Source organism: Geotrypetes seraphini, chromosome 10 (genome assembly GCF_902459505.1).
Source record: "Geotrypetes seraphini chromosome 10, aGeoSer1.1, whole genome shotgun sequence".
NCBI lineage: Eukaryota > Metazoa > Chordata > Amphibia > Gymnophiona > Dermophiidae > Geotrypetes > Geotrypetes seraphini.
This window is the reverse complement of record NC_047093.1, coordinates 137,735,607-137,807,506: the sequence shown is the minus strand read 5'-3', so window position 1 is coordinate 137,807,506 and position 71,900 is coordinate 137,735,607. Positions and strand designations below refer to the sequence as shown.

The 71,900-nt window shown below is 42.1% G+C and overlaps 3 protein-coding genes across 3 annotated transcripts in view; all 3 read right to left on the bottom strand.

Moving 5' to 3' along the window:
- LOC117368659 (extracellular calcium-sensing receptor-like) overlaps positions 1-4,781 on the bottom strand; it is a 13,481-nt gene extending 8,700 nt beyond the window's left edge. The window contains 2 exon segments of the mRNA XM_033962384.1: positions 1-292; positions 4,746-4,781. The exon segment at positions 1-292 is cut by the window's left edge and continues 548 nt beyond it. Coding sequence (XP_033818275.1) covers positions 1-292; positions 4,746-4,781 — 328 coding nt within the window.
- An 11,766-nt stretch (positions 4,782-16,547) lies between these two features.
- Positions 16,548-30,022, bottom strand: LOC117368656 (extracellular calcium-sensing receptor-like). The gene is made up of 5 exons (XM_033962383.1): positions 29,987-30,022; positions 24,694-25,533; positions 24,004-24,231; positions 22,147-22,270; positions 16,548-17,467 (listed from the first exon to the last, which is right to left on the bottom strand). Exons 1-5 carry the CDS (start codon positions 30,020-30,022, stop codon positions 16,548-16,550), a joined length of 2,148 nt encoding a protein of 715 aa, XP_033818274.1.
- Positions 30,023-38,893: 8,871 nt separating this feature from the next.
- LOC117368655 (extracellular calcium-sensing receptor-like) lies at positions 38,894-56,529 on the bottom strand. The gene is made up of 5 exons (XM_033962382.1): positions 56,353-56,529; positions 52,226-53,065; positions 51,560-51,787; positions 50,541-50,664; positions 38,894-39,813 (listed from the first exon to the last, which is right to left on the bottom strand). Exons 1-5 carry the CDS (start codon positions 56,512-56,514, stop codon positions 38,894-38,896), a joined length of 2,274 nt encoding a protein of 757 aa, XP_033818273.1. The 5' UTR covers positions 56,515-56,529.
- Between the last annotated feature and the right edge of the window lie 15,371 nt (positions 56,530-71,900).

Below are 71,900 nucleotides of genomic sequence, written 5' to 3'. Positions count from 1 at the left end.
AGTTCTCAATCTTCTTCACTATTTGGTCAGTCTTCTGCTTGGAAAGGAAAGTGGGCAGGGCTGTGAGGAACTCGATGCAGACTCCAGCCTCTTCTAGTCCCTTTATCAAAATCTGAGTGCCGTGCCACCCATACTCACTGTCTTCGGTCACAATCCCAACCCAGGTCCACCCAAATCGGATCACCAGCCTGGTAAGACCAAAAGCCTGGTAGTCATCGCTGGGCATGGTCCTCAAGAAGGAAGGGAAGCGAGTCTTATCACTCAGAGTGGCTACAGATGAGGCATAACTGATCTGGAAATACAGAGACTTTTTTTAAATGTAAGAACATAATCTCGTTATATGACGCCAATCTAGTGCAAGCAGTAAAGTTGGTTTCTCTCTAAGAAGAGCCATGGATGTTACTCCATTTATTTTGTAATCCCAAGATCACATGTTATCATAGAGCAGAGAGGAGGTTTAGTGCTCTGTTTCTAGTCAGACCTATGGACAATTTCATGGAGGAAAAGTCCCTAGTCTGTTATTGAGAGACATGGGGGAAGCCACTGCTTGCCTTGGACCGGTAGCATGGAATGTTGCTATTCTTTGGGATTCTAGAATCTTGTTACTCTCTGGGATTCTGGAATCTTGCTATTCTTTGAGATTCTGTATGGAATTTTGCTACTGCTTGGGTTTTGGCCAGGTATTAGGGACCTGGATTGACCACTGTAAGAATGGGCTACTGGGCTTGATGGACCATTGGTCTGACCCAGTAAGGCTATTTTTATATTCTTATATACTAACCGGATTAACTTGATGCTCCAAGATCAATAAATTATCTGACTGCTTTATACTATTATAGGGCTTCTCATCTCCGTTCTCAGAAAACAACAAGTGAATCTGCTTTTCAAGATATCCACGATGAATACGTTTGAGACAAAAGTATGGGCTCCTTTTACAAAGGTGCGGTAGCGCCAGTTTTAGCGCTGCGCTAGACGCCAACACCACCATAGTGCTGGCGTTAGTTTTTCATTTAGCGCAGGGGGCTGCGTGCGCTAATCTTTGCAAGCTAAAAAACGCTAGCGCACCTTCGTAAAAGGAGCCCTATATCTGTCGTAGGAGCCATCTCTGTGGGTGCCGTGGGTGCTTGAACAGAGTCTTTGACAGTGTTCATGAAGAGGCAATTTCCATTGTGTTTAGCACCCCCAATAATTTTGAAAAGTTGACTCCTATGATATCTTTCTCATGCATAATCATTCTGGATATCCAGAAACCTAACTGGTTGGGTGTGACCCTGAGGGTTGGGTTGAGAACTCCTTATTCTTTGATAAAGAGCAATACAGGATTATGGTTCAATCTCTTGTACTAGGACTAGTAGACTATTGTAACATTCTCTAAATATCTTGCCCCAATTATATGATCAAACGACTCCAGACTGTTCAGAATACTGCTCTTCGATTGATTTATTCTCTTGGAAGATTTGACCATATAACTAACGCTTATCTAGATCAACTGCTTTTACACCTAAGCAGCACCAAGACCAGCCGCCACTATCGAGAGCCTTTGTCCCAATCCTGCCAGGCGTGTGTGCTCTTCACCATACAATTCGTTGGCGAGATCAATCTGCCTGCTTTTAAATATCAGCAGCATTGGGAGATCAACTGCTTTTACACCTAAACAGCACCAAGACCAGCCGCCACTATCGAGAGCTCCTCCCCTTATATCCCGTTTAAGAGATCAATCTACCTGCTTTAAATATCAGCAGCAGTAGAAAAACAACTGCTTTTACATACAAGCAGCAGCGAGACCTACCGCAACCACCAAGAGCCCACAGACCCGATCCTGCCAGGATTGTGAACTCCTCCCCCTGCAGTCCATTGGAGAGATCAATCTGCCTGCTTTTAAATATCAGCAGCAGTGGAGATCAACTGCTTTTACACCTAAGCAGCAACGAGACCAGCCACAACCACCGAGAGAACACAGACCCGATCCTACCAAGAGTGTGAACTCTTCCCCCCCTGCAATCCGCTATGAAGATCGACTGTCGGCTCCGGGCGGCTTTCCCGCAGAGGAGAGAATCCTGCATTCGCCTCCTTGGAGCGGCTGGGGCACGGGCAGTGTGTCTGGGAGGGAATGCATGGATGGGAGAACATCGCAGGGGAGGAGACATAGACATCCTGGGACTGTCGGCCAAGTCTCTTCCCTGAAGAAGCCCTTTTTCTGGAAACTAAAATCTTGTTAAAATGTTTATTTTATTTTTATTTTTCCTCTAACTCTACTTTTCACTTCTCTATTACCCTCCAGGTACTTTAGTTAGATTGTGAGCCTTCGGGACAGTAAGGGAATTTTTCAAGTACCTTTCCTATTTCTAATCTTAATGTATATTTTCTGTAAACCGCTTAGAACCTAACGGATGTAGCGGTATATAAGAAATAAATTACATTACATTACATTACACTGGCTACCAATCCGAGCCAGAATTCATTTCAAGTTATACTGTATACTCTTCAAAGTAATTTACGGTACGGCCCCTTCCTATCTTTACAATTGCCTAAATCGTCTACTTCCAACCAGAACAAGGAGGTCACAGACCCTATTCTCCTACCCATCATTCAAAGGCACCCTGTGAAAGAAATTTTATGATGGCCTTCTAGCGACACATGCAGCAAAAATTGATCCTCCAATCTCTAAATTGCTGATCACAACATCTAATATCAAAGCCTTCCGAAAATAAATCAAAACCCATTTATTCACTAAGCATATTCAATCTACCTGAACTCTTCTCCTTCTATCTCCTCTTTATATTCCCAAGTTTAGTCTATTACCTGGTTCAATTTTCTTAATCAATGTAACCAATTTCAATTTCTAAATTCTTTTACTAATCCATTTACTCAATCAATGTAAGGAATTCAGTTTAGAATCTTTGTAATGTTATTAGATTTAATTTTTTAATGATACATAATTTATTATGTTTATTATGTTAAATCCTTCCCATATATCGTATCCGGAAAAAAAACCCTCCTATATAATGTATTCTAAATTAATTTTCCTAGTGAGCCTTTGGGACAGTCAGGGAACTCTAAGTACTTTTTCTTCATTTTAATTATCTTACTTAATTGCATCTCTTCTGTATCTACTGTAAACCGCTTTGAACCTCACGGTATAGCGGTATACAAGAAATAAAATTATTATTATTATTTGTTGGGTCAATTTTCAAGTAGCAAACAGAGTTATGAATTATCCAACTACTACCAAGTTTAATAAAATTTGATATACTGCTTATAATAGCTGTCTAAGCAGTATACAAGGTTACAACATAAAAAAGTTTAAAAAAACAATTGGGGGGAATAAAACAAAGACAAAAGACATAGCATGACGTACAGGAAAAAATGGAAGGGAGGGCTGAACTACAATTGAGAATAGGACAGAAGAACAGCAATGCATGGAACATTAGGGAGGGATAGCTATGCTCTTCCTTTGATGGAATCGGTAGAAATAGGGAAGTCAGAGGTAGTAAGCATCCATAAATAGGAAGGTTTTAAGTTTCCCTTAAATTTTTCAAGATTTGTCTCTTCCTGTAGGTATAGTGGAAGTGTGTTTCAAAGCGTAGGGGCGGTAACTGAAAATATTCACTTCCGTGTGGTATCGTAGAAAATATGTCTTAATGAGGGACCGTGTAGGAGAATTTGATTGCTAGAGTGAAGTGTTTTTGAAGATCAATAGGAGATACTTGATGAAGTTACAGGGAAATACTTTTAAAACCAATAGAAGGAAATATTTTTTCACTCAGAGAATAGTTAAGCTCTGAAATGCGTTGCCAGAGGTTGTGGTAAGTGCGGATAGCGTAGCTGGTTTTAAGAAAGGTTTGGACAATTTCCTGGAGGAAAAGTCCATAATCTGTTATTGAGAGAGACATGGGGGAAGCCACTGTTTCCCCTGGATCGGTAACATAGAATGTCGCTACCCTTTGAGTTTTGGCCAGATACTAGTGACCTGGATTGGCCACCATGAGAACAGACTACTGGGTTTGATGGACCATTGGTCTGACCCAGGAGGCTATTCTTATGTTCCTTAACTGCTCCACTCATCATTTTTCTTATTTTGACAGGGTTTTTCACTAGGCGAGTGTTCAGTTGAAATCTGTGTAGTTATGTCTAGCTGAATATACCTGCGGTGGAGGTGGTAGAGATGAAAACTATATCTGAATTCAAAAAAACTTTGGGCAAGTACATAGGATCTCTAAGGGATAAGAAGGGAAAGTAGATGGATTTGAAGACTGAATAGATGGGAGGGAAATATGGAGGGAAAATTCCTCCTAGCAGCCTCGGGTGGTAGTTTTTGGCAATATTAATACAGTTGGAAGGGGTCCTGACCTGCAATTGGTTTATTTCCAGGTCTGTGGCTGGACAAGAAGGAAGGTGAAGGGCTTGTTGGATTCCCTAGGGAAGCATTTTTCAACTAGAATGGAGACCTGACTTGAAGGAGGGAAGAAAGAGGAATTGCTTGCAGGATCTGCCTGCTTTTTCCTGACCAGCATTAACAGAATAACCCTGGCTGGCTAACATTGAATGTCAGTGCTGGAAGTTCCCAGGGCTCTCTTTTTGTCTGGATACATTTTGTGGGGGCTGTGGTTTTCCTAGATGAATTTATGTGGTCAGCAAGGGGGAGAGGTGGGGGAGGGGAAGAGAAACTGAAACAACACATTTGATCTGACTCCTGAAATTAGCCTTGTGAACCTTTTGAATATCAACGTGTAAGGGTTTCTCACCTGGGGGAACTTATAAACCCCTAGAAGTGTAGCCATAGGGATTGAGAGTAGGGATTTTTCTTCTCCTACTACAGCAGCCAGTGGAGGACGTGTTCTGCAACGATAGTTGGCAATTGATTGCTTATTTTGGGTTAGGAGGTGAATGGTGTCCTCAACAGCCATTAATGTAGAACTGCATGAATCTCGAATGGAGAACCCTAGTGTAAGGTTTGGAAGAAGGTTTCCATCTGCGTTGATCTCCTCAATGGCGTAGATGAAGCTCTGTACAAGCTGATAGTAGTCATCTTCAAATCTAGAGAGAAAGAGACCCAAGAGCATTTATCAGCCAGGTTCAGATTTTAGAAACGTTCCTTTAATTAACCATAACTAAAATGAAAGGAACTGGGAAAGGCAGAATGAGATGGCAGAAGATCCCTACACAGAAGCTGTATGCAAGAAGAATCCCTTATCTCGATTATGCATGTAAGACTGATGCTCATGTTGAGGATAACTCTATAGAGATTGTGTAGCTCGGAAAATGGACAAGGAACACTTATTTACAAGACGCTCACTGAAAATAAATGATGTCTTATTGACTTTTGGACCCACCAGTTCAATAATTCTAGACATTTTTGGGCGGATTCAGAAAATAGCGCTGTAAGTTAGGCAGCGATAGGCACCCTACCACCACATAATTGTTTTAATTGGTGCACTAATTGACTGCACTAATTGAAAACAATTAAAATGTTGTTTAAAAAAATGTAGGCGCCCATAGGCCCCAACAAAAAAGGGCACTGGAATCAAGACTTCAGAGGTGCCTAGTGGTGCTTAAGGACAAAGTAGGCATGGTTTGGACCAGAAATGACCTTAGGTGCCATTAGGCGTAATTCTCTGTCAATGGTAGGCGCCGGTAATATAGGCCTTTAAAACCTTGGCCTACATTACCATACCTACTTTTAATGGGAGCCGTGATCCTGAAAATGGCACCCGTAGTGTGACTTATATGTGATCGGTATCATTTTTGCAGACAGTCACCGATGACGGCACATTGTAAGACTTTCATCTTCCTGTTGGAGACACACATCTAAGCAAGGACAAAACCTCTGTTCCTAATGCCATACCCCATGTATGAGTGATACTTACTGGTCACAGCCCAGTGCGCTCGGTGGTGCCTGAAAAGTGATGGTTGGATCAACACTGCTATAATGGATTGGAAAAACGCCACCAATAAGAACATCCCCAGCTTTCTCAAATCCTTTGGTGGGCAGGGCAGGGGGTTTCTTGCAGCCTGTGTTAGTGGCGTTGGAAACCGGAATTGTAACCAGGAAAAACCATGCAGTGAACAGAAGCATCTTAGAACCAGAAATGGCTTCTCTTCCGTTGCTTTGACATGTTCATCCGCACGCAGCCTACAAGGACAGAACAAAGCTTCCAGAGGTCATGATTCTCAAATATAACATCATTTACTTCTCTGTTCATTTGCGATCCCAGTGAATATTTTCATTACCTATATGAAAACGTTTGTGAAAGAATAACTGAGGAAAATTAGACACAGAGCAGTTTCACATGGTAACAAAATACTAGTTGAAGACTTGAAGCGGTCCAGAGGAAAATGGTAGGGGGTCTGAGTCACAAGAAGTACGAGAAGAGACTAGAGGATCTCAACATTTCTACTCTGGAGAAGAGGAGGGATAGGAGTGATATGATACAGACATTTAAATATTTGAAAAATATTAATATAGGATCAAATCTTTTCTAGAGAAGGGAACTTGGTAAAACTAGAGGGCATAAATTGAGGTTGAGGTGTGGTAGACTTAAGAATAATGTTAGGAAATTCTTTTTCACGGAGAGGGTGGTGGATGCCCTGAAATGCCCTTCTGAGGGAGGTGGTGGAAAGGAAAATAGTGACAGAATTCAAGAAGCATGGGATGAACACAGAGGATCTCTAATTAGAATATGAATGGGCAGACTTTCACGATCTGAATCCCGCAAAGGAGATGGTTTGGTTAGGTTAGAGTGAGCTTTAATGGCAAATCCAGTAGTTTGAACCTAAGGACAGTACCAGGTGGACTTCTAAGGTCTGTGGCCCAGAAGAAACAAAGAAAAAAGACAATTTAATCATGAAATTGTAATGCTTGTAGTTATACGGCTGACTTGGATGAATCTTTCTGGTCTTTAATCTGCTGTCATTTACTATGTTACTATGTAAATAATTGTATTATAGAAACATAGAAATAGACGGCAGATAAGGGCCAAGGCCCATCCAGTCTGCCCACCCTAATGTCCCGTTCATATATGGAGGAAAGAGTTGCCCAAAGATTAGAGCATTGTGACCCTGCTACCTTTTCGGATTCTGTCAGGTACTTGTGACTTGGCCACTGTTAGATACAATATATCAGGGCTTGATGGACTGAGTATGACAGTTCTGGAGGTTTTTTATGCTTATGTCTTTGGACAAGACACAACTCAAGGTGCCTTCAATGAGACCCCCGACATTTGATTTAATGATAGTTCATCTAATGACAATTGGTTGACAACACGTTATTAAGTGGCTGAAATTGAAATTGGAAATTCAATGCCAGCCCCATATCCGTCAAGAAGCATTGAATTTCAGGGTGTTTTGGGGGGCTGGACAAGACATAACTGCCTAAGCCAATATTCATCAGCTGGCTGGTCAATGGCCAATCCGCTGAATGGGAGATTCAGCGGGAAATAGTTGAATATCGGTGGATAGTTGGCTATGTGCTGTTTGGCCAATGAAGAGCTATTTTTGACCTGCCAAATTTACTCTCCCCCCTCCCCCCTGCTTTTATTAAGCCGTGGTAGAGGTTTCTACTGTGATTAATGTTGCCCCGATGCTCATACAATTTGTATGATCATCGGAGCATTTAGTACCCTAGGCCGCGGTAGTAAAAGAGAGCCTTATTTATTTTTAAAATTTATATACCGTATAGCACTAGACAATTTATATCTATATTTCTATATCTATATAGCTACATTAATAATATTCAAATAGGAACAGTGACATCATAACATTTTCTCTTAAAAGTAAACCTAGTACCTTACTAATATACCAATTACTTCACAGATATGCTGAAACAATTACATTTTAAATATTTTTTAAAATAGCATTCAATATTGCGCGGAAAATATCTAATGGCTCATTGGTCTAAACAAAAAATAAAAGGGGACAGGATTCTGAAGCAAAAGTCAGTGTAGTTTTGTTACAAAAAAACTATAGCAAGCTACAGAAAGTAAAGATTAGTACACAAACATTTTTAAAAGAAGTTACTTCTAGATGAGCAAGGAAAGATTTTTTTTAAGTATGGGGGTTTGTTGGATTCTTATTGTCAGATTGATGTATAAATGTATAAAACTTGACACTTGGTGGATGTGGGGATGTTCTGTTATTTGTGATTTTAAAAAGTTAATAAATATTATTGAACTTAAAAGATTAATACACAAACATTTTTAAAAGAAGTTACTTTTAAAAAACTTCTTTATGAGCGAGGAAAGTTAACAGGATAAAACCAAAAAGCATGAAAGCTTGTCAATGTTGTTCCAAAAGTGCAGGTGTGGGCAACGTCATGTAGAAAATTCTACATATTGTAGGAGGCTCGCTATACAGAAACGGACAAATGTGACCTTCGTGGCTTCTTTCATCATTTTCTGTTGGCTTCCAGGGTTAATACTTTGAATCAATTAAAGTGTGTGGTAGAGTTCTTTAATAGCAAAAATTGACGGTTCCAGTCCTTTATGATGACATACCATTTTATGTGGCAAGATTATAAAAAATTAAAGTAAAAAAAAAAAAAAATTAGCAACATTAATTTTAAAGCTTTTCCATGAGGGATTAGAAATCTCTTCCTCTGTCTTTGCCCTATCTCTTACTCTTAAAGATTTCCAAACGATAGAAGGGTATTAGATCTTACCTACGGTAGCTCTGAGACATGAAGAACCAAAAATGTACTCTCAAGAAGATAGGAAGAAGAGGGTGGAAGAGATGATAACAAACATTGAAATCTCTGGTATCTATATACAAAAGAAGAACATTTTTCACAGAAGCAGGACCTCAATATGAAGGAAGCCAAAAGGGTTGGTGGAATCCTGCAACTGCCTCCCAACAAATGGTAGCAACACAACAGTGTCGGATTTCAAGATTCCTTGAGACATAGACAAAGGGGTGTGAGATAGAAAAGGAAGGTCAAGTAGGAGATAAAGACAAGAGCAGAGGTGGTTGGTCAAGTGGTCTTTCATTGTCAACAATCTGTACATTACTCTATATTTTTTATTTTACTTCCATGTTTAGCATCAATTTATGCTTGAGAAAAGTGTAATCTATATTCTGCATCAAAGGACGGGGAGAGAGGTGTTAAGAAGAGGTCAAGGATTCAGATGTAAGCTGCTAACAAATGCCTCAAGAGCTGGTGTCCTTTATCTGATTGATGAACTGGTAGAGTGTCATGGATATACAAGCCACATTTATAACAGAATCTGTTGAGTGACGATGATGATATGTCTATATAAGGTTTTCAGTTCGTATGAAATATTTGTAGTTCTTCAACGTCAATTCTTTATCAAGTCTACTATGACATGTTGTCCTGTCTATGAGGAGTGACCAGTGTTCCCCACCTTGTTGCTAAGTATAACATATTCAGTCTACGGTATTTATCCCTTTTCACTAGACACTCCTCTGTTTTGCAATGTCAGAGGCAAAATATCTAGGGATTGAGGAAGGAACAAAAAAGAAAAAAGAATACTCTTGGACAGTTAACTCAATTACAGATCAAATCTCTGGAGTTACTGTATATAATCCACAGGAAGATAGAATGAGAGGAGGGGGGGGGGTGACAGGTCCAAAACAGAAAGAGTCAATAAATCAGGAAACTAACATCACAGTTAGAAATATAGACATGGTAGATTGAGGGAGAAATGTCTCATCTAGTCTGCCTACTAAGATGGGTAGGGTTGTAACAGTCGTATCATGCAGTTTTCTGCTTGTTTCCTTCTAATGCACTCTATGTTGCTCATTTTGCGTGTAACCTTAGTTTATAATTTTTTTTTCTATGCATAAAGCCTGTGTTACAGGTAGAAAAGAGCTTTTAAAAAAATTATGCAATTGCATTAGAACGTGAAAAAGTAGGTGCATGGAAAGAGTGTACCCACTTAAGAACTTGAGAAAAAGTGATAGGAGTTGGCAGGGTAACGATTATTACTCCGTGTGAAGAGGATGCGGGACAAGGAGTGTTAATTTGGGAAAGATTGATTGTTATTATTGTGGGCAGAATGGACATTGGGGGAGGAGTGATAGGAGGGGCAGGTGATGGTACTTTTTTTTTTACACATCTTAGATCAGGGTGTCAAAGTCCCTCCTCAAGGGCTGCAATCCAGTCAGGTTTTCAGGATTTCCCCAATGAATATGCATGAGATCTATTTGCATGCACTGCTTTCATTGTATGCTAATAGATCTCATGCATATTCATTGGGGAAATCCTGAAAACCCAACTGGATTGCGGCGCTCAAGGAAGGACTTTGATACCCCTGTCTTAGATGCTTTGTAGAATCTACAATTTACAAGGGAGTGCTGAAAAGTTCTCAGCTCAACCAGGAAGAAAATGATGTGGATATGGCTCAATCAAGATCATTCTGAAACAATGTCAAAACATAGAATTTCATTTCTGTAAATTGGCACTTAACGAAATCAGATGACGCTCAGAATTTAGGAAGTTGGTTGGTTGGGCTGAGAACTTTTCAGCTTCTCCCTTCGTATCTTGAAACCTCTCTGTCTTCACCAAATTTCATTTTTAGATTTTTTATTAATTTTTATTGCAGAATACAGTTTGAAAATGCCCCAGGCACCTCAGAGTTCATCTCGCCACCCTACAGGAAAGTTTGCTGTGTCACAGATGCAAAGAACAGGGAGGCTGATGAAATCATCTTTTCATAATTGTATAATTGTGTCTAATAAAGTTTCCATTTTTAACTGAAACTGATTAGGCTCTGGAGAATGATGCACTGTATCTGCAGAAGTGTCCAAACATCTCTGGAAATTCTTTGCTGATTTTGTCTCTCAGTAATTTTTGCTGTACTGTTGCTTCTTCCTCTACACACCCTTCTGCCATAGTCTAAGGCAGGGATGCCCACACTTTTTGGGCTTGCGAGCTACTTTTAAAATGACCAAGTCAACATGATCCACCAACAATAAAATTTTAAAAACACAAAGCACACTGTACGCAGAGAAAATGTTAATTATCATTTATGTTCTGCGGGTTTTCAAAGAGGTCAAGGCAGATGACTTTATGCAATGTCACCTGAGGAACAACTATACAAAAATAGACAAATATACCCCTTCCCTTTTTACTAAAACGTGATAGCGGTTTTTAGCGCAGAGAGCTGCGCTGAATGCCCTGTGCTGCTATCGATTCTCATAGGTTTCTTGAGCTAAAAACCGCTATTGCGATTTAGTAAAAGGGGGCCATAGTGCAAAATATAGACAGCAGATATAAATCAAAATGGACACATTTTGATCACTAAATTGAAAATAGAATCATTTTTCCTACCTTTATTGTCTGGTGATTTCATGAGTCTCTGGTTGCACTTTATTCTTCTGACTGTGCATCCGATATTTCTTCCCTTCTTTCAGCCTGCTGTATGCTTCCAGACATCATTCCTTCCGCCAACTTTTTCTTCCTCCCCTTTTTTTTCTTTTTCCCTTCTTTCTGTCTGTCTCCCTGCCTGCTCCCAAACCACCGCTGCCATCGGGGAACAGGTTTCCAAACCAGCGCCGCCTCACGTTCTCCCTGCTTCCCCACACAGAAGCGTCAGGCTGACCATATTTTCTCTTCCCGACGTGATTTTTGAAGTCGGAGAGGAAGTTCTGGGTCAGCCAGGCAGCAATTGGCTGGCCCGGAACTTCCTCTCCGAAGTCGGAATTGACATTGGGTGAGGAAAGTTTTGGTCGGCTCGGCGCTTCTGAGTCGGGAAGCAAGTAGAACGCGAAGGCATCACGATCGACTCGCGTTGCCTTTGCGATCTACCGGTGGATCGCGATCGACCTTTTGGGCCCCCTGGTCTAAGGACTGTCAGATGTTTTTACTTTCACTTAGCACTTCCTCGAGGAAGATTGCCTTAGCAAAGTGGCTCCCGGACCTATCCTGGAGGCTCCCCAACTTGTCAGGTGTGGAGGATATCCACAATGAATTTTCATGAGAGAGTTGCAAGCAGTGTAGATAGCATATGCAATTCTTTCTCATGAATATTCATTGTGGATATTCTGAAAATTTGACTAGCTAGGGAGATCCCAAGGACAGGTTTGGAAACCACTGCTTTAGAACATTTGTCGAGGATAAACGTAAACCTGTTATCTGAGAAACTTTCTATCATTCAATTTTGTTCTGTTAAGTGATGATCATTGGAGCTGGTTTTAAGAAAGGTTTGGACAATTTCCTGAAGGAACAGTCCATAATGGTCTGTTATTGAGAAAGACATGGGGGAAGCCACTGTTTTCCCTGGATGGGTAGCATGGAATGTTGCTACTCCTTAGTTTTTGGCCAGATACTAGGGACCTGGATTGGCCACCGTGAGAATGGGCTACTGGGGTTGATGGACCATTGGTCTGACCCAGTAAGGCTATTCTTATGTTTAAATCATCTACAAATAACAAGCACTGTGTTGCTTGAGGGTTGTCTTAGTGTCTTTTAGGGTTAAGCCTAAACTTGATAGCCCATAAATTCATGAATACTTATTAAATTTATTACCAGACGAAATAAGAGTGGTGTCAGGGAATCTCCATGGAATACAGTATTCCTTACTAGACCTTGATGTTATGAATAAGAAATTCATAATTCAGATGCAAATTAGTCTTTCCTTATTTTCACACAAAATCTCATAATCAATCCAGTCTTATTCAGCATTGTCTGATTCCATATGCATGCTTCTTATTGTCATTCTGCTCTGTCAACATGTTTTTAGAATCAATATGTTTGAATATTCTATCAGTATCTTTTGCAGCAACAAATTTATGGATTATGGGTAGGGAAGTGATTGGGCAATCATTTTTTTGAAACATCCCTTGTGACAGGGAATCCCTTGATCCACCTTATGTGATGCACCCTTGTAGACATCCCTAGGTTCAGTGCCAATATGACTAGAGTCTCCTTCCTTTGGGCAAGCTCCATCAGGCCCTGTAATAGCCGGCGCCTCCATAGGAAAGAAATATGTTAAGGGTTGGAATTTCCTTCCTTTCCTCCCAAGAAATTAAAAAAAGACCACAGTGAGTAATACTGTCTGCAGCGTAAAACTGTTTATTAAACTATTTTCAATTTATACTATATGAAAGCATTCAGACATTTGCTCATGAGAAGTATTCATAATAATCAAGTTAAGTCTTCTGAGTGAATAGTGTTCTTCAACCCAGTTAATCTCCTTGCTAATGTGGCAGCTATAAATAGATCTTTATAGTCCTTTATTAAATATTTATTATTTACTAGTCTTTAAGCCCGTTACATTAACGGGTGCTAGAACATATGTGTGTGTGTCTGTCTTTATTTCTTTCTCTCTCTCTCCTTAGCCGCTTTTTTTCTTTCTGCCTTTCTTTTTCCTTGGCTGTCCATCACCACCCCTTGCCTGCTCCCCCTGTCCATTTTCCCTTCCTTTTACCTCCCCTGTGTCCACCACCACCCCTTCACTGCTCTCCTTATGCAACACAAAAGTAGAACCCTAAATCGAGGAGGTACAAAAACAAGGTAAAGATTGAAGAACCTCCCTCACCCCAAGGAGTCTGCAAAGTTTAGGGGAAAGAGATGAGGTCCAACTCCAAACTTGAGAAAATTCAAAAAGAAAATCTATGACTTAAGATTTTAAAGTGTTAAACGGACAAGCCCTCAGTCACACAGCAACCTCTGGAATCTCCAGGGAAAAGCTGTCGCGGGTTTACACCCAGAAAGGTGTTAACTGCGAAACATCCCCGGGCTTGCTCCGAATAATATTTCAAGTGCCTATAAAGTGCAATGTGTGAAAAACTCAAATGGAAAAAACACACACTATCAAAGTAAAGATAGAATTCATCTCTTTCCCCTAAGCTGGGGGCCAAGCAGGAAAGTAAGTGTCCAAATCTAGTCAAGCTCAAAACAACACAATCTGAAAGAACTTAGCTTCTCCGTGTGTGGTAGAGGTGCTAATCAACAAGCAGCAAACAAAGTCTTCGTCCAACGGACTCCGTTTCGGGGATGAACACCCCCTTCTTCAGGAACCGCACTGCTCAATGACCCTCAGATTCATAGGTGAAGCAGGGAAGAAATGGCCATTTCTGAATCTGAGGGTCATTGAGCAGTACGGTTCCTGAAGAAGGGGGTGTTCACCCCCGAAACGGAGTCCGTTGGACGAAGACTTTGTTTGCTGCTTGTTGATTAGCACCTCTACCACACACGGAGAAGCTAAGTTCTTTCAGACTGTGTTGTTTTGAGCTTGGCTAGATTTGGACACTTACTTTCCTGCTTGGCCCCCAGCTTAGGGGAAAGAGATGAATTCTATCTTTACTTTGATAGTGTGTGTTTTTTCCATTTGAGTTTTTCACACATTGCACTTTATAGGCACTTGAAATATTATTCGGAGCAAGCCCGGGGATGTTTCGCAGTTAACACCTTTCTGGGTGTAAACCCGCGACAGCTTTTCCCTGGAGATTCCAGAGGTTGCTGTGTGACTGAGGGCTTGTCCGTTTAACACTTTAAAATCTTAAGTCATAGATTTTCTTTTTGAATTTTCTCAAGTTTGGAGTTGGACCTCATCTCTTTCCCCTAAACTTTGCAGACTCCTTGGGGTGAGGGAGGTTCTTCAATCTTCTCCTTATGCAGCAGCAGCCCTTCTCCCTTTGTTTTACCTCCCCCCTGTCCAGCAGCACCTCTTTCCTTCTCCCCCCTGTCCAACATTAGTCCTCCGTTCCTTTTCTTCAACCCCCTGTCCATCAGCATCTCTTTCGTTCTCCCCCTGTGCAACAGGTGCTAGAGTAGACGACTGTTTTTTTTTTCCTTTCTCTCTCTGTGCTTGGATGCTGTCTGTCTGTCTGTCATTCTTTCTGTCTGTGTCTCTGTCTTGCGCCATGCCTGCCTATCTCTCTGTGGCCCCCTTCTCTTCCCCGGCATGATTGGTGTGTGCCCCCAGAACACCCTTCCCCCCAAAGCAGCCCCGTTTCCCAATGCCCCTGCCCCCTTTTGTGCCATGCCTGCCTGCTCCGTGGCCCCTTTCTGTTTCCCCCCTATGATTGCTGTCTGGCCCAGGAAACCCCTCACCCCAAAGTAGCCCCCTTTCCCTCTCCCCTTGTTGAGCCATGCCTGCCTGTTCTGTGATCCCCTGCCCATGACTGCTATGTGCCCCAAGCACACCCCTACCCCCAAAGCAGCCCCTTTCCCTCTTCCCCTGCTTGCCTACCATGCCTGCCTGCTCCCTGTGCATCAGCATCAGCATTTCCTTCGTAGCAGCATGGAGATAAAACGGCTCCCTTAGTTCTTTGCTGGATTTTTTTTTAAGTTTAAAGATGCCTACGCGGCTCCTCTCACGATCCGGCCTGCGTCAGAAGCCTTCTCTGACACAGGCCGGGATCGTGAGAGGTGCCACGGCGGCAGTTTTAAACTTTAAAAAAAAATGCAGCGAACTAAGGGAGCCATTTTCAAAGCCGCCGCCGCGGCTCCTCTCATGAGCTGCACTTATATTATGTCGGAAGATGAGAGAGGAGCCGCGGCGACGGCGGCAGATTTCAAATTAAAATAATTTATGCGGCCAGCCGGCTCCCTCGAAACCCTCCCCCCCTTTCCCTTCCCGCGGTCCGTCTGGCTGCGTTGTTCTCTCCCTCATTCTCAAACCGTCCGTGCCAGCTGAAGTGGGAGTGGGGGGGACTCAGCACCGGCTGGGCGACTCGAGCCGCCGGCCCCCAGGAGCTCGAGGCCGACGGCGGACATGGCTTGCGTTGTCGAGTTTGGTGACGTACAACCCGCGCATGCGCACTAAAAAAAACCCGACAGATCAGGGAACACGTTTTTTTTAGTGCGCATGCGCGGCCTAGCATTTTATTATATTAGATATTGGAATTGAAGTGTTACCTATGTCCCCCTTACTCCTTCCCTGAATCTTTCCCCTTGTCCGTCCCCATCAAGTCCTCCAAATCTCACCTTCCTGCTGGAGGGTGCTTTAGCACTAGGTGCCATAGGCCATGATTTTGCAAGGCTATGGTTACCAGACATCAGGGAAAACCCAGAAATGTCCTCTTTTTAGAGGACTGTCCAGGAGCCTAGATGGATTTTCCAAAACCCAGCAGTTTATCCAGGTTTTGGAAAGCCCTGATGAGCTCCAGCCGCATCTGGAGGGTCTCTGAGCATGCTCGGATGATATCACACATATCCGCACATGCTCCAGGGCCTCCAGACATGGTCAGAGTTCATCGGGGAAGAAGAGAGGAGGCTTTGAGGGGTTAGAGCAGGGGGCGAAATTGGGTGGGGCTGAAGGCGGTGCTAGATGGGGCTGGAGGTAGAATGGGTGGGGCCTTAGTCAGAATAGGGTGGGGCCTACCTTTGCCATTGTGTGATTGACATACGATCGGTGGCCACTTTTAAAGCGGCTGTTGACAACGTCGACGGTTACAGAATCCGGGCCTTAGAGTGTTTGCATTATTAACCCCAACTTTATTTATCAATTTTAATAGTTATCATCACCAAAGTGTGTAAATGTTGAGAATTCGTCTGCCTTTTCTTACAGTGAGACAATCTGCATATCCACTCTCTGTGCAGCTCCCCCCTTAGCTCAGCAATGTCACAATTTTCAAATGGATAAATTTCACTTCACTTTCTTGCTGCCGACTGTTCTTCTCAAGAGGTATTCCTTCGTGTTCATATCTGGTCTGAATAAGATTATATGGCACTTAGGCAGGAATATGCAGGTCATTAATCCAGTGCTGGAAGACAGGATAGCAAAGACCTCAACAGCCACCATTTGTTTTCCGCGGGTGCTCAGGTAGGCTGGAATGAAGGACAACCAAACGCTAACAAAGACAAGCATGCTGAAAGTGATGAACTTGGCCTCGTTAAAGCTGTCAGGCAGTTTCCTGGTCAGGAAAGCCACAACTAAACTCAAACTGGCCAGGAACCCTATATATCCCAGCATGCACCAAAAGGCTGTGGCTGAGCCTTCATTGCATTCGAGAATTATTGAACCGATCTGGAAGTTTTTGTTCTTATGTAAGAAAGGAGGTGATATGGATAGCCAAAGAATACAGATGATGACCTGAATGGATGTGGAAGTGATGACAATGGCATTGCTTAGCTGTGGTCTTACCCAGTACTTTAGACTACTGTCAGGCTTGGTGGCTTTGAAGGCGATGACCACCATGATGGTTTTAGCCAAGACGCAAGAGATACAGAGAGCAAATATGATGCCAAATGCCACTTGCCTGACTAAGCAGGTCACATCCCTGGGATGGCCAATGAAGATGAGTGAGCAGAGGCAACAGAAAACTAAGGAGACCAGTAGGAGAAAGCTGAGCTGCCAGTTGTTGGCTTTGACGATGTGAGTATGCCGATACTTGATGAAGATCACCAGGATGACTGCTGGGATCACAGCTGTGACTACAGATGTTACTGCTAGTATGATTCCCAATGGTTCTGTATAGGATAGGAACTCAACTGATTTCTCAATGCATTTCTGCTTTCTCTCATCGGGCCAGTAGTTCTCAGGGCATTTCCAGCACTCAGTGGAGTCTGTGGATAGATAATTAGAAAGACGTTAGCTAATTATAAATAAATGATAACCCCAGTGAGTAATGAAGAGTAAATTAAATACATACTAGACTCAAAGATTCATGAATTTTGTCTCCAAGAATAGCCAATTCGGGTCATATAAAAGTACCAGCTTGAAAGTCTGCACATTCCCAGAAGTAAGTGACGGAGACTAGCAAGTTTGCCTCAGTAATAGTTATTTAGAGACTTGGTCTTCAGAAACCTTTCCTAGCCTTTTTAAAATTCAGATGTACTTTGGTTGACCATACAGGTTTGGAGGCTAGATGTGCTCAACTGGGACTAGTGAGAACAGTGTCGGAGTGGATTAACCCCTTTTCTTCAGGAAGTTGTCTTAGAGGTCAGTCAGGTGTTTCTATTTACTCCCCATGCATGTTTCTTTCAGGGGTGCCATAGGGATTGCCACTTTCTTCTTTTAATTTTAATTTATTTTCAAAACCTATAGGAAATTGAACTCATTCTGATGGCTGCCTTAGACATTAATGTAGTCGTTAGTAGACCTTGTGCCCATACCCTACTAGGGGGGGCCACTGAAAGGTTTGATCCCAACCAACAAAGTTGGGGGAAGTCTCCATCCAGGGCTTTACACTTAGTCTAGCGATTTTCCACTCTTTTGGTTTCTTATTTTTCCGACAGAACGAAAAAGTGGAAAATCACTGGACTAAGTGTATAGCTAAGAATTTTTCAGGGGCCCCTCATACTTTCTTTATGAAAAGTTGTGCAGAAGTCACACGTTGAACATTTCGTGCAGAATATATATGGATGATCTTAAAGCATTATTATGCAATTAATTAATATGGGTTTATGACGCCTCACTTTTTGCTCTCTCAAATCACAGAAAGTGGAAGACAGGCAAAAATATCTGGAAAAGTTAAGAGAGGCTGGTCATGTATTCAGGATAGCAAAGATGCAAATGGAAGAAAAAATAGCTGACATGGTAAAATAGTAACATAGTAGATGACGTCAGATAAAGATCTGAATGGCCTATCCAGTCTGCCCAACCTGATTCAATTTAATTTTTTTTTTCTTCTTCTTAGCCAAAGCTTTGCCCGGTACTGTGCTTAGGTTCCAACTACTGAAGTCTCTGTCAAAACTCACTCCAGCCCATTTACACCATTCCAGCCAGTGAAGCCCTTCCCGGCCCATCCTCAACTAAGCGGCCATATACAGACACTATTATTTTCTGATTCTAGATTCACTGTGTTCATCGATTTTTTGAATTCCATCACCATTTTCCTCTCCACCACCTCTCTCAGGACCGCATTCTGTACAGAAGAATTTCCTTACATTGCTCTTGAATCTCCTACCCCTCAGCCTCAAATTATGCCCTCTGGTTTTACCATTTTCCTTTCTCTTGAAAAGATTTTGTTCTACTTTAATACCTTTCAAGTACTTGAACGTCTGAATCATATCTTCCCTGTCCCTCCTTTCCTCTAGGGTATACATATTCAGGGCTTCCAATCTCTCCTCATACGTTTTTTGGTGCAAACCTCCTATCATTTTCGTTGCCTTCCTCTGGACCGCTACAAGTCTTCTTTCACCCTACGCCAGATACGGTCTCCAAAACTGAACACAATACTCCAAGTGGGACCTCACCAATGACCTGTACAGGGGCATAAATACCTTCTTTCTTCTACGGGTTACTCCTCTCTTTATACAGCCCAGCATCCTTATGCCGGCAGTCACCGCCTTGCCACACTGTTTTTTCACTTTTAGATCTTCGGACACTATTACCCCAAGGTCCCTCTTCCCCTCTGTGCATATCGGCCTCTCACCTCCCAGCATATATTGAACAGGATCAGCCCCAGCACTGAACCCTGAAGTTCTCTACTACTCACCTTTCCTTCCCCAAGTAACTTCCATTAACCACCACCCTCTGGCATCTGTCCAACAACCAGTTTCTAATCCAGTTCACCACTTTGGGTCCTAACTTCAGCCCTTCAAGTTTGTTCAACAGCCTCCTATGAGGAACCGTGTCAAAGGCTTTGCTGAAATCTAAGTAAATGACATCTAGCATATGTCCTCAATCCAGTTCTCTGGTCACCTAATCAAAAAATTCAATCAGGTTCATTTGGCACGATTTACCTATATTAAAGTAATGTTGCCTCGGATCCTGTAACCCATTAGATTCTAGGAAGTTCACTATCCTTTCTTTCAGCAACACTTCCATTATTTTTCCAACAACCAAAGTGAAGTTTCCCGCTTTATCTCTGTGACTACTTTTGTTGAACAAGTCTTTAATAGGACCCGCCAGAACCTCTCTGAACTCCCTCAGTATCCTGGGATGGATCCCGTCCGGTCCCATCACTTTGTCCACCTTCATTTTTTCAAGTTGCTCATAAACACTTTCCTCCATGAATGGTGCAGAATCTACTCCATTTTCATGCGTAACTTTGCCAGACAGTCTCGGTCCTTCTCCAGGATTTTTTTACGTGAACACAGAACAGAAGTATTTGTTTAGCATGTTTGCTTTTTCCTCATCATTCTCCACATATCTTTTCTTAGCATCTTTTAGTTTAGCAATTCGATTTTTCATCTTCCTCCTTTCACTAATATATCTGAAAAAATTTTTGTCTCCCTTTTTTATATTTTTAGCCATATGCTCTTCCGCCTGCGCTTTCGCCAGAAATATCTTTCTCTTGGCTTCTTTCAGTTTCACCCAGTAGTCCTTTCTATACTCCTCTTCTTGGGGAGACAGGACATTTTTTAGATATATTAGTGGCATTCTTAGTCCCAAAGATGACGGGGAGAAATATGTAGAAGCTGATGAAGAAAAAGCTGAATTGCTTAACAAATATTTCTGTTCTGTGCTCATGGCTGAAGCGCTGGGAGCAGGACTGCAGAAGACAAACATGAATAGGGATGGAGGAGTGGTAGACCCTGATTGATTTTCACAGGGTTGTGTTTGTGAGGAGCTAGCTAAAATAAAGGTAGATAAAGCAATAGGGCCGGATGGTGTACATCCGAGGGTGCTGAAGGAACTGAGGGAAGTTCTGGTGGCTCTGCTGACTGACCTATTCAATGAGTCTCTAGAGTCGGGAGTGGTACTGGAGGACTCAAGAAAGGTGGATGTGGGCCCTCTCCACAAAAGTAGAAGTAAGGTCGGAAGAAGTAGGGAATTACAGGCTGGTAAGTCTGACTTATGTTGTAGGCAAATTAATGGAAATGCTTTTAAAACAGAGAATGGTGAAATTTCTGGAATCCGGTGGATTATAGGACCAGACGCAACATGAATTCACTAGAGGTAGGTCTTGTCAGACAAATCTGATCATTTTCTTTGACTGGGTGACCAGAGAATTGGATAGAGGGGGTGCACTAGAAGTGGTGTATTTAGATTTTAGCAAAGCCTTTGGCAGTGTTCCACACAGACAAACTGAGTGCCCTCAGGATGGGTCCCAAAGTGACGGGCGGGGTCTAGAACTAGTTGAGTGGAAGGTGACAGAGGGTAGTGATCAATGGAGATTGCGCTGAGGAAAGGGATGTTACCAGTGGTGTGCTCAAGGTTCTGTTCTTTGGCCTGTTCTTTTTAACATTTTTATAAGAGATATTGCTGAAGGACTGTCAGGTAAGATTTGCCTCTTTGCGGATGATACCAAAATCTGCAATAGAGTAGACACTCAGGATGTTGTGAATAACATGAAGAAAGATCTGGCGAAGCTTGAAGAATGGTCTGAAATTTGGCAGCTAAAACTTAATGCTAAGAAATGCAAAGTCATGCATTTGGGCTGCAGAAACCCAAAGGAACGGTACAGTTTAGGGGGTGAAGAACTTAAGTGCACGACAGAACAGGACTTGGGTGTGATTAGATGTGATGATGATCTTAAAGAGGCCACACAGGTTCAAAAGGTGATGTTGAAAGCTAGAAGGATTCTAGGGTGCATAGGGAGAGGTAGGGCCAGTAGGAAAAAGGAGGTATTGATGCCTCTGTATAAGATTCTGATAAGACCTCATTTAGCATATTGTGTACAATTCTGGAGGCCGCACCTTCAAAAGGATGGAGTTGGTCCAGAGGAAGGCTACTAAAATGGTGTGTGGTCTTTGTGATAAGGCATATGGGGACAGACTTAAAGATCCCAATCTATATACTTTGAGAAAATAATGATAATAATAAACATTTTATATTACGCAGGACCGTGAAGTTCTATGCGGTTTACAATGATTAAAAATGCTACAAATTGAGTAGAACTGGCAGGTTAAAACTAGTGAATAGCGGCTCTGGAGATCAGTTATTGTGGGAAGGATTGTACAAATGAATTGCCTAAGTACTTCAGGAACAGATATGGCGTGAAAGGTGAGATATGATAGATATATTTAAACACCTACATGATGTAAATGCACATGAACCGAATCTCTTTCATTTGAAAGAAAGCTCTGGAATGAGAGGTAGGATGGGATGAAGTTAAGAGGTGATAGGCTCAGGAGTATTATGAGGAAATACTTTTTTACAGAAAGGATGGTAGATGTGTGAAACAGTTTCCCGGAAGAGGTAGTGGAGACAGACTGTGCCTGAATTCAAGAAAACCTGGGTTAGGCACATGGGATTTCTTAGAAAGAGGAAGAGATTATGCTTATTGCGGATGGGCCATTTGGCCTTTACCTGCCATCATGTTTATAAATCCATCTGTGATAGAAGTTGGACTTACCAGTTTGGTTAGAAATCTCTCCTAATGAACAGAGGACACACATGAAGCAGCAAAGAGGTTTTCCTTCCTGAACAATCTTCCTGTATCCTGGAGAGCAAGGTTCACTGCACATAGACTGAGGGATCTAGAGAAAGAACAGAAAACAGAGAAAAATACAAAAATGTGGACAGAACAGCATGACTTTTCTACTCTAGCTGTTCACTTGAGGATTCAGTCTTAAGTGAGCTCACTATTAAGGGCATTTTCAAAATATAAAAACATAAAAAAAATCCCGTCTAAACCGGAATTTGGACATTTTTCTCAGCAAACGTCCAAGTGCCTATTTTTGAAACAAATATTTTAAATGTCTTGAGGAAATCTAACTCATAAAGAGGTGTGCTAGAGGTGTGTTTTGGGTGAGATTTGTGTGGGCTTTGGGCCAGCTTGGACATCTTGCGGGGATAATCAAACCTTTTGCAATATTTATCAATGATATAAAGATGGGAATAACTAGTGAGATAATTAAAATTGCTGATGACACAAAGTTGTTAAATCAGAAGAGGACCTTGTCAGACTGGTAGATTGGGCATCAAAATGGCAGATGACATTTAATGTGAGCAAGTGCAAAGTGATGCATGTGAGAAAGAGGAACTATAGCTTGTTCACAAAATGATAGACAGTCCAAAGTAACTCCAAGATAGCAAATTCTCTTACAAACCTACAATCGAACACCTTGAAACTCAACAAAAGAAGTTAGTCAGAACAGATCATCGACTAACCACCATCACTTCAGTCTGCCATAAGAATTGCCGCTGCTGGGTCAGACCAGTTGTCCATCGTGCCCAGCAGTCCGGTCCCGCGGCGGCCCTTAGGTCAAAGACCAGTGCCCTAACTCAGTCTAGCCTTACCTGCGTACGTTATGGCTCAGCAGGGACTTGTCTAACTTTGTCTTGAATCCCTGGAGGGTGTTTACCCCTTTAACAGCCTCCGGAAGAGCGTTCCAGTTTTCTACCACACTCTGGGTGAAGAACTTCTTTACGTTTGTACAGAATCTATCCCCTTTTAACTTTAGAGAGTGCCTTCTCATTCTCTCTACCTTGGAGAGGATGAACAACCTGTCTTTATCTGCTAAGTCTATTCCCTTCATTATCTAGAATGTTTCGATCATGTCCCCTTTGTGTCTCCTCTTATCAAGGGAGAAGAGGCCCAGTTTCTCTAATCTCTCACTGTACGGCAACTTCTCCAGCCTCTTAACCATTTTAGACCCTTTCAAGTAGTACTATGTCTTCCTTCATGTCGGCGACCAAAGCTGGACGTGGTATTCCAGGTGGGGGCTTACCATGGCCGGGTACAGCGGCATGATAACCATTTCTGATCTGTTTGTGATCCCCTTCTTAATCAATCCTAGCATTCTGTTTGCCCTTTTTGCCGCCACCGCACATTTCACAGACGGCTTCATTGACTTGTCTACCAGTACTCCCAAGTCTCTTTCCTGGGGGGGGGGTCTCTCCGAGTACTGCAACGGACATCCTGTATTCGTGTATTAGATTTCTGTTACCGACATGCATCACCTTACATTTATCCACGTTAAATCTCATTTGCCATGTTGCGACCCTTTTCTTGAGCGTGTTTATTCAACAGCATCCATTTATAGACTATGTCCAAATTAGAATGCAATTTAGTAAATACATCTATGGAAGATGCATCAAACTGAATAAAGAAATACTGAATTAGCATCTTTTTTGAAAGACTGAGGAGAGCTAAATTACAGCAGCCCACAGGGGATGTTTATGGACACAAACCTCATATTCCATTCAGCTATCGCAGCTTTATAAATTCTTCTACAGTTCAAACATGTTTCTTGAAAACATGACCAACCTGTAATTGCCCTCCATTCCATAAGATGGCGCTCTGATCTACAATGAGATCCTTTCCTTTGGGGGCTGTTGAGTCATAGACACCGACCTTCACAAACTTGAAGGTGCCCTTAGAGGTAGGCTGCCAGTTGATGATATTGTAAAGCCCAGGTGCACTTCCACCAGCATCGAAAAACACCTCTTCTCCATTGCTGTTCCTAAAACGGGTGTTCCATATGTAATACAGAAGCTGGAAAGAAAGGAAGGGAGACATTGTCTAATGCAGGAAGTACAGCAAATGGAAATTTGACTGTAAGTGACCTGTTGTAGATCCAGAACGAATAGGATTTACCAGTGTTTAATTTGTACACTGAAAGGAAGTGGACCTGTGCAGCCTAAGGAGGCAGCAGGTGGGCCCAGGGCAGAATGTACTGGAAACAATGGGCTGGAATAAGGAGTATAGTGACTACTCTTCTCTGAAGGTTAACTGGAAGTGAGGGGCTGGAACAGGACACCAATGATGATCTAGACTAGAGCCTGAAAAGAAGAAATGGAATTGAGTTCCAGGCCATTTTCCGAGGAAGTGAGCCTTGAGTTTCCACTAATGATATTCAGTGAAGGGTTTTTTTCAACATGGCATTCTTTCTGCTTTTTAAATGTGTGTTCAAGTAATTATCACATCTATTCTATATGTCAAAACTTTTTGTTTTACCTGCCATGGTTCAAAATCCTGGATTCTTGCGCATGATCCATTCTTGAAGGGCCCTTGCCCTGGTTGACAGAGACTCAAGTTACGCAAGGCATACATGATGCTATACAAGGCATTGTATGTGTTATAACCGGTGATTAAACTGCTCATATCCAAAAAAGAGATGTTTAATTCATGTAGGCTCTCATTTCCTGCACAGAATTTGATCATGCCTCTGTTTGCCCCATCACTTCCTGTTTGATTGCTATGAGTTGGCCACTTGCAGCTAAATGTCGTCTCCCAGAAAGTTCTAAGGAAAATGTCGTCAGGGGTCTTTGTAGGGTGAAGGTGACTGAGATGTTCCCTGAAGCCTTGCATGTAACCTGTTCGGCCAGTAAATCCCAGGACTCCCTCGCAGGTTCTCAAAAATGCTTCCCCAGAAAATTTTCTGTAGGTGGCCCATCCGTCATTTGCTATCCAGGTGTGCCCTGTGATATTCTTTCTGGAGATTCCCTTCATGACGGGAGTTAGGCTACGAAAAGTGGCGAATATTACAATAACCCTTGCTGTAGAGTTCTCAATCTTCTTCACTATTTGGTCAGTCTTCTGCTTGGAAAGGAAAGTGGGCAGGGCTGTGAGGAACTCGATGCAGACTCCAGCCTCTTCTAGTCCCTTTATCAAAATCTGAGTGCCGTGCCACCCATACTCACTGTCTTCGGTCACAATCCCAACCCAGGTCCACCCAAATCGGATCACCAGCCTGGTAAGACCAAAAGCCTGGTAGTCATCGCTGGGCATGGTCCTCAAGAAGGAAGGGAAGCGAGTCTTATCACTCAGAGTGGCTACAGATGAGGCATAACTGATCTGGAAATACAGAGACTTTTTTTAAATGTAAGAACATAATCTCGTTATATGACGCCAATCTAGTGCAAGCAGTAAAGTTGGTTTCTCTCTAAGAAGAGCCATGGATGTTACTCCATTTATTTTGTAATCCCAAGATCACATGTTATCATAGAGCAGAGAGGAGGTTTAGTGCTCTGTTTCTAGTCAGACCTATGGACAATTTCATGGAGGAAAAGTCCCTAGTCTGTTATTGAGAGACATGGGGGAAGCCACTGCTTGCCTTGGACCGGTAGCATGGAATGTTGCTATTCTTTGGGATTCTAGAATCTTGTTACTCTCTGGGATTCTGGAATCTTGCTATTCTTTGAGATTCTGTATGGAATTTTGCTACTGCTTGGGTTTTGGCCAGGTATTAGGGACCTGGATTGACCACTGTAAGAATGGGCTACTGGGCTTGATGGACCATTGGTCTGACCCAGTAAGGCTATTTTTATATTCTTATATACTAACCGGATTAACTTGATGCTCCAAGATCAATAAATTATCTGACTGCTTTATACTATTATAGGGCTTCTCATCTCCGTTCTCAGAAAACAACAAGTGAATCTGCTTTTCAAGATATCCACGATGAATACGTTTGAGACAAAAGTATGGGCTCCTTTTACAAAGGTGCGGTAGCGCCAGTTTTAGCGCTGCGCTAGACGCCAACACCACCATAGTGCTGGCGTTAGTTTTTCATTTAGCGCAGGGGGCTGCGTGCGCTAATCTTTGCAAGCTAAAAACGCTAGCGCACCTTCGTAAAAGGAGCCCTATATCTGTCGTAGGAGCCATCTCTGTGGGTGCCGTGGGTGCTTGAACAGAGTCTTTGACAGTGTTCATGAAGAGGCAATTTCCATTGTGTTTAGCACCCCCAATAATTTTGAAAAGTTGACTCCTATGATATCTTTCTCATGCATAATCATTCTGGATATCCAGAAACCTAACTGGTTGGGTGTGACCCTGAGGGTTGGGTTGAGAACTCCTTATTCTTTGATAAAGAGCAATACAGGATTATGGTTCAATCTCTTGTACTAGGACTAGTAGACTATTGTAACATTCTCTAAATATCTTGCCCCAATTATATGATCAAACGACTCCAGACTGTTCAGAATACTGCTCTTCGATTGATTTATTCTCTTGGAAGATTTGACCATATAACTAACGCTTATCTAGATCAACTGCTTTTACACCTAAGCAGCACCAAGACCAGCCGCCACTATCGAGAGCCTTTGTCCCAATCCTGCCAGGCGTGTGTGCTCTTCACCATACAATTCGTTGGCGAGATCAATCTGCCTGCTTTTAAATATCAGCAGCATTGGGAGATCAACTGCTTTTACACCTAAACAGCACCAAGACCAGCCGCCACTATCGAGAGCTCCTCCCCTTATATCCCGTTTAAGAGATCAATCTACCTGCTTTAAATATCAGCAGCAGTAGAAAAACAACTGCTTTTACATACAAGCAGCAGCGAGACCTACCGCAACCACCAAGAGCCCACAGACCCGATCCTGCCAGGATTGTGAACTCCTCCCCCTGCAGTCCATTGGAGAGATCAATCTGCCTGCTTTTAAATATCAGCAGCAGTGGAGATCAACTGCTTTTACACCTAAGCAGCAACGAGACCAGCCACAACCACCGAGAGAACACAGACCCGATCCTACCAAGAGTGTGAACTCTTCCCCCCCTGCAATCCGCTATGAAGATCGACTGTCGGCTCCGGGCGGCTTTCCCGCAGAGGAGAGAATCCTGCATTCGCCTCCTTGGAGCGGCTGGGGCACGGGCAGTGTGTCTGGGAGGGAATGCATGGATGGGAGAACATCGCAGGGGAGGAGACATAGACATCCTGGGACTGTCGGCCAAGTCTCTTCCCTGAAGAAGCCCTTTTTCTGGAAACTAAAATCTTGTTAAAATGTTTATTTTATTTTTATTTTTCCTCTAACTCTACTTTTCACTTCTCTATTACCCTCCAGGTACTTTAGTTAGATTGTGAGCCTTCGGGACAGTAAGGGAATTTTTCAAGTACCTTTCCTATTTCTAATCTTAATGTATATTTTCTGTAAACCGCTTAGAACCTAACGGATGTAGCGGTATATAAGAAATAAATTACATTACATTACATTACACTGGCTACCAATCCGAGCCAGAATTCATTTCAAGTTATACTGTATACTCTTCAAAGTAATTTACGGTACGGCCCCTTCCTATCTTTACAATTGCCTAAATCGTCTACTTCCAACCAGAACAAGGAGGTCACAGACCCTATTCTCCTACCCATCATTCAAAGGCACCCTGTGAAAGAAATTTTATGATGGCCTTCTAGCGACACATGCAGCAAAAATTGATCCTCCAATCTCTAAATTGCTGATCACAACATCTAATATCAAAGCCTTCCGAAAATAAATCAAAACCCATTTATTCACTAAGCATATTCAATCTACCTGAACTCTTCTCCTTCTATCTCCTCTTTATATTCCCAAGTTTAGTCTATTACCTGGTTCAATTTTCTTAATCAATGTAACCAATTTCAATTTCTAAATTCTTTTACTAATCCATTTACTCAATCAATGTAAGGAATTCAGTTTAGAATCTTTGTAATGTTATTAGATTTAATTTTTTAATGATACATAATTTATTATGTTTATTATGTTAAATCCTTCCCATATATCGTATCCGGAAAAAAAAACCCTCCTATATAATGTATTCTAAATTAATTTTCCTAGTGAGCCTTTGGGACAGTCAGGGAACTCTAAGTACTTTTTCTTCATTTTAATTATCTTACTTAATTGCATCTCTTCTGTATCTACTGTAAACCGCTTTGAACCTCACGGTATAGCGGTATACAAGAAATAAAATTATTATTATTATTTGTTGGGTCAATTTTCAAGTAGCAAACAGAGTTATGAATTATCCAACTACTACCAAGTTTAATAAAATTTGATATACTGCTTATAATAGCTGTCTAAGCAGTATACAAGGTTACAACATAAAAAAGTTTAAAAAACAATTGGGGGGAATAAAACAAAGACAAAAGACATAGCATGACGTACAGGAAAAAATGGAAGGGAGGGCTGAACTACAATTGAGAATAGGACAGAAGAACAGCAATGCATGGAACATTAGGGAGGGATAGCTATGCTCTTCCTTTGATGGAATCGGTAGAAATAGGGAAGTCAGAGGTAGTAAGCATCCATAAATAGGAAGGTTTTAAAGTTTCCCTTAAATTTTTCAAGATTTGTCTCTTCCTGTAGGTATAGTGGAAGTGTGTTTCAAAGCGTAGGGGCGGTAACTGAAAATATTCACTTCCGTGTGGTATCGTAGAAAATATGTCTTAATGAGGGACCGTGTAGGAGAATTTGATTGCTAGAGTGAAGTGTTTTTGAAGATCAATAGGAGATACTTGATGAAGTTACAGGGAAATACTTTTAAAACCAATAGAAGGAAATATTTTTTCACTCAGAGAATAGTTAAGCTCTGAAATGCGTTGCCAGAGGTTGTGGTAAGTGCGGATAGCGTAGCTGGTTTTAAGAAAGGTTTGGACAATTTCCTGGAGGAAAAGTCCATAATCTGTTATTGAGAGAGACATGGGGGAAGCCACTGTTTCCCCTGGATCGGTAACATAGAATGTCGCTACCCTTTGAGTTTTGGCCAGATACTAGTGACCTGGATTGGCCACCATGAGAACAGACTACTGGGTTTGATGGACCATTGGTCTGACCCAGGAGGCTATTCTTATGTTCCTTAACTGCTCCACTCATCATTTTTCTTATTTTGACAGGGTTTTTCACTAGGCGAGTGTTCAGTTGAAATCTGTGTAGTTATGTCTAGCTGAATATACCTGCGGTGGAGGTGGTAGAGATGAAAACTATATCTGAATTCAAAAAAACTTTGGGCAAGTACATAGGATCTCTAAGGGATAAGAAGGGAAAGTAGATGGATTTGAAGACTGAATAGATGGGAGGGAAATATGGAGGGAAAATTCCTCCTAGCAGCCTCGGGTGGTAGTTTTTGGCAATATTAATACAGTTGGAAGGGGTCCTGACCTGCAATTGGTTTATTTCCAGGTCTGTGGCTGGACAAGAAGGAAGGTGAAGGGCTTGTTGGATTCCCTAGGGAAGCATTTTTCAACTAGAATGGAGACCTGACTTGAAGGAGGGAAGAAAGAGGAATTGCTTGCAGGATCTGCCTGCTTTTTCCTGACCAGCATTAACAGAATAACCCTGGCTGGCTAACATTGAATGTCAGTGCTGGAAGTTCCCAGGGCTCTCTTTTTGTCTGGATACATTTTGTGGGGGCTGTGGTTTTCCTAGATGAATTTATGTGGTCAGCAAGGGGGAGAGGTGGGGGAGGGGAAGAGAAACTGAAACAACACATTTGATCTGACTCCTGAAATTAGCCTTGTGAACCTTTTGAATATCAACGTGTAAGGGTTTCTCACCTGGGGGAACTTATAAACCCCTAGAAGTGTAGCCATAGGGATTGAGAGTAGGGATTTTTCTTCTCCTACTACAGCAGCCAGTGGAGGACGTGTTCTGCAACGATAGTTGGCAATTGATTGCTTATTTTGGGTTAGGAGGTGAATGGTGTCCTCAACAGCCATTAATGTAGAACTGCATGAATCTCGAATGGAGAACCCTAGTGTAAGGTTTGGAAGAAGGTTTCCATCTGCGTTGATCTCCTCAATGGCGTAGATGAAGCTCTGTACAAGCTGATAGTAGTCATCTTCAAATCTAGAGAGAAAGAGACCCAAGAGCATTTATCAGCCAGGTTCAGATTTTAGAAACGTTCCTTTAATTAACCATAACTAAAATGAAAGGAACTGGGAAAGGCAGAATGAGATGGCAGAAGATCCCTACACAGAAGCTGTATGCAAGAAGAATCCCTTATCTCGATTATGCATGTAAGACTGATGCTCATGTTGAGGATAACTCTATAGAGATTGTGTAGCTCGGAAAATGGACAAGGAACACTTATTTACAAGACGCTCACTGAAAATAAATGATGTCTTATTGACTTTTGGACCCACCAGTTCAATAATTCTAGACATTTTTGGGCGGATTCAGAAAATAGCGCTGTAAGTTAGGCAGCGATAGGCACCCTACCACCACATAATTGTTTTAATTGGTGCACTAATTGACTGCACTAATTGAAAACAATTAAAATGTTGTTTAAAAAAATGTAGGCGCCCATAGGCCCCAACAAAAAAGGGCACTGGAATCAAGACTTCAGAGGTGCCTAGTGGTGCTTAAGGACAAAGTAGGCATGGTTTGGACCAGAAATGACCTTAGGTGCCATTAGGCGTAATTCTCTGTCAATGGTAGGCGCCGGTAATATAGGCCTTTAAAACCTTGGCCTACATTACCATACCTACTTTTAATGGGAGCCGTGATCCTGAAAATGGCACCCGTAGTGTGACTTATATGTGATCGGTATCATTTTTGCAGACAGTCACCGATGACGGCACATTGTAAGACTTTCATCTTCCTGTTGGAGACACACATCTAAGCAAGGACAAAACCTCTGTTCCTAATGCCATACCCCATGTATGAGTGATACTTACTGGTCACAGCCCAGTGCGCTCGGTGGTGCCTGAAAAGTGATGGTTGGATCAACACTGCTATAATGGATTGGAAAAACGCCACCAATAAGAACATCCCCAGCTTTCTCAAATCCTTTGGTGGGCAGGGCAGGGGGTTTCTTGCAGCCTGTGTTAGTGGCGTTGGAAACCGGAATTGTAACCAGGAAAAACCATGCAGTGAACAGAAGCATCTTAGAACCAGAAATGGCTTCTCTTCCGTTGCTTTGACATGTTCATCCGCACGCAGCCTACAAGGACAGAACAAAGCTTCCAGAGGTCATGATTCTCAAATATAACATCATTTACTTCTCTGTTCATTTGCGATCCCAGTGAATATTTTCATTACCTATATGAAAACGTTTGTGAAAGAATAACTGAGGAAAATTAGACACAGAGCAGTTTCACATGGTAACAAAATACTAGTTGAAGACTTGAAGCGGTCCAGAGGAAAATGGTAGGGGGTCTGAGTCACAAGAAGTACGAGAAGAGACTAGAGGATCTCAACATTTCTACTCTGGAGAAGAGGAGGGATAGGAGTGATATGATACAGACATTTAAATATTTGAAAAATATTAATATAGGATCAAATCTTTTCTAGAGAAGGGAACTTGGTAAAACTAGAGGGCATAAATTGAGGTTGAGGTGTGGTAGACTTAAGAATAATGTTAGGAAATTCTTTTTCACGGAGAGGGTGGTGGATGCCCTGAAATGCCCTTCTGAGGGAGGTGGTGGAAAGGAAAATAGTGACAGAATTCAAGAAGCATGGGATGAACACAGAGGATCTCTAATTAGAATATGAATGGGCAGACTTTCACGATCTGAATCCCGCAAAGGAGATGGTTTGGTTAGGTTAGAGTGAGCTTTAATGGCAAATCCAGTAGTTTGAACCTAAGGACAGTACCAGGTGGACTTCTAAGGTCTGTGGCCCAGAAGAAACAAAGAAAAAAGACAATTTAATCATGAAATTGTAATGCTTGTAGTTATACGGCTGACTTGGATGAATCTTTCTGGTCTTTAATCTGCTGTCATTTACTATGTTACTATGTAAATAATTGTATTATAGAAACATAGAAATAGACGGCAGATAAGGGCCAAGGCCCATCCAGTCTGCCCACCCTAATGTCCCGTTCATATATGGAGGAAAGAGTTGCCCAAAGATTAGAGCATTGTGACCCTGCTACCTTTTCGGATTCTGTCAGGTACTTGTGACTTGGCCACTGTTAGATACAATATATCAGGGCTTGATGGACTGAGTATGACAGTTCTGGAGGTTTTTTATGCTTATGTCTTTGGACAAGACACAACTCAAGGTGCCTTCAATGAGACCCCCGACATTTGATTTAATGATAGTTCATCTAATGACAATTGGTTGACAACACGTTATTAAGTGGCTGAAATTGAAATTGGAAATTCAATGCCAGCCCCATATCCGTCAAGAAGCATTGAATTTCAGGGTGTTTTGGGGGGCTGGACAAGACATAACTGCCTAAGCCAATATTCATCAGCTGGCTGGTCAATGGCCAATCCGCTGAATGGGAGATTCAGCGGGAAATAGTTGAATATCGGTGGATAGTTGGCTATGTGCTGTTTGGCCAATGAAGAGCTATTTTTGACCTGCCAAATTTACTCTCCCCCCTCCCCCCTGCTTTTATTAAGCCGTGGTAGAGGTTTCTACTGTGATTAATGTTGCCCCGATGCTCATACAATTTGTATGATCATCGGAGCATTTAGTACCCTAGGCCGCGGTAGTAAAAGAGAGCCTTATTTATTTTTAAAATTTATATACCATATAGCACTAGACAATTTATATCTATATTTCTATATCTATATAGCTACATTAATAATATTCAAATAGGAACAGTGACATCATAACATTTTCTCTTAAAAGTAAACCTAGTACCTTACTAATATACCAATTACTTCACAGATATGCTGAAACAATTACATTTTAAATATTTTTTAAAATAGCATTCAATATTGCGCGGAAAATATCTAATGGCTCATTGGTCTAAACAAAAAATAAAAGGGGACAGGATTCTGAAGCAAAAGTCAGTGTAGTTTTGTTACAAAAAAACTATAGCAAGCTACAGAAAGTAAAGATTAGTACACAAACATTTTTAAAAGAAGTTACTTCTAGATGAGCAAGGAAAGATTTTTTTTAAGTATGGGGGTTTGTTGGATTCTTATTGTCAGATTGATGTATAAATGTATAAAACTTGACACTTGGTGGATGTGGGGATGTTCTGTTATTTGTGATTTTAAAAAGTTAATAAATATTATTGAACTTAAAAGATTAATACACAAACATTTTTAAAAGAAGTTACTTTTAAAAAACTTCTTTATGAGCGAGGAAAGTTAACAGGATAAAACCAAAAAGCATGAAAGCTTGTCAATGTTGTTCCAAAAGTGCAGGTGTGGGCAACGTCATGTAGAAAATTCTACATATTGTAGGAGGCTCGCTATACAGAAACGGACAAATGTGACCTTCGTGGCTTCTTTCATCATTTTCTGTTGGCTTCCAGGGTTAATACTTTGAATCAATTAAAGTGTGTGGTAGAGTTCTTTAATAGCAAAAATTGACGGTTCCAGTCCTTTATGATGACATACCATTTTATGTGGCAAGATTATAAAAAATTAAAGTAAAAAAAAAAAAAAATTAGCAACATTAATTTTAAAGCTTTTCCATGAGGGATTAGAAATCTCTTCCTCTGTCTTTGCCCTATCTCTTACTCTTAAAGATTTCCAAACGATAGAAGGGTATTAGATCTTACCTACGGTAGCTCTGAGACATGAAGAACCAAAAATGTACTCTCAAGAAGATAGGAAGAAGAGGGTGGAAGAGATGATAACAAACATTGAAATCTCTGGTATCTATATACAAAAGAAGAACATTTTTCACAGAAGCAGGACCTCAATATGAAGGAAGCCAAAAGGGTTGGTGGAATCCTGCAACTGCCTCCCAACAAATGGTAGCAACACAACAGTGTCGGATTTCAAGATTCCTTGAGACATAGACAAAGGGGTGTGAGATAGAAAAGGAAGGTCAAGTAGGAGATAAAGACAAGAGCAGAGGTGGTTGGTCAAGTGGTCTTTCATTGTCAACAATCTGTACATTACTCTATATTTTTTATTTTACTTCCATGTTTAGCATCAATTTATGCTTGAGAAAAGTGTAATCTATATTCTGCATCAAAGGACGGGGAGAGAGGTGTTAAGAAGAGGTCAAGGATTCAGATGTAAGCTGCTAACAAATGCCTCAAGAGCTGGTGTCCTTTATCTGATTGATGAACTGGTAGAGTGTCATGGATATACAAGCCACATTTATAACAGAATCTGTTGAGTGACGATGATGATATGTCTATATAAGGTTTTCAGTTCGTATGAAATATTTGTAGTTCTTCAACGTCAATTCTTTATCAAGTCTACTATGACATGTTGTCCTGTCTATGAGGAGTGACCAGTGTTCCCCACCTTGTTGCTAAGTATAACATATTCAGTCTACGGTATTTATCCCTTTTCACTAGACACTCCTCTGTTTTGCAATGTCAGAGGCAAAATATCTAGGGATTGAGGAAGGAACAAAAAAGAAAAAAGAATACTCTTGGACAGTTAACTCAATTACAGATCAAATCTCTGGAGTTACTGTATATAATCCACAGGAAGATAGAATGAGAGGAGGGGGGGGGTGACAGGTCCAAAACAGAAAGAGTCAATAAATCAGGAAACTAACATCACAGTTAGAAATATAGACATGGTAGATTGAGGGAGAAATGTCTCATCTAGTCTGCCTACTAAGATGGGTAGGGTTGTAACAGTCGTATCATGCAGTTACTGCGTGTGAAGAGGATGCGGGACAAGGAGTGTTAAGATGGGAAAGATTGATTGCTATTATTGTGGGCAGAATGGACATTGGGGGAGGAGTGATAGGAGGGGCATTTGATGGTACTTTTTTTTTTACACATCTTCGATCAGGGTGTCAAAGTCCCTCCTCGAGGCAGTTAGGTTTTCAGGATTTCCCCAATGAATATGCATGAGATCTATTTGCATGCACTGCTTTCATTGTATGCTAATAGATCTCATGCATATTCATTGGGGAAAATCCTGAAAACCCAACTGGATTGCGGCGCTCAAGGAAGGACTTTGACACCCCTGTCTTAGATGCTTTGTAGAATCTACAATTTACAAGGGAGTGCTGAAAAGTTCTCAGCTCAACCAGGAAGAAAATGATGTGGATATGGCTCAATCAAGATCATTCTGAAACAATGTCAAAACATAGAATTTCATTTCTGTAAATTGGCACTTAACGAAATCAGATGACGCTCAGAATTTAGGAAGTTGGTTGGTTGGGCTGAGAACTTTTCAGCATCCCCTTCGTATCTTGAAACCTCTCTGTCTTCACCAAATTTCATTTTAGATTTTTATCAATTTTTATTGCAGAAAACAGTTTGAAATGCCCCAGGCACCTCAGAGTTCATCTCGCCACCCTACAGGAAAGTTTGCTGTGTCACAGATGCAAAGAACAGGGAGGCTGATGAAATCATCTTTTCATAATTGTATAATTGCATCTAATAAAGTTTCCATTTTTAACTGAAACTGATTAGGCTCTGGAGAATGATGCACTGTATCTGCAGAAGTGTCCAAACATCTCTGGAAATTCTTTGCTGATTTTGTCTCTCAGTAATTTTTGCTGTACTGTTGCTTCTTCCTCTACATACCCTTCTGCCATAGTCTAAGGCAGGGGTGCCCACACTTTTTGGGCTTGCGAGCTACTTTTAAAATGACCAAGTCACAATGATCTACCAACATTAAAATAAAATAAAAAAAACACAAAGCACGCTGTACGCAGAGAAAATGTTAATTATCATTTATATTCTGCGGGTTTTCAAAGAGGTCAAGGCAGAGGACTTTATGCAATGTCACCTGAGGAACAACTATACAAAAATAGACAAATATACCCCTTCCCTTTTTACTAAAACGTGATAGCGGTTTTTAGCGCAGAGAGCTGCTGCTCTCGATTCTCATAGGTTTCTTGAGCTAAAAACCACTATTGCGATTTAGTAAAAGGGGGCCATAGTTTAAAATATAGACAGCAGATATAAATCAAAATGAACACATTTTGATCACTAAATTGAAAATAGAATCATTTTTCCTACCTTTGTTGTCTGGTGATTTCATGAGTCTCTGGTTGCACTTTATTCTTCTGACTGTGCATCCAATATTTCTTCCCTTCTTTCAGCCTGCTGTATGCTTCCAGACATCATTCCTTCCGCCAACTTTTTCTTCCTCCCCTTTTTTTTCTTTTTCCCTTCTTTCTGTCTGTCTCCCTGCCTGCTCCCAAACCACCGCTGCCATCGGGGAACAGGTTTCCAAACCAGCGCCGCCTCACGTTCTCCCTGCTTCCCCACACAGAAGCGTCAGGCTGACCATATTTTCTCTTCCCGACGTGATTTTTGAAGTCGGAGAGGAAGTTCTGGGTCAGCCAGGCAGCGATTGGCTGGCCCGGAACTTCCTCTCCGACGTCGGAATTGACATTGGGTGAGGAAAGTTGGTCGGCTCGGCGCTTCTGAGTCGGGAAGCATGTAGAACGCGAAGGCAACACGATCGACTCGCGTTGCCTTTGCGATCTACCGGTGGATCGCGATCGACCTTTTGGGCCCCCTGGTCTAAGGACTGTCAGATGTTTTTACTTTCACTTAGCACTTCCTCGAGGAAGATTGCCTTAGCAAAGTGGCTCCCGGACCTATCCTGGAGGCTCCCCAACTTGTCAGGTGTGGAGGATATCCACAATGAATTTTCATGAGAGAGTTGCAAGCAGTGTAGATAGCATACGCAATTCTTTCTCATGAATATTCATTGTGGATATTCTGAAAATTTGACTAGCTGGGGAGATCCCAAGGACAGGTTTGGAAACCACTGCTTTAGAACATTTGTCGAGGATAAACGTAAACCTGTTATCTGAGAAACTTTCTATCATTCAATTTTGTTCTGTTAAGTGATGATCATTGGAGCTGGTTTTAAGAAAGGTTTGGACAATTTCCTGAAGGAACAGTCCATAATGGTCTGTTATTGAGAAAGACATGGGGGAAGCCACTGTTTTCCCTGGATGGGTAGCATGGAATGTTGCTACTCCTTGGTTTTTGGCCAGATACTAGGGACCTGGATTGGCCACCATGAGAATGGGCTACTGGGCTTGATGGACCAGTAAGGCTATTCTTATGTTTAAATCATCTACAAATAACAAGCACTGTGTTGCTTGAGGGTTGTCTTAGTGTCTTTTAGGGTTAAGCCTAAACTTGATAGCCCATAAATTCATGAATACTTATTAAATTTATTACCAGATGAAATAAGAGTGGTGTCAGGGAATCTCCATGGAATACAGTATTCCTTACTAGACCTTGATGTTATGAATACGAAATTGCCTACTTCATAATTCAGATGCAAATTAGTCTTTCCTTATTTTCACACAAAATCTCATAATCAATCCAGTCTTATTCAGCATTGTCTGGTGTTTGGTTCCATATGCATGCTTCTTATTATCATTCTGCTCTGTCAACATGTTTTTAGAATCAATATGTTTGAATATTCTATCAGCATCTTTTGCAGCAACAAATTTATGGATTATGGGTAGGGAAGTGATTGGGCAATAATTTTTTTGAAACATTCCTTGTGACAGGGAATCCCTTGATCCACCTTATGTGATGCACCCTTGTAGACATCCCTAGGTTCAGTGCCAATATGACTACAGTCTCCTTCCTTTGGGCAATCTCCATCAGGCCCTGTAATAGCCGGCACCTCCATAGGAAAGAAATATGTTAAGGGTTGGAATTTCCTTCCTTTCCTCCCAAGAAATTAAAAAAAGACCACAGTGAGTAATACTGTCTGCAGCGTAAAACTGTTTATTAAACGATTTTCAATTTATACTATATGAAAGCATTCAGACATTTGCTCATGAGAAGTATTCATAATAATCAAGTTAAGTCTTCTGAGTGAATAGTGTTCTTCAACCCAGTTAATCTCCTTGCTAATGTGGCAGCTATAAATAGATCTTTATAGTCCTTTATTAAATATTTATATTGGAATTGAAGTGTAACCTATGTCCCCCTTACTCCTTCCCTGAATCTTTCCCCTTGTCCGTCCCCATCAAGTCCTCCAAATCTCACCTTCCTGCTGGAGGGTGCTCTAGCACTAGGTGCCATAGGCCATGATTTTGCAAGGCTATGGTTACCAGACATCAGGGAAAACCCAGAAATGTCCTCTTTTTAGAGGACTGTCCAGGAGCCTAGATGGATTTTCCAAAACCCAGCAGTTTATCCAGGTTTTGGAAAGCCCTAATGAGCTCCAGCCGCATCTGGAGGGTCTCTGAGCATGCGCGGATGATATCACACACATTCGCACATGCTCCAGGCCCTTCAGACATGGCCAGAGCTCATCGGGGAAGGAGAGAGGAGGCTTTGTGGGGATGGAGCAGGGGGTGGAACTGGGTGGGGCTGAAGGCGTTGCAAGGTGGGGCCGTAGTGTGATTGACATACGATCGGTGGTCACTTTTAAAGCGGCTGTGAAAACGTAGACGGTTACAAAATCTGGGCCTTAGAGAGTTTGCATTATTAACCCAAACTTTATTTATCAATTTCAATAGTTATCATCTCCAAAGTGTGTAAATGTTGAGAATTCGTCTGCCTTTTCTTACATTGAGACAATCTCAATATCCACTCTCTGTGCAGTTCCCCCCTTAGCTCAGCGATGTCACAATTTTCAAATGGATAAATTTCACTTCACTTTATTGCTGCCAACTGTTCTTCTCAAGAGGTATTCCTTCGTGTTCATATCTGGTCTGAATAAGATTATATGGCACTTAGGCAGGAATATGCAGGCCATTAATCCAGTGCTGGAAGACAGGATGGCAAAGACCTCAACAGCCACCATTTGTTTTCCACGGGTGCTCAGGTAGGCTGGAATGAAGGACAACCAAACGCTAACAAAGACAAGCATGCTGAAAGTGATGAACTTGGCCTCGTTGAAGCTGTCAGGCAGCTTCCTGGACAGGAAAGCAACAACCAAACTCAAACTGGCCAGGAATCCTATATATCCCAGCATGCACCAAAAAGCTGTGGCTGAGCCTTCGTTGCATTCGAGAATTATTGAACCGATCTGGAAGTTTTTGTTCTTGTGTAAGAAAGGAGGTGATATGGATAGCCAAAGAATACAGATGATAACCTGAATGGATGTGGAAGTGATGACAATGGAGTTACTTAGCTGTGGTCCTACCCAGTGCTTTAGACTACTGTCAGGCTTGGTGGCTTTGAAGGCGATGACCACCATGATGGTCTTTGCCAAGACGCAAGAGATACAGAGAGCAAATATGATACCAAATGCCACTTGCCTGACTAAGCAGGTCACATCCCTGGGATGGCCAATGAAGATGAGTGAACAGAGGCAGCAGAAAACTAAGGAGACCAGTAGGAGAAAGCTGAGCTGCCAGTTGTTGGCTTTGACAAGGGGAGTATGCCGATACTTGATGAAGATCACCAGGATGACTGCTGGGATCACAGCTGTGACTACAGATGTTACTGCTAGTACAGTTCCCAATGGTTCTGTATAGGACAGGAACTCAATTGATTTCTCAATACATTTCTGCTTTGTCTCATCGGGCCAGTAGTCCTCAGGGCATTTCCAGCACTCAGTGGAATCTGTGGATAGATAATTAGAAAAACGTTAGCTCATTATAAATAAATGATAACCCCAGCGAGTAATGAAGAGTAAATTAAGTACATACTAGACTCAAAGATTCATGAATTTTGTCTCCAAGAATAGCAAATTTGGGTCATATAAAAGCACCAGCTTGAAAGTCCGCACATTCCCAGAAGTAAGTGACGGAGACTAGCAAGTTTGCCTCAGTAATAGTTATTTAGAGACTTGGTCTTCAGAAACCTTTCCTAGCCTTTTTAAAATTCAGATGTAGTTTGGTTGACCATACAGGTTTGGTGGCTAGATGTGCTCAACTGGGACTAGTGAGAACAGTGTTGGAATGGATTAACCCCTTTTCTTCAGGAAGTTGTCTTAGAGGTCAGTCAGGTATTTCTATTTACTCCCCATGCATGTTTCTTTCAGGGGTGCCATAGGGATTATCACTTTCTTCTTTTAATTTTAATTGATTTTCAAAACCTTTAGAGAATTGAGCTCATTCCGATGGCTGCCTTAGACATTAATATAGTCGTTAGTAGACCTTGTGCCCATACCCTACGAGAGAGTCCGTCGAAAGGTTCTGAGCCCAACCAACAAAGTTGGGGGAAGTCTCCATCAAGGGATTTACACTTAGTCTAGCGATTTTCCATTTCTTATTTTTCCAACAGAACGAAAAAAGTGGAAAATCACTGGAGTAAGTGTATAGCTGAGAATTTTTCAGTGGCCCCTCGTACTTTCTTTATGAAAAGTTGTGCAGAAGTCACACGTTGAACATTTTGTGCAGAATATTTATGAATGATCTTAAAGCATTATTATGCAACTAGTGTTTAAGCCCGTTACAATAACGGGTGCTAGAGTAAATGTCTGTATGTCTGTTTTTGTTTTTTATTTGTCTCTCTCTCTCTCCCTGGACGCTGTCTGTCTGTCATTCTTTGTGTCTGTGTCTCTCCCTGGTCCCCTGTCTGTACGTCTTTCTTTCTGTCTGTCTCCCTGGCCCCCCTGCTTGCCAAAGCAGCCTCCTTTCCCTCTCCCCTGCCTGCTTCTTGGCCCCCTTCTGTTCCATCCCATGATTGCTATCTGCCCCAAGAACAACCATCCCCCCAAAACAGCCCCCTTTCCCTCCCCCCCTGGCCCCCAGTTGTGCCATGCCTGCCTGCTCTGTGGCCCCCTTATGTCCCCCCCATGATTGCTTTCTGCCCCCAGAACAACCATCCCCCCAAAGCAGCCCCCTTTCCCTCTCCCCTTGTTGTGCAATGCCTGCCTGCTCCGTGGCCCCCTTCTGTTCTCCCCCATAATTGCTGTCTGCCCACAGCACAACTCTCCTCCCAAAGCAGCCCTCTATCCCCCTGTTGTGCAATGCCTGCCTGCTCCATGGCCCCCTTCTATTCCTCCCCCCATGATTGCTTTCTGCCCCCAGAACAACCATCCCCCCAAATCAGCCCCCTTTGCCTCTCCCCCTGTTGTGCAATGCCTGCCTGCTTCGTGGCCCCCCTTCTGTTCCTCCCCCCTCCCTGATTTCTGTCTGCCCTCAGCACACCCCTCCCCCCAAAACAGCCCCCTTTCGCTCTCCCTCTGGCCCCCTGTTGTGCCAAGCCCGCCTGCTCCGTGGCCCTCTTCTGTTTTTCCCCCATGATTGCTTTCGGCCCCCAGCACAACCATCCCCCCAAAGCAGCCCCCTTTGCCTCTCCCCCTATTGTGCAATGCCTGCCTGCCTGCTTCGTGCACTCAGCACAACCCTCCCACCAAAACAGCTCCCTTTTCTGCCTGCTCCATAGCCCTTCTTTTTTGGCTTCCACTCCCGTTATTACCTCCCTCCATCCATCCATGGTTCCTGCTGCCGCTCCTGTTCCTGTTCAAAGCGGCCTGCTTAGGTTCATGGGTGGCTGTATTGAACCTCGCAGGCCGCTCTCCATATGGTAGCATGTTCCTTCTGATGCGATCGCGTCAGAGGGAACGTGCTTCATGTGGAGAGCGGCCTGCGAGGTTCGCTACAGCCGGCCGCGAACTTCATCAGGCCGCTTCAAACAGGAGCGGCAACGGTTGGTGCGGGAGGGGGGAGTCGTCGACTTGTTCCCTACCGACACTGCTGCGGCGCAAGGGGATCGGGGCCATGCTGCCAGCGGGACAGCCCCCAGCCCTCTCCCTCCTCCCCTCGCGGGCTTGGCAGATAAGTAATTTTGCACTGTGGAGGCGATTGTTGGCTGGCTGCGGTCCCGGCTTGGAGAGGGCAGGAGGTGCTAGCTGCCGGCAGCTGCCGCTCCGCAGGTGGAGAGCAGGGAAGGGCGCGCATGTGCACTTGTGTTGCGTGAGGCCAGACCGTAAGCCGTGCATGCGCACTTCCTATGGGTCGCTACAGCTCACGGAAAACCGGCGCACGCATAGGAAGTGCGCATGCGCGGCCTAGCGTTTTATTTTCCATTAGATTAATTAATATAGGTTTATGATGCCTCACTTTTTGCTCTCTCAAATCACAGAAAGTGGAAGACAGGCAAAAATATCTGGAAAAGTTAAGAGAGGCTGATCCTATATTCAGGAAAGCAACGATGCAAATGGAAGAAAAAATACCTGACATGATAAAATACTAACATAGTAGATGACGTCAGATAAAGATCTGAATGGCCTATCCAGTCTGCCCAACCTGATTCAATTTAATTTTTTTTTTTCTTCTTCTTAGCTATTTCTGGGCAAAAATCCAAAGCTTTGCCCGGTACTGTGCTTAGGTTCCAACTACTGAAGTCTCTGTCAAAGCTCACTCCAGCCCATTTACACCATTCCAGCCAGTGAAGCCCTTCCCGGCCCATCCTCAAATAAACGGCCATATACAGACACAGTACTGGCCTTAATTCTTCAATATTTACTATTATTTTCTGATTCTATATCCTCTGTGTTCATCGCTTTTTTGAATTCCATCACCACTTTCCTTTCCACCACCTCTCTCGGGACCACATTCCAGGCATCCACCACCCTCTCTGTACAGAAGAATTTCCTTACATTGCTTTGAGTCTCCCACCCCTCAGCCTCAAATTTTCCTTTCTCTTGAAAAGATTTTGTTCTATGTTAATACCTGTCAAGTACTTGAACGTCTGAATCATATCTTCCCTATCCCTCCTTTCCTCTAGGGTATAGATATTCAGGGCTTCCAATCTCTCCTCATACGTTTTTTGGCACAAATCTCTTATCATTTTCGTCGCCCTCCTCTGGACCGCTTCAAGTCTTCTTTCATCCTTCGGTCTCCAAAACTGAACACAATACTCCAAGTGGGACCTCACCAACGACCTGTACAAGGGCATCAACACCTTCTTTCTTCTACTGGTTACTCCTCTCTTTATATAGCCCAGCAACCTTATGGCAGCAGCCACAACCTTGCCACACTGTTTTTTCACCTTTAGATCTTTGGACACTATCACCCCAAGGTCCCTCTCCCCCTCCGTCCATATCAGCCTCTCACCTCCCAGCATATACAGTTCCTTCTGATTATGAATCCCCAAATGCATTACTCTGCATTTCTTTGCATTGAATTTTAGTTGCCAGATATTAGACTATTCCACTAACTTTTGCAGATCCTTTTTCATGTTTTCCATTCCCTCCTCGGTGTCTACTCTTATAAATCTTGGTATCATCTGCAAAAAGGCAAACCTTACTTTCTATCCCTTCAGCAATGTCACTCACAAATATATTGAACAGGATCGGCCCCAGCACAGAACCCTGAGGGACTCCACTACTCACCTTTCCTTCCCCAAGTGACTTCCATTAACCACCACCCTCTGACATCTGTCCGACAACCAGTTTCTAATCAGGTTCACCACTTTGGATCTAAATGTCAGCCCTTCAAGTTTATTCAAGAGCCTCCTATGAGGAACCGTGTCAAAGGCTTTGCTGAAATCTAAGTAAATGACATCTAACATATGTCCTCAATCCAGTTCTCTGGTCACCCAATCAAAAAATTTAATCAGGTTCATTTGGCACGATTTACCTTTAGTAAAGCAATGTTGCCTCGGATCCTGCAACCCATTAGATTCTAGGAAGTTCACTATCCTTTCTTTCAGCAACATTTCTATTATTTTTCCAACAAACAAAGTGAGGCTTACTGGCCTGTAATTTCCTGCTTCATCTCTGTGACCACTTTTGTGAATAGGGACCACATCCGCTCTTCTCCACTCCCCAGAGATTTCTTGAACAAGTCTTTAATAGGACTCGCCAGAACCTCTTTGAGCTCCCTCAGTATCCTGGGATGGATCCCATCTGGACCCATCACTTTGTCCACCTTCATTTTTTCAAGTTGCTCATAAACACTTTCCTCCATGAACGTTGCAGGATCTACTCCATTTTCATGCGTAACTTTGCCAGACAGTCTCGATCCTTCTCCAGGATTTTCTTCCGTGAATACAGAACAGAAGTATTTGTTTAGCATGTTTGCTTTTTCCTCATCATTCTCCGTATATCCGTTCCTAGCAATTTTTAGTTTAGCAATTAGATTTTTCATCTTCCTCCTTTCACTAATATATCTGAAAAAATTTTTGTCTCCCTTTTTTATATTTTTAGCCATATGCTCTTCTGCCTGCGCTTTCGCTAGACATATCTCTCTCTTGGCTTCTTTCAGTTTCACCCAGTAGTCCTTTCTATACTTCTCTTCTTGGGGAGACAAGATATTTTTTAGATATATTAGTGATAGGAAGAAATGCAAAAGTGGCATTGTGAGACTCAAAGATGATGGGGAGAAATATGTAGAAGCTGATGAAGAAAAAGCTGAATTGCTTAACAAATATTTCTGTTCTGTGCTCATGGCTTAAGCGCTGGGAGCAGGACTGCAGAAAACAAACATGAATAGGGATGGAGGAGTGGTAGACCCTGATTGATTTTCACAGGGTTGTGTTTGTAAGGAGCTAGCTAAAATAAAGGTAGACAAAGCAATGGGGCCAGATGGTGTACATCCGAGGGTGCTGAAGGAACTGAGGGAAGATCTGGTGGCTCTGCTGACTGACCTATTCAATGAGTTTCTAGAGTTGGGATTGGTACTGGAGGACTGAAGAAGGGTGGATGTGGGCCCTCTCCACAAAAGTAGAAGTAAGGTCAGAAGAAGTAGGGAATTACAGGCTGGTAAGTCTGACTTCTGTTGTAGGCAAATTAATGGAAATGCTTTTTAACTTACAAAGACCAGAAATTTTTGAATAAAAAATCCCCAACAGTACCTGTATTGTATGTACTCCCCAAAATACATAAAAGCATGATCGGTAGACCGATTATGTCCTCCCGCGGCTCTCTTTTAGAACCTCTATCTATTTTTGTAGATCAATTTTTGAAAGGGGAGATTATGAAGATGAGTTCATACATAAAAGATTCGAAGGACGTGTTAATCAAGCTAGATGAGATTCCTAGTGAAGATTTTCCATTTTTGTTGGTCTCCTTTGATGTCGCTTCCCTATATACATCGATACCTCAAGAAGAAGCTTTATCAACCACCAAGGAGATTTTTGACAACCGGACACGTCCTCACACCATCCCTATAGAGTTTTTGTGCTTTCTAGCAAGAATGGCAATGAAAGAGAACTTTTTCCTTTTTGAAAACTGTTACTATAAACAAAAAAAGGGGGTAGCTATGGGCGATACTTTTGCCCCCTCGATAGCAAATTTGTTTATGAACAGTTATGAAAAAACATGGATTCTAAATTCCCCATTTGCTCAATATATCTACAAATGGTTTCGTTATATAGACGGTGTACTAATGCTTTGGACAGGCACTGAACAAGACCTACTAAAATTTAAAGCATGGCTCAATAGCTGTGACTTGAACATCCAGTTCACTATGACATATGCAGTGAGAAAAATAATATTTTTGGATTTGATTATTATACAAGAAATAGATCATTTCGAATCCAACACACACATTAAACCAACTGATAGAAATACATTTTTGGACTTTAAGAGTTGTCATCCCATGAGTTTAAGGAGAAATCTGCCTTTCTCACGGTTTCTCAGACTTCGACGAAATTGTTCCTCTTTGAGTAATTTCAAAAAACAAGCCAAGAGATTAAAAAACAAACTCAATGGAACGTGGATACCCAGAGAAGATTCTTAAACAAGCATATAAAAGGGCAAGATATTATATTAGAGATTTTCTCCTTCAAAAGAAAGAGGTAGCACAGAAAACACCGCAGGATGATATGTACACATGTGTACTACGTTATTCAACACATGGCAACATACCAGCTACCATCATCAGAAACAACTGGAAAATTGTGCAATCTCACACTTTGTTTCAAAAATCTGATTTAAGAATAGCTTTTTCACGGGAGAGAAATCTTAAAGACATTCTAAGTCCTGCCATGTCAGTGCAATAGTATCCATCCGATTTGAATCTGTTACCCAAAGGGTTTTTCAAATGTGGAAAATATAGTTTCTGTGAAGTGTCTGTTCCCACCAAAGAATTTATTAATCCTAAGGATGGGAAGAAATTTACCATTCGACATTTTTTGACACGCACCTCAGACCATATCATTTATGTGATAATCTGCCCATGCAATAAATGGTACGTGGGCATGTCGACACGACCATTCAGGGTTAGACTATCAGAGCACAAGTCCAATCTTAAGAATGAAAAATTAACAGCTCCCCTTGTGGAACACTGTGTTCAATTTAAACACAAATTTATTAACTTGAAGTGTTTCTGTATAGACAGAGTAGATCCCCAACAGAGAGGAGGAGACAGACAAAGGAGGCTACACCAAAAGGAATGCCGTTGGATTTTTTCTTTAGACACAGTGAAGCCGGCTGGCTTAAACAGTTCTATTGACTGGTACGCTTTCTTTTGATAGGTGTACAATTAAGCAATATACATTGTTGAATACGAAAGTAGTTGTGTTAGGTCATCGGATGATGTCATTAAATTTGAAAATAAAGCACATGTGCGAATTCGACAGTTTGCCGATGCAATTTTTTGATCCGCTTAAGGCAGGTTGAGCTGTTCGCAGTGAGTACCGTTATTTATATACTTTGTTACAATATTATGCAATTGTGATAGCTGTTAGTAATTTTTGTGTTCAAAAATTGTTTGTTGCAGCCTAAACTTACAGACCCCTGAAGAAGCCATACTTGGCGAAACGGGTCCCGTTAGGCCACTTGTTCGTGCTCAACAACAAGCGACAAACCAAAAGATAAGTGTCGCTGTTTTACATATAATTTTTGCACAAGCTTAAGCATTAATGTTTGATGTGTGTCTTAAAAATTCAAAAAATTTAAAAGTCTAAAAACCTGGACAAGCTGGAAGACTGGGCAAACAAATGGCAAATGCGCTTCAACGTGGACAAATGCAAGGTCATGCATATAGGGAAAAAGAACCCGTTGTTCAACTACAAATTGGGGGGGGTATTGTTGGGAGACAGCAGACTCGAGAGAGACTTGGGTGTGCTGGTGGATGCATCACTGAAGCCATCTGCACAGTGCGCAGCAGCCTCGAAAAAAGCCAACAGGATGCTGGGCATCATAAAGAGGGGCATAACAACCAGGACGCGGGAAGTCATCATGCCATTGTATCGAGCGATGGTGCGTCCGCATCTGGAATACTGCGTTCAATATTGGTCGCCGTACCTCAAGAAGGACATGGCGGTACTTGAGAGAGTCCAAAGGAGAGCAACAAAAATGGTAAAAGGGCTGGAACACTGCTCATACGCCGAGAGGCTGGATAGGCTGGGGCTCTTCTCTCTGGAGAAAAGGAGACTCAGGGGAGATATGATAGAGACCTTCAAGATCATGAGGGGCATAGAGAGGGTGGATAGGGACAGATTCTTCAGACTGAAGGGGACATCAAATACGAGGGGGCATTCTGAGAAACTGAAGGGAGACAAGTTCAAAACAAATGCAAGGAAGTTCTTTTTCACCCAAAGGGTCGTGGACACTTGGAATGCGCTACCGGAGGAAGTGATCAGGCAGAGTACGGTACAGGGATTCAAGCAGGGATTGGATGGATTCCTGAGGGATAGAGGGATCGTGGGTTACTGAGTAAACCAACCTGGTCGTGCATGTGCAAGACCGGAGGGCTAGGACTTCGATAGGAGGGCAGAACTTAAATGGGAAACCAATGTGGCAAGGGAGCCCCTTCTGATGATTCAGACAGGCCTTGACCTGTTTTTGGCCACCGCGGGAGCGGACTGCTGGGCAGGATGGACCTGTGGTCTGACCCGGCAGAGGCACTGCTTATGTTCTTATGTTCTTATATGAAAGCCCGATGAAAGATAATCTGTGAACCTGCTTTTTGCTGTTTCAATGTGATCATTGTCCAGCGCAGGAATCTGAGGGTTTCATTAGCGAAAACATACTTGACACTGATCGATTGTATCAAATATAACAAGACTGCTGTTTGGTTTATTGGCTCTGCTGACTGACCTATTCAATGAGTTTCTAGAGTTGGGATTGGTACTGGAGGACTGAAGAAGGGTGGATGTGGGCCCCCTCTCCACAAAAGTAGAAGTAAGGTCGGAAGAAGTAGGAATTATAGGTTGGTAAGTCTGACTTCTGTTGTAGGCAAATTAATGGAAATGCTTTTAAGTTCAAGTTCAAGTTCAATTTTATTTGATGAATCGCCTATAACACTTTCTAAGCGATGTACAATTTAAAACATCATATAAGAGTACAAACAGTATTAAAAACAAAAATTCTTAACAAAAATTTTATAACATACAGTATTAGAACTTAAGGGGTTACATCACTAACTAGATACATTAGGGAAAAAGGGGCATAGTTACAATTTTCTCAATCTAAGATGGAAGAAACATTAAAGGTAAACACATAGGGAAGGGGCAAAAAGTATATTAAGAAGATTAAAATTTTAAACTTGAAAAACAAAAATTTTTTAAACAGAATTTTAAGTCTTTAAATAATAAAAGCATCTTTAAATAAAAAGGTTTTTAAAGATTTTTTAAAGGAATTGAGGTCTTTTTCTTTTCTTATATAGAGGGGCAGGGCATTCCAAGTTTGAGGTGCTAAAATGGAGAGAATGGTGAAGTTTCTGGAATCCGGTGGATTACAGGACTGGAGGCAACATGGATTCACTAGAGGTAGGTCTTGTCAGACAAATCTGATCAATTTCTTTGACTGGATGACCAGAGAATTGGATAGAGGGGATGCACTAGAAGTGGTGTATTTAGATTTTAGCAAAGCCTTTGACAGTGTTCCACACAGACAAACTGAGTGCCCTCAGGATGGGTCCCAAAGTGACGGGCGGGGGTCTAGAACTAGTTGAGTGGAAGGTGACAGAGGGTAGTGATCAATGGCGATTGCGCTGAGGAAAGCGATGTTACCAGTGGTGTGCTCAAGGTTCTGTTCTTTGGCCTGTTCTTTTTAACATTTTTATAAGAGATATTGCTGAAGGACTGTCAGGTAAGATTTGCCTCTTTGCAGATGATACCAAAATCTGCAATAGAGTAGACACTCAGGATGTTGTGAATAACATGAAGAAAGATCTGGTGAAGCTTGAAGAATGGTCTGAAATTTGGCAGCTAAAATTTAATGCTAAGAAATGCAAGGTCATGCATTTGGGCTGTAAAACCCAGAGGGAATGGTACAGTTTAGGGGGTGAAGAATTTAAGTGCACGACAGAAGAACAGGACTTGGGTGTGATTATATGTGATGATGATCTTAAAGAGGCCACACAGGTTCAAAAGGTGACGTTGAAAGCTAGAAGGATTCTAGGGTGCATAGGGAGAGGTAGGGCCAGTAGGAAAAAGGAGGTATTGATGCCTCTGTATAAGATTCTGGTGAGAACAAAAACAAAAACTGTGGATACAAATGTTCTGGAGGTAATTTATTAAACACTGACATATAAAATCATGAAAATTCAATTTAAAAAGTACAATGATAAAAAATAATGATAAAAATCCAACATGACCCTACACGGTCCGTGTTTCGGCAAACACACCTTCCTCAGGGGTCCAATGGGTTGCAAACTCACATATAAAGAATTGGACTGAAAACAGTCTATTGTCTTTAAACATGTGAGCAAAGAACACCTCGGACAAGCTGAAGTAGCAAAAAAAATGCTAAGATTCTGGTGAGACCTCATTTAGCATATTGTGTACAATTCTGGAGGCCGCACCTTCAAAAAGATATATAAAGGATGGAGTCGGTCCAGAGGAAGGCCACTAAAATGGTGTGTGGTCTTCCTGATAAGGCATATGGGGACAGACTTAAAGATCTCAATCTGTATACTTTGGAGGGAATAATAATAATAATAAACAGTTTATATACCGCAGAACTGTGAAGTTCTATGCGGTTTACAATGATTAAAAATGCTACAAATTGAGTAGAACTGGCAGGTTAAAACTAGTGAATAGAGATCAGTTATTGTAGGAAGGATTGTACAAATCAGTTTCCTAAGTACTTCAGGAACAGATATGGTGTGAGAGGTGTGATATGATAGAGAGATTTAAACACCTACATGATGTAAATGCACATGAACCGAATCTCTTTCATTTGAAAGGAAGCTCTGGAATGAGAGTTAGGATGGGATGAAGTTAAGAGGAGTATTATGAGGAAATACTTTTTTACAGAAAGGATGGTAGATGTGTGAAAGAGATGGAAGAGATGGTGGAGACATACTGTGCCTGTATTCAAGAAAACCTGGGTTAGGCACGTGGGATTTCTTAGAGAGAGGAAGAGATTATGCTTATTGCGGATGGGCCATTTGGCCTTTATCTGCCATCATGTTTATAAATCCATCTGTGATAGAAGTTGGACTTACCAGTTTGGTTAGAAATCTCTCCTAATGAACAGAGGACACACATGAAGCAGCAAAGAGGTTTTCCTTCCTGAACGATCTTCCTGTATCCTGGAGAGCAAGGTTCACTGCACACAGACTGAGGGATCTAGAAAAAGAACAGAAAACAGAGAAAAACACAAAAATGTGGACTTTTCTACTCTAGCTGTTCACTCGAGGATTCAGTCTTAAGTGAGCTCACTATTAGGGGCATTTTCAAACCACAAAAACATCAAAAACCCGTCTAAACCGGCATTTGGACATTTTTCTCGGCAAAACGTCCAAGTGCCTATTTTTGAAACAAATATTTTAAATGTCTTGAGGGAGAAGAGGCCCCGTTTCTCTAATCTCTCGCTGTATGGCAACTCCTCCAGCCCCTTAACCATTTTAGTCGCTCTTCTCTGGACCCTTTCAAGTAGTACTATGTCCTTCTTCATGTATGGCGACCAGTGATGAATGCAGTATTCCAGGTGGGGGCTTGGCATGATAACCTTCTCTGATCGGTTTGTGTTCCCCTTCTTAATCAATCCTAGCATTCTGTTTGCCCTTTTTGCCACCGCCGTGCATTTCGCGGACAGCTTCATTGACTTGTCTACCAGTACTCCCAAGTCTCTTTCCTGGGGGGGGGGGTCTCTCCGAGTACTGCACCGGACATCCTTTATTAGTGTATAAGATTTCTGTTACCGACATGCATCACCTTACATTTATCCAAGTTAAACCTCATTTGCCATGTTGCGGCCCTTTTCTCGAGCGTGTTTAGTCAACAGCATCCATTTATAGACTACGTCCAAATTAGAATGCAATTTAGTAAATACATCTATGGAAGATGCATCAAATTGAATAAAGAAATACTGAATTAGCATCTTTTTTGAAAGACTTAGGTGAGCTAAATTACAGTAGTTTATAGGGGATGTTTATGGACACAAACCTCATATTCCATTCAGCTATCGCAGCTTTATAAATTCTTCTACAGTTCAAACATGTTTCTTAAACACATGACCCACCTGTGATTGCCCTCCATTCCATAAGATGGTGCTCTGATCTATAATGAGATCCTTTCCTTTGGGGGCTGTTGAGTCATAGACACCAACCTTCACAAACTTGAAGGTGTCCTCAAAGGTAGGCTGCCAGTTTATGATGTTGTAAAGCCCAGGTGCACTTCCACCAGCATCGAAAAACACCTCTTCTCCGTTGCTGTTCCTAAAACGGGTGTTCCATATGTAATGCAGAAGCTGGAAAGGAAGGAAAGGAGACATTGTCTAATGCAGAAAGCAGAGCAAATGGAAATTTGACTGTAAGTGACCTGTTGTAGATCCAGAACGAATAGGATTTACCAGGGTTTAATTTGTACACTGAAAGGAAGCAGGTGGGCCCAGGGCAGAACGTACTAGAAACAATGGGCTGGAATAAGGAGTATGGTGACTCTACTCTTCTCTGAAGGCTAACTGGAAGCAAGGGGCTAGAACAGGACACCTATTATGATCTAGACTAGAGCCTGAAAAGAAGAAGTGGAATTGTGCTCCAGGCCATTTTCCGAGGAAGTGAGCCTGGATTTTCCACTAGTAATATTTAGTGAAGGTTTTTTTTCAACATGGTTTTCTTTCTGCTTTTTAAATGTGTGTTCAAGCAATTATCACATCTATTCTATATGTCAAAACTTTTTGTTTTACCTGCCATGGTTCAAAATCCTGGATTCTTGCGCATGATCCATTCTTGAAGGGCCCTTGCCCTGGTTGACAGAGACTCAAGTTACGCAAGGCATACATGATGCTATACAAGGCATTGTATGTGTTATAACCGGTGATTAAACTGCTCATATCCAAAAAAGAGATGTTTAATTCATGTAGGCTCTCATTTCCTGCACAGAATTTGATCATGCCTCTGTTTGCCCCATCACTTCCTGTTTGATTGCTATGAGTTGGCCACTTGCAGCTAAATGTCGTCTCCCAGAAAGTTCTAAGGAAAATGTCGTCAGGGGTCTTTGTAGGGTGAAGGTGACTGAGATGTTCCCTGAAGCCTTGCATGTAACCTGTTCGGCCAGTAAATCCCAGGACTCCCTCGCAAGTTCTCAAAAATGCTTCACCAGAAAACTGTCTGTAGGTGGCCCATCCGTCATTTGCTATCCAGGTGTGCCCTGTGATATTCTTTCTGGAGATTCCCTTCATGACGGGAGTTAGGCTACGAAAAGTGGCGAATATTACAATAACTCTTGCTTTAGAGTTCTCAATCTTCTTCACTATTTGATCAGTCTTCTGCTTGGAAAGGAAGGTGGGCAGGGCTGTGAGGAACTCGATGCAGACTCCAGCCTCTTCTAGTCCCTTTATCAAAATCTGAGTGCCGTGCCACCCATACTCACTGTCTTCGGTCACAATTCCAACCCAGGTCCACCCAAAGTGGATCACCAGCCTGGTAAGGCCAAAAGCTTGGAAGTCATCGCTGGGCATGGTCCTCAAGAAGGAAGGGAAGCGAGTCTTATCACTCAGAGTGGCTACAGATGAGGCATAACTGATCTGGAAATATAGAGACATTTTTTTTTTTAATATTCCACCAAAGCCCTCACGAGTTCATCATGGAAAACAATTTTTCTATTACTGGAAATAAACCCAGTTAAATATAACGCAATGACAAATAATCAAATAGAACATCAGTAATGGAAGATGATAAATTTTAAGTTTCAAATTTAATAAAATTTAATTAGTCGCTTTGCATAAAATTCTAAGCGATATACAATTAAAATGAGGAGAATACAAGTAATTGTCTAAAACATGAAAAGGGACAAAGACTCTAATTGACAAACTGGAACATTACGAAAAAGGGTGAACTACAATTTGTATAGGAAAGAAACAAAAATGGTAGAATGAGGGGAGAGGGAACCTAAGAAAGAAAGAAATAAAAGAAAGAATATATTAAAAAAAAAAATTAAATTAAATAGTCATTGATGAAAATGCGGCAAAACTAATTAATATGGGCACCTGGCTATATAGAATATTAAAAATCATAATACAAAGCTTAAAATAAATCCTTGCATTTTCTGGAAACCAATGTAATTTACTCTCCTCCTCTTTTACAAAACCATAGTGTGGTTTTTTGTGCCGGCTATGGTGGTGGAATTCCTATGATCATCGGAGCTGTTACCACTGCGGCTGGCAATAAAAAAACGCTCTACGGTTTTGTAAAAGGGGGAGGGGGTTGATGAAATATGGTGTAATATTCTATCATATTTAGGGATGGAAAAATTATCCTCATCGCAGTATTCTGCGTAGTTTGTAATCTTTTCAACAATCCTTCAGCACATCCTAAATAAATGATATTATAGTAGTCTATGTGGGAAAGAATAAGCGATTGAACCACAAGTTGAAAAACTGACTTGTCAAAATATTTCCGAACTATCCGTAAATTCACCGCAATGGAGAAATTACTCGCTTGTCCAGAATGACACACCTATCTACTGGAAAAGATATTATCAACGTAAGAACATAATCTCTTTATATGACGCCAATCTAGTGCAAGCAGTAGAGTTGGTCTCTTTCTAAGAAGAACCATAGATGTTACTCCATTTATTTTGTAATCCCAAGATCATATGTTATCATAGAGCAGAGAGGAGGTTTAGTGCTCTGCTTCTAGTCAGCCCTACGGACAATTTCATGGAGGAAAAGTCCATAGTCTGTTATTGAGAGACATGGGGGAAGCCACTGCTTGCCCTGGATCGGTAGCATGGAATGTTGCTACTCTTTGGGATTCTAGAATCTTGTTACTCTCTGGGATTCTGGAATCTTGCTATTCTTTGAGATTCTATATGGAATGTTGCTACTCCTTGGGTTTTGGCCAGGTACTAGGGACCTAGATTGACCACCATAAGAATGGGCTATTGGACTTGATGGACCATTGGTCTGACCCAGTAAGGGTATTCTTATATACTAACCAGATTAACTTGATGCTCCAAGCTCAATAATTTATACTATTATAGGGGTTCTAATCCCAGTTCTCAGAAAACAACAAGTTAATCTGCTTTTCAAGATATCCACGATGAATATGTTTGAGACAAAAGTATATCTGTCATAGGAGCCATCTCTATGGGTGCCATGAGTGCTTGAACAGACCCTTTGACAGTGTTCAAGAAGAGGCAATTTCCATTGGGTTTATCACCCCCAATAATTTTGAAAAGTTGGCTCCTATGATATCTTTCTCATATCCAGAAACCTAACTGGTTGGGTGTGACCTGAAGGTTGGGTTGAGAACTCCTTATATTTTGGGTCAATTTTCAAGTAGCAAACACAGTTATGAATTATCCAACTACTATTAAGTTTAATAAAATTTGATATACTGCTTATAATAGCTGTCTAAGGTTACAACATAAAAAAGTTTAAAAAAAACAATTGGGGAGAATAAAACAAAGACATAAGATATAGCATGACGTACAGGAAGAAATGGAAGGGAGGGCTGAACTACAATTGACAATAGGACAGAAGAACAGCAATGTATGGAACATTAGGGAGGCATAGCTATGCCCTTCCTTTGATGGAATCGGTAGGAATAGGGATGTCAGAGATCGTAAGCATCCTTAAATAGGAAGGTTTTTAAGTTTTTAAGTGTGTTCCAAAGCGTAGGGGCGGTAACTGAAAATATTCACTTCCGAGTGGTTATCATAGAAAATATGTCTTAATGAGGGACTGTGTATGAGAATTTGATTGCTAGAGTGAAGTGTTCTTGAAGATCAATAGGAGATACTTGATGAAGTTACAGGGAAATATTTTTAAAACCAATAGAAGGAAATATTTTTTCACTCAGAGAATAGTTAAGCTCTGGAACGCGTTGCTAGAGGTTGTGGTAAGTGCGGATAGCGTAGCTGGTTTTAAGAAAGGTTTGGACAATTTCCTGGAGGAAAAGTCCATAATCTGTTATTGAGAGAGACATGGGGGAAGCCACTGCTTCCCCTGGATCGGTAACATGGAATGTCGCTACCCTTTGAGTTTTGGCCAGATACTAGTGACCTGGATTGGCCACCATGAGAACAGACTACTGAGCTTGATGGACCATTGGTCTGACCCAGGAGGCTATTCTTATGTTCCTTAACTGCTCCACTCATCATTTTTCTTATTTTGACAGGGTTTTTCACTAGGCGAGTGTTCAGTTGAAATCTGTGTAGTTATGTCTAGCTGAATATACCTGCGGTGGAGGTGGTAGAGATGAAAACTATATCTGAATTCAAAAAACTTTGGGTAAGTACATAGGATCTCTAAGGGATAAGAAGGGAGAGTAGATGGATGGGAAGACTGGATAGATGGGAGGGAAATATGGATGGAAAATTCCTCCTAGTAGCCTCGGGGTGGTAGTTTTGGCAATATTAATACAGTTCAAAGGGGAAATCGGGTCCTGACCTGCAATTGGTTTATTTCCAGGTCTGTGGCTGAGCAAGAAGGAAGGTGAAGGGCTTGTTGGTTTCCCTAGGGAAGCATTTTTCAGCTAGAATGGAGACCAAGCTTGAAGGAGGGAAGAAAGAGGAATTGCTTGCAGGACGGTCTTCCTAATTTTTTTAAATATCTGCCTGCTTTTTCCTGACCAGCATTAATAGAATAACCCTGGCTGGCCAACATTGAATATCAGCGCTGGAAAGTCCTAGGGCTGTCTCTTTTTGTCTGGATAAATTTTGTGGGGACTGTGGTTTTCCAAATCAAATTTAGGTGGTCAGCGAGGGGAGGAGGGGGGGAGGGGAGGAGAATTGAAACAATACATTTAATCTGACTCCTGAAATTAGTCTTGTGAACCTTTTGAATATCAATGTGTAAGGGTTTCTCACCTGGGGGAACTTATAAACCCCTAGAAGTGTAGCCATAGGGATTGAGAGTAGGGACCTGTCTTCTCCCACCACAGCAGCTAACGGTGGATGTGTCTTGCAACGGTAGTTGGCAATTGATCGCTTATTTTGGGTCAGGAGATGCATGGTGTCCTCAACGGCCATTAATGTAGAACCGCACGAGTCTCTAATGGAAAACCCTAGGGTAAGATTTGGCAGAAATCTTCCATTCCCGTTGATTTCCTCTATGGCAAAGATGAAGCTCTGTACAAGCTGATAGTAGCCAGCTTGAAATCTAGAGTCAAAGAGACCCAAAAGTTTTCAACCGCTAGCTCCAGATTTCAGAAATGTGCCTGTAATTAACAATTACCAAAATGCTATTGAGACAGACATGGGGGAAGCAGCTGTTTGCCCTAGGATTGGTATCAACCAAAAATACATCTAGACTAAACAGTAACTGGTGCACACATCCAACTCAAGTTCTTTCCAATCACCAGCCATCCAGTGTTTTTTCAACATTTTTTTCATTATTTTAAAATGGATTTTCAGACGGTTGATCAGCCAATCGCAGTTGTTGGGATCACAAAGCTCCTCTGAAGGTCAGCCTCTAGCCTCATTAATTCATCAACTTTTTTCATATATAAACATTTTTTCTTCTCGATTAATATTCTAAATTCATCATATGTAATTGTTATCAAAAGCACTTATCTTTTATTGATTTGGCAGCAAATATCTGGTCTAATTTATGCATCTGTTTCACTTCTCACGACATGAAATCGTGTTTCATAACTTTCCTTAGGGTCAAGGTGGTATGTGATCAGTCTTTTTCGATGTATTGGACACTGTTACAGTTGACTCATACAATTGGTAGCATGAAATGTTTCTACTATTTGGGCTTCTGTTGGGTGCTTGTGACCTATATTAGCCTCTTACACTGAATGTATACTAACCCTGCACGGTGTATCAAAATCCAATAAAAACTTGAACTTGAGTAATACTTACTGGTTACACCCCAGTACACCCGGGGGTGCCTCAAAAGAGATGTTTGGGTTATCACTGCTATAATGGATTGGAAAAATGCCGCCAATAACAACATCCCCAGCTTTCTCGAATCCTTTGGTGGGCACGGCAGGGGGATTTGTGCAGCCTGCATGGGTGGTGTTGGAAACTGGAATTGTGACCAGAAAAAAACATGCAGCGAACAAAAGCATCTTAGAGCCCAAAATGACCTTCCTCCTCGTGCTTCAACATGTTCATCCGCATTCAACCTACAAGGACAGAACAAGGTCTTCACTGATGGCAAAATCAAAGCTTCCAGAGGTCATGATTCTCAAATATAACATCACTTCCTTGTCTGTTAACTTGTGAGCCCGGTGAACAATTTATTACCAATATGAGAAAGTTTATGAAAGAATAACAGCAAAATTAGACACACAGCTGTTTTGTATTAGAACAAAATGTTGGTTGACAGGTGAAATAATGGTATTATTTTCATATATGGAGGAAGAAATAGCCTAAAAGTTAGAGTAGGTAGGAATGTCAAATCCTGCATTTCCCACTGATGTTTACTGTGATCTTTCTACCTTTTCAGAGGGATCCCAACAATTGGTAAGATGACAGTTGGTAGGATCTTCCTACCAATTGTCATCCTACGAATTGTTGTCATACCAATTATCGTACCCAATTATCCTACATCTACCAATTGTTGGAACGGTGTCAGAACGTGAAGGGGGAGGGGGCCTCAATGAGTGTGCACCTTTGGCCATCAGTTCATGTATGAATGGCATTGGAGGCGTTGGAATGGGAGGGGGCCCCTCCCACGGGTGTGTACTTCTGGCTTCTCTTCTCCTCCATGCCGTCCGACTTATATTTGGCTTAAACAAATGGGAACATATCACCCCTTTCTACCATAAACTGCACTGGCTACAATTTGAATCCAGAGTACTATTCAAGTTCGCATGCCTCAGCTACAAAACTGTGTTTGGTCTATCCCCAAACTACCTTATCCCCCACTTTAAATTAAATCACAACAATAAGAACTCTCGCAGAATTCATCTGTTCGCCTTCCCCTCCCTAAAATTATGTCACCTCAAAAGGTTCCTTGACAAAACCTTCTCCTTCCAGGCGGCCAAACTAAATCCATGGCTTGCCCAAATTGTACTTGACGCTCCCACCTACCTTGGCTTCAGAAAAAAACTCAAAACTCACTTATTCCACGGACAGAACCCGTAACACTCCCACTCGCTGCTTCCACTCCCTTCAATACACATGAACCTCCACCTTCCCCTCCTACTGTACCTTCAATACACATGAACATCCATCTTCCCCCCCTACTGTACCCACCAAACCAATTAACTTCTCTGACTGGTATTTTTTCCCTGTAAATAAAAAAAATTTTACCCTCCTATTGTACACTCTTGTATATTCCTATTGTACACTCTTGTATATTCCTGTCAACTTCATTGACCGATACACTCCAAAAAATTGTTAATTCCTGTCAACTTCAATGACATGTACATTCCAAAAATTGTTAATTCCAATGTTATCTTCGTTTGTAATTTTAATTAATTGTTGTGAACCGCCTAGAACTCTCTGGGTATGGCGGTATACAAAATAAAAGTTATTATTATTATTATTATAAGGTCCATATAGGCCAACTCCTTCCCTTCCACCTCCTTCCTTTTCCCTCCAACATTAAAGGGACCCTCCGATATCAGAAGGAAGGTTTCCGGGTCAGCCGCTGCCCATAGATTTCTGTGTCTCTGTGATGTTGCAGGGAAACCCACAGATTTCTGAAGAAATGCACCTGGAAGGAAGGGGGAGGAAGGCAAGGAGTAGGCCTACACTGAACATCTTAGAGCCGGCAAGAAGGAGGAGGAAGAAGGACTTGGCCTATGTACAGAGGTACATACCCATGGGAGGGGGGGACACAAATTTGGGATATGGAGGAAGGGATCGTGAACTTGGGACAAAGGATGAAATAAAGAAAGGAAAGAAGGAGGGAGGGGGTACAAACTTGGGAACAAGGGAGGGAAAGAGATGCTGAAATGGGAGAGGGAATAGAAAGAGAGAATTGTTCGGCATGGGGATGTGAGAGGGAAGAAAAGAAGAAAAAGGTGAATTGTTGAGCTTAGGAAGATAGAGAATTGTTGGACATGGTGGTGGGAGAGGAGTGAGGTACAAATGCAGGGCGAAGACAGAGATGATTCAGGCGCTGGAAATAACTAAACTCTTATTTTTTCAACACAGCAAAATCCATGTTTACTGGAACAGTCTCAAAATTTTTACATCGATGGAACCTTTGAGGTTTCTCCAGAAATTTTTTTCCAACTTTGCACTCGGCACGCTTTTGTTGAGTGTCAGTGTATTCCATTAGTTTATGCACTGCTACCAAATACGTGTGAAGAAAATTACGTTCTATTTTTGAATGAAATTTGAAACTTTTGCCCTAATTTTCAGCCGTTATCAGTTCTTTGCAGTTTCAAAAGAGCAGCTATAAATGCTTTTGAATTTGTTTTTCTAAATACTGATGTCCATGGATGCTTATTTCATATGCATCAAAATGTTTTCTGAAAAGTACAGAAATATGCAAATTATACTGAATTTGCTTTAAAAATCCGAATGCTTCCTGCTCGATCTTTTGTTCCCATTGACAGAGTTCTAGAATATTTTGAATTGCTGATGATGGACTTTCCCGCTGAAGCACAAGTTGTAGCAGATTATTTTGAGGTCACATATCTAGGCAGAATATGATGAAATCAACCTAGGGGAGGAATTTTTGCATTGCTAGTTTGGAACAACTATGAAAGATTTTTGAACAATCTGCCTAGGTTTAGTTGAGGCATGGCTTTGCCGCTTTCATTCCCTAGGTTTTTGTGATCACACAACTCTTTGACGTCTGACTGTTGCTCTCAAAAACAAATAGGCGTTTTTTTGATCGTAGAGTTGAACAATTGTTAGAGCGCCAGCAGGAACAAAGGAAAAAAAATATGCCGACTTTGATAAACGCATCAAAGTGTTGCTGACAAAGTTGCACAAAAACAACCTGTTCATTTTCTTCTTGGTGTTGCTTACAATTTGTCATAAATTTTACATTTTTAAAGGAAAAACAGCATTATTTAAGTTTTGAAGTATGCAGTAGTTTCGTTACTTACAATTTGTCTTGAATTATAATTAAATATATGTGTTATTAAATATCCTTTTAAAAAAAAAAATAACCCTAGATATTACAATCAACTTTTGAGGAAAAATAGAGGTTTTTTTAAGGTGTTTTGAAGCATACAATTTTTTTGCTTACAATCTGTCTTGAATTATAAATTGAGCAAACACGTTACAAAGACTAGGGGACACTAGAGAAATACTTTTAAAACCAATAGGAGAAGGGATTCAAGATGGCCGTAGGCTTGATGAGCTGAGCAGCATGCCACTGAGCTCTGCGGTGTTTCTGCTGGAATCGTTTGTTAGCGATACTGTTTTCCTACCTGAACATGCCGAAAAGAAGAGGCCGGAGCGCTGCTGGCGCTCCGAGGTGCCCACTTTCAGCAATATTGAAGAGCTCCTTAGGCGGATGCAGGGAGTCTCAACGGTGTCAGAAGGTAGCCCGCTGAGGATGCTGGGAGCTGGCGAGACTCCAGCTACTCCTCCAGGGCCTGATACTACTTTTAGTCCTGATGTGAGAGCTCCACCCCCGCAGCCCCGGATTACCAGCTCTCTACGGAGCGAGGAAACCCCGGAGGGTGAGATACTCCTTTCTTCTGAGGCCAGCGTAGTTCCAGCTGAGAGTTTGGAGGTGGGTGTCTCTAATCAGGGAATTCCCACAGAAGATACCAGGACTGGTTCATCTTCAGGGAGTGGACTGAAACGGAGAGAGCAGTGCCAAGAGAAATCCTATGACGGTGAGCACTTTTTCATAAAAAAGAACAAGTCTGTATGGAAAGGCCAACGGAGGTGACTCTAGATTCGTTATGGGATCTTGTGGCTAACTTAGGGAAGTCCATAAGTCCCAACTTTAAATATATTGAGGGGAAACTAATAGAACATACAAAAGAGTTAAATAATTTAAAACAGGATGTGATTGTCTCCCAATCTTCATTGGAAAAGGTGGAACAAGAAATTAACTTCAAAATTAATCCAAGAGACATCGATTAAGGACAACATGAATCTCAGAAGAAAGGTGGAATCACTTGAGAATAATGCCCGCAATAATAACTTAAGATTGATTAATTTCCCTAGGAGTGCTTCGGTAACTCCTAGGGAAATGTTAAAAAGACACCTAATTGAAATATTGGAAGTGTCTGAGGAAAATTTACCTCAATTTTCACAAGTATACTATCTTTCTGATAAGAAAAATCAGCAACAAAAGATAGCCATTGGACGTGACAAAGTTTTGGGAGACATCAGATAAGGAGGAAGTAACATCCTCTGCATTAATTCTTACTTTAGCTCTTTCCATAGATAAATCTTGGATTTTGAGACTTTTCTTTACAAATCGGTTGAAGGACTTTTTGGGACTCAAAATACAAATGTTTCCTGACCTCTCAAGAGAGACACAAAGGTGTCATCGTGAATTTCTTCTTGTAAAACCAGGGGTCATCTCCATGGGGGCCACATTTTACCTAAGACACCCTTGTAAGTGTATAGTGTGTCACCGAGCAGTAAAATATGTTTTCTTTGAACCCCATCAATTGACTGCTTTTTTGGCGTTATCTCGTCTAGGTGGAGAAAAACTGTAAGCTCTCAGGTTTAAATATATTACGCTTTCTCTCAACTCAACAGCCATTATTATGCCTTTATTACATGATTTTGTATTTCTTTAGTTCTCGCTATTTATTTCTTGGAACCTAATAATAGAGGACTTGAGTTAGTTAAGCCAAAAATTCTATTTTCTTTGTTTATAATTGTTAAAGTTTGTACTTTAATGTTATGGAAAAATGTATGGGCAAGACTGCTTTCTGTACAAGATTTATGCTTGGTTTGAAGTTCAAAATGAATGAATAAATATAATAATTTAAAAAAATCAGTAGGAGGAAATATTTTTTCACTCAGAGAATAGTTAAGCTCTGGAACACATTGCCAGAGGTTGTGGTAAGAGCGGATAGCGTAGCTGATTTTAAGAAAGGTTTGCACAATTTACTGGAGGAAAAGTTCATAGTCTGTTATTGAGAAAGACATGGGGGAAGCCTCTGCTTGCCCTGGATCAGTAGCATGGAATGTTGCTACTCTTTGGGTTTGGGCCAGGTACTAGGGACCTGGATTGGCCACCAAGAGAACGGGCTACTGGGTTGATGGACCATTGGTCTGACCCAGTAAGGCTATTCTTATGTTCTTAAATTCACTTCTTTAAAAAAAATAGCAGTTTGTTCTACCTATTGTCATCCTACCAATTTCATCCTAGTTGTCATAGACCCCTTTTCGGATACTGCCAGTTGCTTGTGACCTGGACAGGCCACCCTTAGAAACAGACTGTGCATATTGGATCTGAAGGTTTTATGTGCAAATACAAGGGTGGTCTGAAAAGTTTGGGGAAAAAAATGCAACATATTTGTTTGCAGGTTTCCGTGTCTCACTGCATCTTTGTCAGGTAGAAACCGACATTTCAGCCACCATGCTGTGGCTTTCTTCAGCATGGTGGCTGAAACGTCGGTTTCTACCTGACAAAGACGCAGCGAGACCCGGAAACCTGCAAGCACAATGTCAGCTGCGGAAACCCTGAGAAAACATTAAACAACGTAGTTTCCATCAAGGGCTATACACTTACCCCCTCTTCTATGAAACTGTGACAGCAGTTAAGGCATGGTTAAGGCATGGTAACTGAGGTATAGTAGCCCTTCGAACTGTCCGAACTGTGGGCACTTTGAGCTGTGAGTGTTCCAAAGCTACGAGGGTGGTATGAAAAGTTTTGTACAAAAAAAAGCAGGTTCAACATTGTCTCCATCGAGGGCTATATGCTTAGTCCAGCGAGTCTCCAGTTTTTTCGTAAGCTATTTTTCCTACCATACGAAAAAAAAAACCGCTGGACTAACCCTCTCTTCTACAAAACTGCAATAGCAGTTTCTAGCGCAGAGAGCCGTGCTGAATGGCCCGTGCTGCTCCCGACATTCATAGGAACTCAATGAGCGTCGGGAGCAGCACGGGCCATTCAGCACGGCTCTCTGCGCTAGAAACTGCTATTGCAGTTTTGTAGAAGAGAGGGTTAGTCCAGCGAGTTTCCAGGTTTTTTTTTCGTATGGTAGGAAAAATAGCTTACGAAAAAACTGGAGACTCGCTGGACTAAGTGTATAGCCCTCGATGGAGACAATGTTGAACCTGCTTTTTTTTGTACAAAACTTTTCATACCACCCTCGTAGCTTTGGAACACTCACAGCTCAAAGTGCCCACAGTTCGGACAGTTCGAAGGGCTACTATACCTCAGTTACCATGCCTTAACTATGAAATACCGTGAATAACATAGCATAACATAAAATTTTATGTATATACCACTATACTCCTGGTAGTTCGATGCGGTCGACTGAATTATCTAAAGGGTGAACAGAACCAGCACACAGTACAAGAATGGCGATTTTCAAATCTGGTCAGAATCGGAGAAGAGTATGGATACATAGATCAATGTGGATGCGGAACTTATTGTAAAATTGGTTTTTTAAGTTATGTCTGAAGTGCATGTACGAGAAGGAGGACAGTATAGTGGGAAGCAGTTCTCGGTTTAGAGAGCGATGTTTTCCCAAGCATTTGGGGGGGGGGGGGAGTTAGGAAAGCCTTTCACATTTGTACTTGAGGCAAGGAAGCAGCTCAAGAGGGATTTAAACCCTGGCTTCCCGCTTGCTGTGCTAATCAATAGGCTACTGCTTCAGGATCCAGACAATCTCCTTTTGCGAGTGTCCTCTTTTAGCATTAATTGACAGTTCCAGTCCTGGCAGACAGGGACGTCAAGTGGTCTTTCATTGCCAACAATCCATATATTATTATTTTTATGCAGTTTCCGCCGTACCTGCATTGATGTCTGTTCAGTTTGACAAAAGTACGATCTATATTCTGCAAGCAAAAGTTGGTGAGACAGGTGTTAGAAGAGATCAAAGATTCAGATGTAGGCTGCCAACACTTCAAGAGCTGGTTTCCTTCATCTAATTGACGAACCAACACTGTACCACGAATATACAAGTTATAACGAAATCGGCCGAGTGATAATATCTGCATTGATGTAATTCATAGACTGTTGCTGCGTTGAGAACTAACAAGAAACATTTATAAGAAAATCAGACAGTGATGGTGACATGCCTATGTAAAGGTTTCAAGTTTGTACGAAATGGCCTTAGAATTCTTCAAGATCAGTTCTTCATCAAGTCTTCTGGGACATGTCACCCGGTCCAGGAGGAACCACAGAGTCGCACCCTTGCTTCTAAGCATAACATTTTGGTCTTCGGTATTTATCCCTTCTCACTAGGCGCTCCTCCTTTTGCCTCGTCAGAGGTAAAATATCTAGGGATTGAAGTTGGTAAAAAAAAAAAAAAAAACAACACAAATGGAGATTCTTTGACAATTAACTCAATTGCAGATCAAACCTCTGGAGTTACTTTATGGAACCCAGATGGAGAGAGGATGACAGAGGGGTGATAGGACTATAACAGAATGAGCCAATAAATCAGGGATTTAATATCACAGTTACAGTTATAGACGATAGCAGGTTGAGGCAGAAATGGCCCATTCAGTCTGCCTAGTGCGATGACAAGGGTTGCAAATGCTGTTTCATGGAGGTTTCGTCCCACCTCCATTCCTAATCCATCCTTTGTCACTCGTTCTCAGTGTAACCTTGGACAAAATGTTATCACAGTAAGTGGATAAAGCTTTTTCTGTGTGCAAGGCATAGGGTTACCTTATGCCCTGCCCATTCCACCCCCCAACCCCGACCCGACACAAACTTCGTCCCTTTGGGGCTGCGTCAGAAGGGCCCTAGCTCATGTGCGGAGGCGACGCGATGACATCACATGCATGCGTGTGCATGGGTGACATCATTGCGTCAAATCCACATACGCGCAAAGGCCCTGCAGGCGCGGCCCCGAGCTAAATGCTTTTCAAAACCCGCACAAACTGCGGGGTTTTGAAAACCTGTCTAAAACGAGGACATGTCTGGGTAAATTTGGACACCTGGCAACCCTAGTATGACAGGGGCACTGAAACCTGTCCCGGGGCTCCAAGGGCCACCGCGTTATTCCAACTATCTCTAATGAATATGCGTGAGACAGAATTTGCAGGCTTATCACATACATTATATGCAAATCTCTCCTCATGCAATTGCAAACCTGACTGGGTCTGTGGACTCCTGGGATAGGTTTGAGTACCCCTGGTGTGCATTCGAGACTTTTTCATGCTGCACAATTGCATATGTTGATGAAAAGGTAGACTCATAAAAATCAACCTACCAAGTCCGACCAAGGTCCGTCCAGCTCGGCATCCCTTTTCCGACAGTGGCCAGCCCAATTCACAAGTACTTGGCAGGATCACGTTGACGGGATCTGTGAGTAAATATTCCCCGAGTCAAAATCTGGGCAGAGCAGAGGTGAAATTGTGAGGTACACATGTATTGTATTATTAACATTTTTTCAGGTACACTTGTGGTGTATACGCTTACCTTTTCAGAGCAGCTATAAACTTCTATTTGTGGGCTATTGGGGTTGCTTTGGTGCCTGTGTTCAGTGGCGTCGTAAGGGGGGGGGGGGGCACCGTCTTCATGGGAGCGCCAGCACCTGTCCTCTTCTCCGCCCTCCTGCTCTTTCCCCGCCCCCCTCCTCACTACAAGGTGGGCGCCACTTCCCTTCCCCTGTACCTCGTTAACATTCGAGGCACAAACAGCAACCACCAACTTGCTGCTCACGCCAGTGTTGGATCTTCTTTTGATGTAATTTCCTGGACCTGCACCCAGGAAGTGATGCCAGAGGAAGAGCCGACGGTGGCATGAGCAGCAGGTTAGGCTTGCTGCTCACGCCGCAAACGTTAATGAGGTACAGGGAAAAGGAAGGACGCAAGCACGGGCGGCAGGATAGGGGGCGGGGGACGACCCGCATGCACAAAGGCTTCCAGATGCGGCCTCCGAGCTCAGGATTTCCAAAACCTGGAGAAACAGTCAGGCTTTGAAAATCCCTCCGGGTGCTCAGACATTCATCTAAAAAGAGGGCATGACTGGGTTTTCCTGGACGTCTGGTAATCTTTTACTTTTGTATCTGTCTTACATCTCTGTCTCTGCTTTTTCTTGCGCCTTCTCTCTGCCTTTATGTTCTTGGTGCTTTTATGAATTCTTTTCCGGTCTCTTTCTCATTTTTTCAATGATCTTTACTCCAGGTGTTTGACTCTCTGTAGCACTTTCTTCCAGTGTCACCCCCTCGCGCCACTTCTCACCCTCGTCACCTTCATGTCTTTTCCCTCCGTCATGACCTCTCTTCCCTCTCACCTTTCTCATGGCCCCTTTTTTCCCTAATCCCACAAAGATGCACTCCTATCTCTTTCATCTCCTCTTTCCTCTGCACCTTGTCCTCTACCAAATCATGTCTCCTTCTCCCATCGTAGCCCTACACACTCTCCCTGAGTTCCTGTCGCTCTCACAGCCTATTTCTTCTCACTCACAGCTAGTCCCAGCTGCTGTCCCCATCACGCAGCCTCTCTTCACTTCAGTTGCTTCAGCTCTTTAGAGTGTGTGGTGCAGTGGGTAGAGCTACAACCTTGGTACTCTGAGGTTATGGTTTAAAATCCCGCACTGTTCCTTGTGACCCTGGGCAAGTCATTTAATCCCCATTGCCCTAGGTACATTAGATAGAGTGGGAGCCCACTGGGACAGATAGGGAAAATGCTTGAGTACCTGAATAATTTGTAATCCGCATAGAATTGTAGGATATGCAGAATATAAATTATAAAACAAAAAACCAATAACCCCTTTCAATTCTTTTTACCCCTTCCTAGCTCTCTCTACAGCTCCTTTCAGTGCCTGTCTTGATCATCTAGCCCAGTGGTCTTCATCAGTTTTTATGCTGGGGGCCATTTTGGATTTTAATGAACTGGAAAAATGCTAAATATTTTCCCATGGGGGGGGGGGGGGGGCATGACACTGCTGACATCCATCCCTACAGCCCACTGTCAGACTTCATTGTGGCATGTTCTCAAGGTTAGGATTAGCATATTTAAGGGTGGGAAAACCCGGATACATGGCCCCACCCCTTCCTGCTCCCAGCCCCACCTTGTTACACCTGCAACCTGCCCTGTTCTGCCTCCATCCCCGCCCTGCCCCACTCCACCTACAGCCCAGCCCCCCAAAAAAAGCCTTGTCTCTTTTTTGCTGATCTCCAGGCAGCATCCGGAGGGCCTCCAGCATGCCCGGATGCATGTGACGTCATCCAGATACATGTGACATCATACGCATATGCTTGTTGAAGGCCCTCCAGTTGTGGTTGGGGCTCAGGGCTTTCCAAAACCCCGGACAAATTGCTGGGTTTTGGAAAGTCACTTAATCTAATTAAGAGGACATGTCCGTTAACCCTACTCAAAGTTGTGGCCTTTTCCAAATCCATTCTTTTGTCTATTAAGAACATAAGAATAGCCTTACTGGGTCAGACCAATGGTCCATTAAGCCCAGTAGCCCATCCTCACGGTGGCCAATCCAGTTCACTAGTACTTGGCCAAAACCCAAGGAGTAGCAACATTCCATGCTACCGATCCAGGGCAAGACAGTAGCTTCCCCCATGTCTTTCTCAATAACAGACTATGGACTTTTCCTCCAGCTTTCCTCCAGCTCTTAAGACCAGCTATGCTATCCGCTCTTACCACAACCTCTGGCAATGTGTTCCAGAGCTTAACTATTCTCTGAGTGAAAAAATATTTCCTCCTATTGGTTTTAAAAGTATTTCCCTGTAAGTTCATCTAGTGAGAAATGCCTTGTCCTTCAAACATGTGCTCTTGCCCCCATCTACTTTCCTCTTTCTGTCCCGAGCCTGGGTAGAGGGGCAGAGCATCAGAAAATCCCCCAACAACCAGAGAGTTAATGAGGGCTGCCAAAGAAGTCTCCGGGGGCCACCACTGGGCTTGCATTGAAGAACACTGATCTAGCCCTTCTCCCCCTTGTCAAGGCTTATGTTGTGGTGGTAATTCTTTGATCGTGCCACTAGATGGCAAAATAAAACCAAGGATGGCATGCAACCAGTCTTTCCAACCCATCAGAAGTTGGAAAGAATTATACAAAGTGGTTGAGAATGTCTGTCTTTCAGAGGGCAACAAACTCATCAAATTTTTAATGGAACGGGGAGAAACTTGACATGGTGGAAAAAACAATGAAAAGACATAATGATTTTGAAAATGGCCCAAACCAGGCCTGGGGTTCCAGAAAATTGAACCTCCCAAATTAAGGCTCAGTGCATTTCTGTGGGGAAAAGGAATACCAACTTCTACAGTGCAAAAAGCTTAGAGTGAAATTTAGTGTTTAGAGAACAGGCAAATAATTTTAAAAGGTGGAATTGCCTTCTATTCCAAACTGCCCCCTTCTTAAGTACTCCACCCACTTCAAACTAGGGCTACCATATGGCTCCAGAAAAAGGAGGATGGATTAAGACATCTGGGTTTTACTTTTATTGCTTTCAATGGAAGTCAAACCCAGATGTCTCTATCTGTCCTCCTTACTTCCATTGTTTTCAATTGAGGTAAAACCCGGATATCTTAATCTGTCCTCCTTTTTCTGGAGCCTTATGGTAACCCTACTCCAAACGGAACCCACATCCTATTAACCCAGGAGTTACCAAATGTCTTGGAAAACCTGGATATGTCCTATTTTTAGAGGACTGTCTAGATGCCAAGAGGGTTTTCCAAAACCCAGCAGTTTGTCCAGATTTTGGAAGGCCCCAAGCTCGAGGCCGTGTCTGGATATCCTCTGTGCCTGTGCAGATGTTGACGTGATGATGTCACACACATGATGTCATTGCATCAACACTTGCGCAGAGGATATCCAGACACAGCCCTGAACTCGGGGAAGGAGACATGCGGTTCGTGTGGAGGCGGGGCTGAGGGTGGGGCAGAGCCATGTACCCCCTTTTTTTAAAGAGGAAATCTGGTAACCCTACTCATTGCCCTGCAAGCTATCCCCACAAAAAAGTTATCCCCCATACCCAACTGTCTCAACACACACATTCACATAGGAGGAACTGGAAAGAATTCCCTGAGCCATTGCCCTGCTTGCTTTCCCTACTTGTTCAGTGTCATTTTTGCGCAGTGTGCAGAAAAAGAATTATAGTAGCAGAAACTCTTATCAAAAATATCATAATAAGTAGTCATTCCAGATTCTTGTCAAACTCTCTTTAGCACTGAGATAGATGACAGGAGACTATGGGAGACTTTTACAGGTTGTGAGACCTATTCCTGCATTCCTGCTGGAGTTGCTGAAGTCACGGGCCTGACAAACTGGTTCCAGTTCAGATGCTCAAAATGCTAATGTGTGGCATGTGAGTGTGTAGATTTCTTGCTGTGAAGAGTTTCTCAAGGACACAAAACAGTGCTGTAAAGACAATGAGCTATTTAACAGTGCTGAAAGGAAATGCAAGTCAGCAGTACCGATGTACTCGTGTGAAGAATGGAAACTTCAAGAAGGAGAAAGTTCCAGAAGCTATGCCTGTTTAGAACCCCCCCAGGGAAGAATGGAGGCGTGGGCTAGGGTTGAGTTAGATAGGCAGCAAATTTGCTCCAGTAGGGTGGTACATAATAGCCAGGGAAAGGTCTTGCAAGACAAAGAAACTTTCTGTATAAAACCCCCATGCTTTGGCAGTTTCTTTAGAGAAGCTGTGCAATACTTACAGAAATATGCTGGCACTCTGTTTGTATGAGATTTTTTCTTCTCTCCGTTTTATATGTCTAAACTAATTTATTTCCGATTTGCCAAATGCTACTATAATACTTATTACTAGAATAAAAAGTCATTTGCTTTGGAATATACAATGTAGGCCTTGTGTTTTCCGTCACGGAAGATCCCCAGCGAGGTAAACTAAGCAGCCTTTATTTCAGCACCATAAGTTTAGCAGTTGTTAATTAGAACATTCATATAGTGTGTTGAAGGAAAGAGATAGACCTTAGTGGCTACATCTGTACCTGATTCAATCAACTATGGTACAGACTTGTATGTAGCTAGCCTCCTCATCGTTCTCACTCCAACCACCACTATATTATTGCACCTATTTTTCAAATCTTATGAATACTTTTTTTTTTTTTAATTTCTTCATTTATAGTTTCTTCATTTAACTAGTTAAATAACTTATCTTTTATATATAGCTGAACGGGTGTCGGACATAGATCCACATTTCGCTATTGCTATTTCAAGAAGTAGCCCCTAGACAAAAATAGTAATAGCAATATGTCAAGCAATATATAGAGTTTGACAAAAATTTGGAATTACTACTTATGATATTTTTATAAGAATTTCTGCTACTGTGAGGACAGCAGATGCTGGTATTGACTAACTTTGGATGCACCTCACATTAAGATATATCTTTGAGATTGTACCATTTTTTGCTGTGAAAAAGAATTATATGCAGGACCATCAGGCTTTCAAAAATATCTGTAATATGTTCTCCTAAGTTTCTGCAGCTGCTGACATGATTGTTACGGTTCAATTATCTAAGCCTTGTCCTGTCCAAGTATATGAAACTGATGTGTCAGCCATTGGGCTTTAACATCTTCAGGGTGTGCTGAAGATCTGCAGTCTGTATTTCTGTAGTGGGCTCCCAAAATGAACCCCAGTAGTTGGGGTTTGAAGTGGGTGGTTTCATGAGAGAGGAGTGTTTTTATTTTACTCTGGATGGCAGGAAAATTTGGTGGTACAATTTAAACAGGAAGGTTGGGAGATTCTGGTGGGAAATTGAGGTGGGAAAGTCTGTTGGTCACAAATTTAACCTTTGCTAGGGGAAATAAAGTGTGGAAATTTGTTCTGACTCTGGAGGGGTTTGAGAGGGAAGGGAGTCTATAGGTCATGTTCTGAAACTCTGGGAGGGGGAGAAGAAGTTTGTTCTCAGTGCCAGTCCTTTTTGCACTAAATTTCTTCTGAGTTGGCCTACTGGGACAAACTGAAGGTCCATCATGCCCAGTATCCTGTTTTCAACAGTGGCCAACTCAGGTCACAAGTACCTGGCAAGATCCCAAGGAGTAAAACAGATTTTATGCTGCTTATCCTAGGAATAAACGGTGGAGTGTCAACCTTTTTAAAACTCCGCTAAGCTAACTGCTTTCACCACATTTCCCTGCAATGAATTCCAGAGTTTAATTACATGCTAAGTGATGAAATATTTTCTCCAGTTTGTTTTAAATTTACTACTTAGTAGCTTCATCTCATACCCCCCTAGTCCTAGTATTTTTGGATGAGTGAACAAGTGATTTTTTTATGACTTGGATTGGTCTCTGTGAAGACAGGATATTGGGCTAGATGGACCATTGGTCAGACCCAGTAAAATACACTTTCCACTCCACTCAGTATTTTATAGACCTCTATCATATCACCCCTGAGCTGTCTCTTCTCCAAGCTGAAGAGCCCTAGCCAC

What these genes read in the sequence shown, in the direction of transcription:
- LOC117368656 (XM_033962383.1), bottom strand. Translation starts at nt 30,022, where the DNA reads ATGGCTACACTTCTAGGGGTTTATAAGTTCCCCCAG. An exon ending in GGGTTTATAAGTTCCCCCAG is followed by an intron (nt 25,534 to 29,986) that starts GTGAGAAACCCT and finishes CTGTATTTCCAG; the next exon opens with ATCAGTTATGCCTCATCTGT. An exon ending in AGAGATTTCTAACCAAACTG is followed by an intron (nt 17,468 to 22,146) that starts GTAAGTCCAACT and finishes ATCTATCCACAG; the next exon opens with ACTCCACTGAGTGCTGGAAA.
- LOC117368655 (XM_033962382.1), bottom strand. Translation starts at nt 56,514, where the DNA reads ATGGCCGTTGAGGACACCATGCATCTCCTGACCCAAAATAAGCGATCA. An exon ending in AGGATTTTGAACCATGGCAG is followed by an intron (nt 51,788 to 52,225) that starts GTAAAACAAAAA and finishes CTTCCTTTCCAG; the next exon opens with CTTCTGCATTACATATGGAA. An exon ending in GGAATGGAGGGCAATCACAG is followed by an intron (nt 50,665 to 51,559) that starts GTGGGTCATGTG and finishes TTCTTTTTCTAG; the next exon opens with ATCCCTCAGTCTGTGTGCAG.